Below are 72089 nucleotides of genomic sequence, written 5' to 3'. Positions count from 1 at the left end.
AGGCTCTGGTGCGCGTGCTCGTGCTGGACGCCAACGACAATGCGCCCTTCGTGCTCTACCCGCTGCAGAATGCATCTGCGCCCTGCACAGAGCTGCTGCCCAGGGCGGCGGAGCCAGGATACCTGGTCACCAAGGTGGTGGCTGTGGACCGCGACTCTGGCCAGAACGCCTGGCTTTCGTTCCAGATGCTCAAGGCCACTGAGCCAGGGCTGTTCAGCGTGTGGGCTCACAATGGCGAGGTGCGCACCTCCAGGCTGCTGAGTGAGCGCGATGCTCCCAAGCACAGGCTGCTGCTGCTGGTCAAGGACAATGGCGACCCTCCTAGGTCTGCCAGTGTCACTCTGCATGTGCTGCTGGTGGATGGCTTCTCTCAGCCCTACCTGCCTCTGCCCGAGGTGGAGCGCGACCCCGCACAAGACCAGGATGCACTCACGCTGTACCTGGTCATCGCCTTGGCATCTTTGTCTTCGCTCTTCCTCTTTTCTGTGCTGCTGTTTGTTGGGGTGAAGCTGTGCAGAAGGGCCAGGGCGACTGCTCTGAGGGGCTGCTCTGTGCCTGAGAGACACTTTCCTGGTCACCTGGTGGATGTCAGCCGAATAGGGACGCAGTCTCAGAGCTACGAGTATGAGGTGTGTCTGACAGGAGACTCTGGGATCTCAGATTTCAATTTCCTTAAGCCCATTATTCCCAGTAGTCTGATTCCAGACACACACATGCTGAATAGTTAAAATTATAGAAATGACTTAGGTGTCTTTAAGAGAAAGATAAAATAGTAGTTGTTGGGATGTCAATTTTTTTTGGTAATCTGTAATATTGCCCTGAGATTGTTTTATTTCTATGTGGCTTCACTTTTATGTCATCATTTCGTGCTTTAACTGTCTCCTGTCTGACTAACACAATCTTAGTGTATGTTTTCTCTTACTCAGAGGATAGTAAAATCTTCACTCTGTTAGTGACAACTTAGTTTTATATCTCATTTAATGTAGTGAATTTGGTGAGCAATGTAGAATCACAAACATTTCACAATTTATTTATAACAATTTCCTCTTGAGTTTTAGGAGGTATTCTAACTATCCAATGTGCTAGGTTTATTGAGATGCTTGCATACATGCAGATAACCCACCTGGTTTCATCTTGTCTCTAACCTCCAGCCTCCCTGTTTGCTTTCTCATTGCTCCTGAATAACACCAAGAAGGGAAAGTTTTCTTCTCTTGTCCTTGTGTGTGCCTATTGTTCCATCCATTTTCCTGTGAATGATGTAGGTTTTCATTCTTCTTTAAGGACGAATGAAGTCGCAGTGTGTGAATTGGAGGTGTGACTCAGTTGGTAGAGTCCTCAGCATGCACACCCCCCTGGCTTTGAGTATCAGCATCATGTGTTACACTGAAGCTCCATCTGGATTATGTGAGACTCTGTCTCTCAAAAACAAAAAAAAACTTCATTTTGCATCTGTTACAATAATTTTAAAGTGTTTTCTCTATAGTCAACTATGGTGTTAAGTACAAATGAAAAATGTTTTTTAAGGAATATAGTAATTTGCAATCCTTTTAGGAGCAATAAGTTTAACTCATTTCTTTATTGACAGTAGTTATCCCTTTTTTTGAGACAGGGTTTTGCTACATTGCCCGGACTGTCATGGAACTCACTATGTAGACCTAGCTAGCCTCAATCTCATTGAGATTTATCTGCCTCTCTCTCTCCTGAGTACAGAGGTCCAACTCATGCACCACCATACCCAGAAGCAATTAATGTTCAAGATTTCATTTTTTTATATTGGCCTAAAAGCCAAAACCATAGATAAATCTACTGGATTACTTTTATGCTTTTTTTTACTTCATGGTTGTTGAAAGTGTAGTTACAGTGTACAGGAATAAATTAAGCATTTTAAACTCTTGAGCATTGTTTCCTTTTCATGTGATTTGGTGAGGTGTATAGTTAGATACCACTTTGTTATGTAAATGCTGAACTGTTGAAGTAAAAACCCATGGGATAATTTTTTTTAAAGTACTACAGAAAGGACAGGAGTTCTGTTAAGCCCTATTGGTTACTGATATCCATTTCTCATATATATGGTAATGCAGGAGGAAAATATCTTCTTAGTTTACTGTCAATGTTCCTTCTGATTGTAATCTGACATAGTTTAGGATTGCTCAGAATCTTGCTCAGATAATAACCTTTGATCAGTATTCTGCATCACCATTGTAATAAAAAGATGTATGAAAATGGGAATTAGAGAACAATATTATTGAGAAAGATCCACTACAACATAGAATTAAATCTATAAGGAACCAAAACTTCAAATATTATGGCTCTTTTGAATGAAATATGTCTTAGTTTTCTACTTCTATGATAAAATACCATGACCAAGGCAACAAGAAAGAGTCCTATCAAGAAAGAGTCTATGGAGCAGAGAGAATTCCTGGTGACTCACAGTTTCAGAGGGTGAGAGTCCATGACCATCAAGGCAGGAAGCATTGCCAGGAGTATGCAGAAGGCAGAAATAGTGCAGGAGAAGTGCCTGAAAGCTGACACCTTGACCCAGGAGCAGGAGGCTAACTGGGAATGGTGTGGGCTTTTGAAACCCCTGAGCACACCCCCAACGACACAACAGCCCCAAAAGGCCACACCTAATCCTTCCCAAACAGTCCCACTGACTGGGGACCAAGTGTTCCAATATATGAGCCTATGGGACAATTCTCATTCAAACCACCATAGACTGTGACTGTGACTGTGACTTCACAGGAGAGCACATTTTTATTGTGCTCATGGCCTTAGGTTCTATCTCCACCACATAAGAAGGACTTTTGTTTGGATGGCTACTCTCCTAATATTTTCTCTAGCCATTGAGATCTTTGTGAATCTTGCAGCGTGCAGGTTCCATAGCCCTTCCTTCTCATTTATACCACACAATAACACAAATTCCACCTTTATAAACTACACATGAATGAACAAGTGTTCATAATTATTCAGAGATATATTGCAGAAAGCTGAAGGATGAAAAATATATACCATATAGACAGTAAACAAAAGAAGTTTGGAGAATAGCAAAAATCAAACAAAATTAATTTTAAAGACCAATAAAACACTGGTAAAGAGGGACATAATGCATGATAAAAGGGAGAACCTATTGGGAAAATATAACTTAAATGTATATGTATCTAAATACAGGACCTCAAAGTAAATTTCTTAGTTGCTGTTTCTGTTGCTATGATAATAACCCTGACCAAAGCAGCCGAGAGATAAAGTATTTATTCTGGCTCACAGTTCAAGGGTGTAGTCAGTCTTGGCTGGAGGTTCCAGAGCTTGAAGTAGCATTTACAGCAAGGAAGCAGAGAACAATGAATGTTGTGTTCACTCCACCTTTTCATTTTTATATCATCCAGGACTAGTGCTACCCACAGCGGTCAGGTCTTCTCACTGCAAAGGATCCAGGATTTAGTTTCCTAAAGACATGTCCAGAGGCACATGCCCCAGATGAGATTACCCATCACAACAAATGAAACAAAATTTGACACAAATAGTATTTAATCTTATGATCAGTTTCAAGTAAACTAGTTATAAAACCAAGATTAACTTTAAAAGTTCCTGTAAACACACACTGATAAAATTGACTAAAGAAGAAATAGAAAGTCAGAATAGACTCAATGAATCATTGTTAGTACTCAGATTTTTCCATAAAGTCTTACAACCAGATGACTCCACAATTAAAAAATAGCATCAATACTTAAAAATTGTTTAGAAAATAGAGGAACAGAAACTACTTATGAACTCATGATGGTTGTAGTAGTCCCCTATGAGGAAATCAGTCAAATACAAGAAAACTATTTACCAATTTTGAAGTATGTCTTCAAAATTTCTCAACTAAATACAAGGTATTAACTCTGTTAACATACATGGAGATTATGTGTTATGGCCAAGAAAGATTATCCTTGGAATAAAACATCTTTTCAATACTCAAAATAAACCAATGCAATAAACTTGTTAGCAAGCTAGTAGAAAAACACTACACAACTTTTTCATTAAATGGAGAAAAGCATTTTAGAAAGCAACACTTTCATGACAATAAAACATACAAAACAGTAGGTGTGAGGAGCCGCCCTCGCTATCGCTATTGCCGTTAGAAGATGGCGCTGACATCCACTGTCAGTTGGAGTTAACTGTTGCTGTCAGTTGGAGTTAACTGTCGCTGTCAGTTGGAGTTAACTGTCGCTGTCAGTTGGAGTTAACTGTCGCTGTCAGTTGGAGTTAACTGTCGCTGTCAGTTGGAGTTAACTGTCGCTGTCAGTTGGAGTTAACCGTTTAAACTGTGCCTCTCCCGTGACGTCATCTGGGGTGATGTGCAAACCACCAATCCCGGCTCTACACATCTCACTCGGAGCTCCTAGGCTTATATAAGGGGCTGGGTTTCTTAGCTTGGGGTCTCCCTCTAAGAAGCTGATCATCTATCTCTCAAGATGCATTAAAGCTTTACTGCAGAAGGATCCGAGTGTTCTGCGTCGTTCTTGCTGGCGAGACGGTAGCGCGGGACATCTGGTGCCGAAACCCGGGAACTCTTCAACATCGCCGGCGCCGCGGGAGACCCCTCGGAAAACGGGGCGGATTCAGAACTGCAGGGACGTAGGTTCAGAGAGGTATGCTTTATCCTGAACAACCCTTTTCTCGACTTTGGCCTTAGTTTGTCATCACCGTGGGACGGGTCAGTGGAGGCTTTGGTGCTAGTCCTGTTTGTCCTTCTCCTTCATCGTGGCTGGTGCTGACAGAACGGCGCTGTCCATCTGGCGCTGTCCATCTGGCGCTGTCCGTCTGGCGCTGTCCATCTGGCGCTGTCCATCTGGCGCTGTCCATCTGGCGCTGTCAGTCTGGTGCTGTCAGTCTGGTGCTGTCAGTCTGGTAACGGAGTTGAGCGCGTTTTTTAGATAAGCTGTCAGCGCGATGGGGTCGTCACAGTCAGTGGTTACAGCCTTACAGACTGTGCTAAAACAAAGAGATCTTAAAATTGCACCACGAACACTTCAAAATTTTGTGAAGGAGGTAGATAGAGTGGCACCATGGTATGCTTGTTCCGGGTCCCTCACTGTGGCCTCATGGAACAAGCTAGGTAAAGAACTAGACAGGAAGCATGCAGAAGGAGATCTCTGCTTAGGTACCAAAGCCATTTGGAAGCTAGTTAAAAACTGCTTGGAGGATGAGGCCTGTCACCCTGCTATAATAGAAAGTCAGGGAACCTTAGAGGAAGTTCAGGATAGCATGTCAGAAACTGAACGGAGTGAGAGAATGGGAGCTCGCAAAAGAAAAAGACATGTCTAAGAAAAAAGGCCCTCCCCAGGAAGTTAAGAAAGGGGGAGAGAAAGAAGGGAGTTATCATTCACCCCTTAACAAATCTAAGAAAAAGAAAAAGCCAGAATCTAGTCTATACCCTGCAGTAGAGCTAGAAGCCTTGGAGCTAGATAATTCTGATTCTGACACTCTGGATTCTAGCGAAGAAGGTGGTCTAGAGGAGGAGGTGGCACGGTATGAGGAAAAAAGATATCACCCTGATAGACACCGGCCACTGAAAACAAAAATGAATGTGAGGCCACCGCCTATAAATCCGGCGGGCTCACGCCCCTCAGCGCCTCCGCCATATGAGCTTCGGCTGAATACTGGTACTGACTCCTTTTTACCTTTAGAGGAACGGAGAAAAATACAAATGGCTTTTCCAGTATTCGAGAATGTGGAAGGCGGAAGAGTACATACCCCGTAGATTACAATCAAATTAAAGAATTGGCCGAATCCGTTCGTAATTATGGGGTCAATGCTAACTTTACCACATTACAGGTGGAAAGGCTTGCTAATTTTGCCATGACTCCCACTGACTGGCAAACGACAGTGAAAGCAGTGCTTCCCAACATGGGACAATACATGGAATGGAAGGCTCTCTGGTATGATGCAGCCCAGGCACAAGCTAGAGTTAATGCCACGGCTGAAGATGAGAATCAGAGGCAGTGGACATTTGAAATGCTGACAGGTCAGGGTCAACATGCCCTTAATCAAACCAACTACATCTGGGGCGTCTATGGTCAGGTGTCGGCCGCCGCTATTAAAGCATGGAAGGCCCTCACAAAAGGGAGAGTCCAGTGGACACCTTACAAAGATTGTCCAAGGACCCCAAGAGCCATTTTCAGACTTTGTGGCCAGAATGACAGAGGCCGCCAGTCGCATCTTTGGTGATTCAGAACAAGCTATGCCCCTGATTGAGCAACTTGTCTATGAACAAGCAACCCAGGAATGTCGAGCGGCTATCGCCCTCGCAAAAGCAAAGGTTTACAAGATTGGCTCAGAGTGTGCAGGGAGCTGGGGGACCCCTAACCAATGCAGGACTAGCTGCCGCCATTTTACAAACGCACAGGTATAGAGATTTATCTAATCGAAAAGCTTGTTTTAATTGTGGGAGAATGGGGCACCTTAAGAAAGATTGTCAAGCCCCTGAAAGAACAAGAGAATCGAAGCTTTGCTATCGTTGTGGTAAAGGTTATCATAGGGCTAGCGAATGCAGGTCAGTCCGGGATGTAAAAGGGAGGCTTCTGCCCCCTATTGAAGAATCCAAGGTACCCCAATCAAAAAACGGGTCACGGGGCCCATGGTCCCAGGGCCCTCAGAAATATGGGAACCAATTTCAGAAAAGCAATCAAGAGGAAGTAGAGGTTTCCGAGGAACCTCCGGAATGGACTTGCGTGCCGCCTCCGACTTCTTACTCATGCCCCAAATGAATGTTCAACCGGTCCCAGTCCATTCCCCTGGACCTTTGCCCCCTGCCACCATTGGGCTTATTCTGGGCCGTGGCTCCTTAACTTTACAGGGACTCATTATATATCCTGGAATTGTTGACCCATATCATAAAGAGGAGATTCAAGTTCTCTGTTCTAGCCCTCGGGGTGTATTTTCTATAAAGCAGGGAGATAGAATTGCACAACTGGTGTTGCTGCCCTCCCTCGGGGATGGAGAAACCTACACTTTACAAAAAAGGGCTATGGGATCTTCTGGAAGTGATTCAGCCTATCTGGCTATACCCCTAAATGAGAGACCTACAATAAAATTGTTAATTAATGGAAAAGAATTTGAAGGGATAATGGATTCGGGAGCAGACAAAAGCATTATTTCACTCCATTGGTGGCCGAAGTCTTGGCCCACTGTTGTTTCATCTCATTCTCTACAAGGTCTTGGATACCAGTCCTCTCCTGCCATCAGTGCCTCAGCCTTAACCTGGCGGGATGCTGAAGGCAAACAGGGATGTTTTACCCCCTATGTGTTGCCACTCCCTGTAAATTTATGGGGACGAGATGTGTTACAAGCCATGGGCATGACCCTAACTAATGAATACTCCCCCAGGCATCAGCCATTATGGCAAAGATGGGGTATACAAATGGTAGAGGCTTGGGTAGGCAAGAACAAGGCAGAATAAAACCCATTACACAACACGGAAATCGGGGTAGAAAAGGACTGGGTTTTATTTAGGGGCCGTTGAGGCTTCACGACCCATACCATGGAAAACAGAGGAGCCGTTATGGGTCTCTCAATGGCCTCTATCCTCTGAAAAATTAGAGGCTGTCACAAGATTAGTGCAAGAACAGGAACGGCTGGGGCATCTAGAGCCTTCTACCTCCCCATGGAATACACCAATTTTTGTTATTAAGAAGAAATCTGGGAAGTGGAGATTACTCCACGACCTGCGGGCCATTAACAATCAGATGCATCTTTTTGGCCCTGTTCAAAGAGGCCTTCCTTTGCTTTCTGCACTTCCTCAAGATTGGAAGCTTATTATTATAGATATTAAGGATTGTTTCTTCTCTATTCCACTTTACCCACGGGATAGACCAAGGTTTGCCTTCACTATCCCTTCTCTTAATCATATGGAACCAGACAAGAGATTTCAGTGGAAGGTACTGCCGCAAGGCATGGCCAATAGCCCAACAATATGTCAGCTATATGTGCAGGAGGCTTTGGAGCCAATTAGGAAGCAATTTACATCTTTAATCGTTATCCATTATATGGACGATATTCTTATTTGTCACAAAGAGTTAGATGTTTTACAAAAGGCTTTTCCCATGCTGGTGGCTGAATTAAAACAGTGGGGATTAGAGATTGCCTCAGAAAAGGTTCAAATTGCAGATACAGGGCTCTTTTTGGGCTCAAAGATTACTCCCAAAAATATAGTTCCTCAGAAAATAGAAATTCGCAAAGACCACTTACAAACATTAAATGATTTTCAGAAACTTCTGGGAGATATAAATTGGTTGAGGCCCTTTTTAAAAATTCCATCTGCTGATCTAAAACCCCTCTTCGATCTCCTGGAGGGTGAGCCTCATATCTCCTCACCCAGAAAATTTACCCCTGCCGCCCACCGAGCCTTACAGATGGTGGAAGAGGCCTTACAGGAAGCACAATTACAACGAATTGAGGAGTCACTACCTTTTAATCTGTGTGTTTTTAAGACAGCTCAATTGCCAACTGCAGTCCTGTGGCAACATGGACCATTACTTTGGATTCATCCAAATGCTTCCCCTGCTAAGATTATTGACTGGTACCCTGATGCTGTTGCACAGCTCGCGCTTCGCGGAATAAAAGCAGCTGTTACACATTTTGGCAGGGATCCTGATTCCTTGATTGTGCCTTATACTGCTGCACAAGTTCAGACCTTGGCAGCCACATCTAGTGATTGGGCAGTTTTAGTTACTTCCTTTTCAGGACAAATTGATAATCATTTTCCAAAGCATCCAATTTTACAGTTTGCCCTAAACCAGGCTATAGTGTTTCCACAAGTGACAGCTAAAGACCCACTCCCAGATGGGACTGTGGTGTACACTGATGGATCAAAAACTGGTATGGGAGCTTATGTGGTCAAGGATAGGGTTATATCTAAACAATATAATGAAACTTCACCTCAAGTTGTAGAATGTCTGATAGTACTGGAGGTTCTTGAGGCTTTTCCAGGACCCCTCAATATTGTATCAGATTCCTCTTATGTGGTTAATGCAGTTAATCTCCTTGAGATAGCTGGAATAATAAGATCCTCCAGCAGAGTTGCTAACATCTTTCAGAAGATACAAGCTGCCTTGTTAAATAGGAGATTTCCTGTTTTCATTACCCATGTCCGAGCACATTCTGGACTCCCAGGTCCCATGTCCTTAGGGAATGACTTAGCGGACAAGGCTACAAAGCTGGTGGCCGCTGCCTTGTCTACCCATGCACAAGCAGCAAAAGAATTCCATAAGCGCTTTCATGTGACGGCTGAGACCTTGCGCCGTCGTTTTGCTCTATCCAGGAAAGAGGCTAGGGAAATTGTTACTCAATGCCAGAATTGCTGCGAATTCTTACCTACTCCCCACATGGGAATAAACCCACGTGGCATTAGACCATTGCAGATGTGGCAGATGGATGTTACTCATATTCCCTCTTTTGGAAGGCTTCAATATGTTCATGTTTCTGTTGACACCTGTTCTGGCGTAATGTTTGCCACACCCCTAACAGGGGAAAAGGCCTCATATGTGATTCAACATTGCCTTGAGGCCTGGAGTGCTTGGGGAAAACCCAGAATTTTAAAAACAGACAATGGACCAGCATATACCTCTCAAAAATTCCGACAGTTTTGTCGGCAAATGGATGTTACCCATCTAACTGGCCTACCTTATAACCCTCAAGGACAGGGCATTGTGGAACGTGCCCATCGTACACTCAAATCATATCTGATTAAACAAAAGGGGAGTATTGAGGATGTTCTACCCTCGGTACCAAGAGTTGCTGTATCCATGGCACTTTTTACCCTTAATTTCTTGAACTGTGATGCCCAAGGCCACACTGCGGCTGATCGCCACAGTTTAGAGCCTGATAGGCCAAAAGAAATGGTAAAATGGAAAGATGTCTTGACTGATCTCTGGAAAGGCCCGGATCCTATTCTTATAAGATCCAGGGGAGCTGTGTGTGTTTTTCCACAGGAGGAAGAAAACCCCCTGTGGATCCCTGAAAGACTCACTCGAAGAGCTCCTTCACAACTCCAGAATAAGAAGGATGGAGGCCAAGTGGGTGATGAAGACTCTCCTACTCGGGATGATGGTTCCTAGTATGATGGGAGAGTTACGGTGGGCCATCATGTCTACCTTCCCCCTACCGATGCCAGTGATGCAGAATGCCCAGGTGTTCCCTAGATTTTTCACAAATAATAGAGAGTTGGGGCTTGCCTTTTTGCCTTTAGATCCTCAGATACAGAGTTTTCAGGATGAGAGAACCTTGTCATTAGTAGGAAGCTTGTGCTTTACTGTGATTTCTTCATTAAAGGATAATTTTATTCATATGGATCCAGAAAGATCTAATGCTAATCCTTTTGAATTAATGGAAGCTGTACTGATCTTTCTCCTATGATAGTGAGAAGGGACAGATTGGAAAGGGGCATTAGGCAACAGTCTGAGTGAGGGACAGAGCTCTGGATCATCTGATTGGTCCTCCTCCAATGTTAAGTATACCCCTTTTAAGAGAACTAATTATTCAGCTGCCCTTTATTTGGGTTGTGAGTAATGATACCTTAGGTAAGAATCAGAAAGAAATAAATTGTTCTGCTTAGAATTGTTTTTATGCATTATGCTGGGATGCTATTAAGCACCCTTTTGCTTTGGTAATGCGCATGCCTCGATTTATTCCAGCTCCTGTTGAGGCGCCAAGTAATTTGAGTTTGTTTAGGGAAAAGCGAGATTTTTGGGATCTCTGCTATTATTGTGGGCCTGATAGCCACCGCTTCGGTTACCGCCTCGGCCCTTGCACTTTCTGCCACTGTGCAGACAACTCAAACCATTAATGAACTATAGGCCACTGTGACCATGGTCCTAGATAAACAGGCCACTGCCAATTCTCAGATACAAGGAGGCCTGATGTTGGTAAACCAACAGATTAATTTGGTTCAGGAACAATTGGATATATTGTGGCAGATGGCCAAATTGGGATGTGAACAAAGTTGCCTGGCCTTTGTGTCACTTAGTACAATATGAGAATTTTACAAGAGCAGCTAACCTGTCAAAAGCTCTGTCTCAACATTTATTACAGAATTGGACTTTTGAGTTTGAGCAGACACTCCGTGAGTTGAGAATGGCGATCCTGCAAGTGAATTCGACGCATCTGGATCTTTCTCTGATGGAAGACCTCTCCCCCTGGATTTCATCTGCATTTTCTTATTTTAAGGAATGGGTGGGGGTAGGATCATTTAGCCTAGTTCTCTGCTGTGGAATAGTGTTGATGCTTTGGATGGTGTGTACGCTCAGAGCCCAAACAAAAGGAGAAAGTGGTGGTGGCACAAGCACTTGCTGCCTTAGAACACGGAGCATCCCCTGACATTTGGTTAACCATGTTAAAGCAATAGGTCGCTGGCCTCCCAGCTCTTGCACCCCACGAGGCTAGTCTCATTGCACGGGATAGAGTGGGTAGGCTTCAGCAGCCCAAGGAGTTGCAAGGCTAAGCACTGCACAGGAGAGGTCTGCGGTATAACGACTTTCTCCTGGGAGATAAGTCATCTTGCATGAAGGTTCTATGTCATGATCTCCTTCCCCCAGAAAAAAGACATCGGACTGGTCAGGACTTCCTCTGGGGATAAGACCCTGGAGAGGAGCTTTGTACATGTTCCGAATTTGCACATGGGGATTTGACCTCTATCTCCACTCCAAAGTTGTGGGTGTCCTATTGCTTCAAAAATAAATGAATAGGGGGAGATGTGAGGAGCCGCCCTCGCTATCGCTATTGCCGTTAGAAGATGGCGCTGACATCCACTGTCAGTTGGAGTTAACTGTTGCTGTCAGTTGGAGTTAACTGTCGCTGTCAGTTGGAGTTAACTGTCGCTGTCAGTTGGAGTTAACCGTTTAAACTGTGCCTCTCCCGTGACGTCATCTGGGGTGATGTGCAAACCACCAATCCCGGCTCTACACATCTCACTCGGAGCTCCTAGGCTTATATAAGGGGCTGGGTTTCTTAGCTTGGGGTCTCCCTCTAAGAAGCTGATCATCTATCTCTCAAGATGCATTAAAGCTTTACTGCAGAAGGATCCGAGTGTTCTGCGTCGTTCTTGCTGGCGAGACGGTAGCGCGGGACAAGTAGGAGTAAAATGAAACGTCTTCCTCCTGGTTAAAAAAGAGCAGTTACAGAACCACACAGCTAATATACTTAACAGTGAAAAAATACAAAATAAGAATGTGTGATTCTATTCAGCATTGTACTAGAAATTCTAGCCATGGCAATTAAGAAAGCAAAAGGAATAAAATTATTCCAACTGAGAGACGAAAACTAGAAACACACTTGCTATGATACTGTTTTGTATATACAAAATGCTAGGTAATTTACAAAAGACTATTAAAATTTAAAAGTTCAACAAAGATCATTATCTAAAAACTGAAATAAAAAATAATCCAGAAGTAGGAAAGGAGCATAACACTTAGGAACTGAATTAACCAAAAGTGTAGGAGATTTTATAGCAGACACTGAAGGACATTACTGAAAGAATTTTTAAAAGATTTAGATAATTAGAAAGAATTTGTGGACTGGAAGACTTACTTCTGCATAAATAGTTGTATGTCCAATGGTCAGCAGATTAAATGAACTCTCTACAAAATCTCATATGTAAATTCAAGAAATCCAGAAATACAAAGTTGAAGGAGTTATGATTCCTGATTTAAAGAACTTTTTCAGTTGGAAGCCAAACATTTGAATATCTAAGGTAATGTGTCATATGTAAGTAATATATTTATATAGTATATATTAGAAATATTTAATAAAGCTATAAAAGGCTTTTATCTCTTCTTCAGTTATGCTTAATGTTCTTGCCTATATGAAAAGCATGCAACTGGTTTTTATGTCAAGCTAGAGTCATCTGAGAGGAGGGGCCTCAATTAAGAAATTGCCTCGATAAGATCTAGCTGTAGACAACCCTGTTAGGTATTTACCTAATGAGCTATTGATGGCAGATGTACAGACCATGAAGGGATGGTGCTGTCCCTGGGCTGATGGTCCTGGGTCCTATAAGAAACGGAATGAGCAAGCCCTGGGGAGCAAGCCAGTAAGCAGCACCCCTCTATAGCCTCTGCATCAGCTCCTGCCTCCAGGTCCTGCCCTGTTTTAGTTCCTGTTCTGACTTCCGTCAATGATGAACAGCGATGTAGAATTGGGAACCAAATAAAGCCCAAATTACTCATGTCATGTTTCATCACAGCAATGGAAACTGGCTAAGATAATAAGGAATGAACACCTAAAAACTATTTCTCATCGGGTAAGGGGCATAGCTACAGCGAAAGACTCTTATGGTCAATTACATCCTTACTGATAAAACAAAAGATGATATTTGAACGGTTTTTCACTTTAAATATACAAAGAGAAATGGAGTAGTATTCATGGAATTAAATGGCATTTAAACCCTTTATCTTAAGTCTAACTAGAACTTGTCTACTGTGCTAGGAACTTTTCTATTTGTTCTGCTCAGGAGATTTGGTTTCCATTCATTAAAAAAATGATACATCCTTTGTTTTTATTATCTTCAGTATTTATTTTATATTTTTACCTTATTTTATGTCGGTGTGTATGCAGGTAGAAATGTAATTGTTTGAGTGCATTTATTTGATCAATACTTACTATAATCCACATTTCCAATTTCAGATATGAGAGTACTAATACATTTTAGCAACAACTTATTTAACATAAATCACAAATTAATCCAATAACTAGATGAATTAGGGTGCAAAGGCATAGGAAACCCTGCCTAAGAAAGATTAATGATGGACCTTTGGATATACAACCTGTAACCAATGGCCCAGTTAAATGTTTCCCCTGGTGCTCCAGTTTTCCTGTTTTTCAGAGAACTCATAGCAGCTGCACTCATGCTGAAAAAGTATGAGACACATTCTATAGTTTTCACCTAAAATTAATGGACAATTTCTGGCACGCCTTTTACTCTCTGTCCATAAGATTATGAGGAGATGGGAACCTTACTGTTCCTAGCTCAAAATGTTTTAGGTTTGCACTTGCTTTCTCTTGGGGATTATGGTACCCACAATTTAAGGGGTGTACATAATAAAGCTCATTATAAAGTACACTTCACCCATGATAGATTATACCATATTAAATCAGGAACCAATATAAAGCCTCCTTTAAGAATTCCTCACATACAGGTAGCTAAGTAAGCAGATTTAAAGCCTTGAAATAATCACATGACTGTCTCTTGTTTGAGTTTTTCCTGCTCAGATCCTGATTGTATATTAACTTCTGTTGTGATTTCAAGCCTTATTTGTTAAAATCCTTTAATCCCCTCCCAGGCCTAACATTCTCTGATTCAACCATGGTTTACCTCATCTCTATCTAGATATATTTTATTTCACATAGTAAACACCAAACTTCCTTATTCATCTGTTCTGCTATTTGCGCACAAGTGCAGAGAAATGGAAGCCATTCTTAAAAAAAACACCCTCTCTTTCTTAGGATGATGTGGTACTAATTTCTTGAAATTTTTGCATCTCTAAAAAGTGCTTATTTCTAAGAACCAAACTTGCATAACTATTATGAGGTGGATTCCAAACTTCCTGTTTCGTGCTAAAAATTCTGGCACACACACCAAAATGAAGTATCTTTGTTAGTTATGCAACCTAAAATAAGAACAACACTTGTAAGCAAAAAAAGTATAAACATTTCTAAATGTTGTTCATTTGGAAATTTTCAAAAAGTTTCCGACCTAAAGCATTGTCAATTTCTCAATATGGACGCAGGCTCAAAAGCTTCCTGGTCCTTTGTGTCGCAAACAGAATCAGAAACACAGACAGGAAGCATCGCAAGAAATACTGGGCTCTAAATGGGTTTGGACCATGGTATACTAAATAAACAAAGATTAAGAGCAAGGGAGTAAAGAATCCCCCAACGGAGAAATCAGAATCCAGCATTCAAGTCATTCAGAGTCAGCTAAACAATCAGATGCACCATGGAGAAGCTGGAGAGAAATCATCCAAACCTGCAAGTTATTCCTTTCCTTTTAATGCTGCTTTGGGATCAGGTCCTAATGGTGCCTACTGGATGCTCTGTCTTGGAGGAAACAGAAAGCGGCTCCCTTGTAGCCCATCTGGCCAAGGACCTGGGGCTGAGATCTTGGGACCTGACAGCCCGATTTGCACGGGTGGTGTCTGATGATTACAAGCAGCGATTGCTGCTGGATCCCGAGACAGGAGATCTGCTTCTGAGGGAGAAACTAGACCGGGAAGAGCTGTGTGCCTCCGTGGAGCCCTGTGTGCTACATTTCCAGGTGTCTCTTGAAAAGCCAGTGCAATTTCTTCAAGGAGAATTGCTGATCCAGGACATAAATGACCACTCACCAGAATTCCCAGACAGGGAAATGCTCTTGAAAATACCAGAAAACAACCATCCAAGCTCACGGTTTTCTTTGAAATTAGCTCAGGATTCGGATGTGGGCAGCAATGGGCTTCAACAATACCTAGTCAGCCCCACCTCTCATTTCCATGTCCTCACTCGAAATAACAGTGAAGGCAAGAAGTACCCAGAATTGGTGCAGGACAGAGCCCTGGACAGAGAGGAGCAGGCAGAGTTGAGCTTGACCCTCACGGCCCTGGATGGAGGGTCTCCACCTAGGTCAGGAACAGCCATGGTTTGAATCCGGATCCCAGACATTAATGACAATGCCCCTGAATTTGTGAACACCCCCTATGAGGTGCAGGTCCTGGAGAGCATTTCCCCAGGTTCCCCAGTCCTGACTGTCCTAGCCCAGGATGCAGATGCAGGCAACTTTGGGAGAGTTTCTTATGGTTTGTTCCAAGCATCAGATGAAATTCAACAAGGAATTGGATTTTGAGAAAGTTAAATCTTACCGTGTGGAAATCGAGGCCACCGATGGAGGAGGTCTTTCTGGGAAGGGCGCTGTGGTGATAGAGGTGGTGGATGTGAACGACAACGCCCCAGAGCTGACCACATCTTCACTGACCAGCTCAGTCCCGGAAAACGCTCCTGAGACCATCATCAGCATCTTCAGAGTTGGAGACAGGGATTAATTTTCAATTAAGTGAAAAATTTGGTACTTTGGGTAGAGATTATCAATAAGCAAAAAATTATTTTAGTCATCATTCAGGTTTTGAAAGAGAGATAAACAACCCTACATCAGTGAGCCACACACAGAAGACCTGAAAATGAGGAGACCTGTTAGGAAGAAGGGTTTCGGCAGGAGAGGGAGAGGGTAAGAGAGATTTGGGGTGTAAGAAAGGGCTAAACAATGTCTGAAGAGATAATGGCTGACAGTTTCTACCATTGCTAAGTCTTTGAATTTTTGGGGTAGCCAGAGAAATCCCATCAGAGATGTAAAAAACAAAGCCCACTTGAGCATATCATAGGAAAGTTGCTCAACTCAAGGTCTAGGACAGGAAAAATATTAAAGCAGCCATATAAAATGACGTTATTTCTTTTATTTATTATTTTATTTCTTTTGGTCTTTCAAGACAGGATTTCTCTGTGTATACCTGACTGTAGTTCACCCTGTAGAACAGGCTTGCTGTGAATTCAGAGATTCCCCTGCCTCTGCCCTTGGGGTGCTGGGATTGAAGGTGTGTGATGCCAGTGCCCAGCATGATTTATTTCTTTTAAAGGCACACCAGTGAAGTTAGAACTGACTTTTAAGCATCAGTCATGGAATGAAAGATAATGTCTTTAAATTCCTGAAGAAGTAGTATTCCTGGCTATAACTCTGTATCTCACATAACATTTGAAGTTGTAACTTTTGGGTAAAGACTGAGAGAAATCATTGAGTCACTTAGGCAATGAGAGGAAATCTTCTAGTGGGTTAATTAGGCAGAAAGAAAACAATCCCCAAAAGATTGCAGACTTGTGTCAAGAAGTAAAAAGTAACAGGAAAGGTTACAAGTGGATATTGACCAGGTGTTGATTGTATAAAGTTAGAATATTGGTGTCTCAAAATTATGGAAACCATAATGCAAAGGTAGAGGAATAGATGTAAAGAAAAAAGAAAGCATGAAACCTTTTAAAAATGAAAAGGTGCCAGGGTGGTAGCACACTCCTTCAGTCTCGACACTATGGGGGCAGAGGCAGGTGGATCACTGAGATGGAGGCCAGCCTTGTCTACAGAGTAAGTAACAAGCCAGCCAGCCAGGGCTATGTGCTGAGCTCCTGTCTCAAAAAATTGGTTTTCTAAACTAATTATTTAATAGTCTTACTACTTTTTCTTCTGATCATTAATTCATGGGCATATTTTGTACGGTAATTTGGGATTTGGGGGGGAGCTTTTTAAGATGAATTTTTAAATTTAAATTAAAAGCAATTTTATTTTACATACTAATCCCAGTTCCCTCACACCTCCCACTTTCCATATCATCTCCCTATCCACTCCTCAGAGAGTGTGAGGCCTCTCATGAAGGATCGTCAAAGTCTGTCACATCATTTGAGGAAGGACGGAGGCCCTACCCCTGTAGCTAGGTGGACAGAGAATCCCTCCATAGGGAATGGACTCCAAAAAGACAGTTCATGCACTAAGGATAAATACTGGTTCCACTGCCTTGGGGGGAGGGCTTTTTAAGTTTTTCTCTTTCTTTGAAATATCTTTCTATTCACACAACTGCATTCCATATTTAATTTTACTGTTTCAGTAGGCCTTCCTTAAGGATATTTTATGTGGGAATTAAATGCTTTTCTCCCTTCTCTTTATTATTTATTTCTGGAAATTTTATTTTTGAGATTCTCATTATGTTCTCCACACCCTTAGACTTGACATTTTTATTTCTCCCTGTTATGCCAGCAGATTGTCTCGATGTCACCTCAACTTATCCCAAGTCTGTCAGTCTACAAAGATGTACAAGAATCTAAAAGTTATGTTTGTAAGTTTGTCTCAATGATAATTTATTTCTAACTTCACAAATTAGACTTTAAACTAAAATCAATCAAAATAGATGAAGGAGGTCATTCATACTCTTCACAGGAGAAATCCACCAAGATGAAGTCTCAATTCTGAACATTTATGCCCCAAATACAAAGGCATCCACGTTTATAAAAGAAATGTTACTAAAACTCAAATCACATATAAATCCTCACACATTTTTAGTGGGAGACTTCAACACCCCACTCTCACCACTAGACAGGACTACCAGACAGAAACTTAACAAAGAAGCAAAGTAACTAATAGAAGTTATGACAAGATTGGGTTTAACAGACATCTATAGAACATTCCATCCAAACACAAAAGAAGAATCTACCTTCTCAGCGCCACATGGAACCTCCTCAAAAATCGACCACATACTTGGCAACCTATCAAACTCAAGAGGTACAAAAAATGGAATAACTCCATGTATCTTAGCAGACCAGCATTCATGAAAGTAAGAATTCAGCAACAACACAAATTGCAGAAACCCCAGAAACTCATGGAAATTAAACAATGCACAATTGCACCATTCCTGGGTCAAAGAAGAAATTAAAAGGAAATTATGAACTTCCAAGAATTCAATGAGAATGAAGACACACCCTAGTCAAACTTATGGGACACTTTGAAAGCAGTGCTAAGAGGAAAGTACATAGTACTAAGTGTCCACATGAAGAAATGGAGAATAGTCACACTAGAGAATTAACTGAGAATTAACTGAAAGTTCTAGAACACAAAGAGGCAAACTTGCCCTGGGAGGAGTAGATGCCAGGAAATAATAAAATTGAGGGCTGATATTAATAAAGAAGAAACTAGGAAAACAATACAAAGAATCAATGTAACAAACAGTTGGTTCTTTGAGAAAATCAACAAGATAGACAAACCTTTATCCAAACTTACCAAATGGCAGAGTATGAACATGCAAATTAACAAAATCAGAAATGAAGAGGTGGACTTAACAAAAGACACTGAGTGAGGAAATCCAGAGAATCATCAGGTCATACTTTGAAAATCTGTACTACACAAAATTGGAAACTTTAAAGGAAGTGGACAATTTTCTGGATATGTATAATGTATCAAAATTAAATCAAGAACAAATAATCAATCTAAACAGACCTATAACCCCTAATGAAATAGAAGCAGTAATCAAAAGTCTCCCCCCCAAAAAAGCCCAGGGCCAGGTGGACTCAGTGCAGTATTCTACCAGAAATTCAAAGAACATCTAATACCAATTCTCCTCAAAGTATTCCATGCAATAGAAGCAGAAGGGTCTTTGCCAAAATCTTTTTATGAATCTTCAATAACCTTGATACCTAAGCCACACAAAGACACAACTGAGAAAGAGGACTTCAGACCAATATCCCTCATGAACATTGATGCAAAAATACTCAATAAAATACTGGAGAATGGGATCCAAGAACACATTAGAAAACTCATGCACCATGATCAAGTAGGCTTCATCCCAGGGATGCAAGGATGGTCAACATACAAAAATGTATCAATGTAATCCCCCATATAGACAAGCTGAGAAACAAAAATCATATGATCATCTCACTAGAAAAAATCCAACACCCCTTCAAGATAAAGGACCTGGAGAGATCAGGAATAACAGGAACATACCTGAACATAATAAAAGGAATATACAGTAAACCAACTGCTAACATCAAACTAAATGGAGAGAAACAACGCAATTCCTCTAAAATCAAGAACAAGACAAGGCTGTCTACTCTTGCCATATCTCTTCAATATTGCACTTGAAGTTCTAGCTCGATCAATAAGACAACAAAAGGAAGCCGGGCATTGGTGGCACACGCCTTTAATCCCAGCACTCTGGAGGCAGAGGCAGGTGGATCTCTGTGAGTTCGAGGACGGGCTGGTCTACAGAGCAAGTTCCAGGACTGCCTCCAAAACAATACAGAGAAACCCTGTTTCGGAAAAAAAAAAGAAACAAAACAAAAAGAGATCAACGGGATACAAATTGGAAAGGAAGAAGTCAAACTTTCACTATTTGTAGAGGATATGATAGTTTTTTTTTGTTTTATGAGACAGGGATTCTCTGTATTCTTTTGGAGGTTGTCGGTCCAGCCAGGCCTCAAACTCACAGTGCTAGGATTAAAGGTGTGCGCCACCACCGCCCGGCAAGGATATGATAGTTTACATAAGTAACTCAAAAAACTCTACAAGGGAACTCCTACAGCTGATAAACATCTTCAGCAAAGTGACAGGGTACAAGGTTAACTAAAAAATCAGTAGCCCTATTATATATAGATGATAAATGGGCCGAGTAAGAAATCAGAGAAACATCACTCTTTACAATAGCCACAAATAAAATTTAATATCTGGGGATAATGCTAACCAAACAAGTGAAAGACCTGTATAGCAAGAACTTTAGGTCTCTAAAAAAAAGAAGTTAAAGAAGATGAAAAGATCTCCCATGCTCTTGGATAGGTAGGATCAACATAGTAAAAATGGCAATCTTGCCAAAAGCAATCTACAGATTCAATGCAATCCCCATCAAAATACCGGCACAATTCTCCACAGACCTTGAAAGAACAATTCTCAACTTTATATGGAAAAACAAAAGACCCAGGATAGCCGAAACAACAAAGCAATGTCCAGAGGCATCACCATCCCTGACTTCAAGCTCTATTATAGAGCTATAGTCCTGAAAACAGGGTATTGGCACAAAAATAGACAGGTAGACCAATGGAATCAAATTGAACACCCTGATATTAACCCATACATGTATGAACACCTGATATTTGACAAATAAGCTAAAACTATACAATGGAAAATAGAAAGCATCTTCAACAAATGGTGCTGGCATAACTGGTTATTAGCATGTAGAAGACTGCAGATAGATCCATGTCTATCGCCGTGCACAAAACTTAATTCCAAATGGATCAAAGACCTCAACATAAATCCAGCCACACTAAACCTCTTAGAAGAGAAAGTGGGAGGTACTCTTGAATGAATTGGTACAGGAGATCCGCAATTAATAATTGGGACCTCCTGAAACTAATAAGCTTCTGTAAGGCAAAGGACACAGTCAAGAAGCCAAAAAGGCAGCCCACAGAATGGGAAAAGATATTCACTAACCCCACATCTGACAGAAGGCTGATTTCCAAAATTTACAAAGAACTCAAGAAGCAAGTCTCCAAAACACCAAAGGATCCAATTAAAAAGTGGGGTTCAGAACTAAATAGAGAATTCTCAGCACTGGAGTCTAAAATGGCTGATAGACACTTGAGAAAGTGCTCAGCATTCTTAGCCATCAGGGAAATGCAAATCAAGTCAACTCTGAGATACCATCTTACTCCTGTCAGAATGGCTAAAATTAAAGAAAAACATTGACAGTTTATTCTGGAGAGGATATGGAGAAAGGGGAATTCTCCCCCACTGTTGGTGGGAGTGCAAACTTGTATAGCCACTTTGGAAATCAGTACGGAGATTCCTCAGGAAAATGGAAATCAGTCTACCACAAGATCCAGCAATTCCATTCTTAGGCATATACCCAAAAGATGAACATTCATACAACAAGGATATCTGTTCCACTATGTTCATTGCAGCATTATGTGTATTATCCAGAACCTGGAAGCAACCTAGATGCCCCTCAACTGAAGAGTGGATAGAGAAAATGTGGTACATTTATACAATGGAGTGCTACTCAGCAGAAAAATACAACGGAAATTTGAAATTTGCAGGCAAATGGATGGCATTAGAAGAAACCATCCTGAGTGTGATAACCCATTCATAAAAGATGAACATGGTATGTACTCACTCATATATGGATCTTAGACATGAATCCAGGGGAATGCCAGCCTACAATCCCACTGCCAGAGAGTCGGGGAAGCAGGTAGGACCCTGAGATACATATGCATGGTACCCCAGAGAAGGGGAATGAGGCAAGATCACCTGAGCAAATTGGGAGCATGGGGGGACGGGAGTAGGAGCTAGGAAAAAGAAAGAGGGAGAAGAGGAGGGGAGAGGAGGACATGGAGGAGCAGGAAGTTTGAGTCGGGGGAAGAATAGAGGAGAATAGGATGAGAGATACCATAATAGAGGGAGTCATTATAGGTTTGAGGAGAGATCTGGCACTAGTGAGATTTCCAGAGATCTACAAGGATGACACCAACTGGCAAACTAAGCAATAGTGGGGAGACTGTGCCTTAAATGCCTCTCCTTGATTTGACGATTTCCTTATATGCCATCCTAGAACCTTCAAGCAATGATTGATGGAATAAGAGGCAGACACCCACAGCTAAACACTGAATTGAACTCCTGGAACACAGTGACAAAGAAGGAAGACTGATGGGTAAAGAGGTCAAGACTGGGCTGGTTTAACCCACAGAAACAGCTAACCTGAACAAGGGGGAGTTCTTGGACCCCAGAATGATGGCTGAGAAAAAAGCATGGGACTTATGCAGACCCTCTAAATTTGGGTGTCAATGAGGAGGCCTTGGCAATCTATGGGACCTCTGGTAGTAGATCAGTATTTATCCCTGGCATTCAAATGGACTTTGGCAGCCCATTCCACACTGAGGGATGCTCTCTCATCCTGGACACATGGAGAAGAGCCTAACACCTGCCCTGTATGAAATGACAGACTCTGGAAATCCCCCAGAGAGGGTCTCCCTGGGGACCAAAGTGGGGATTGGATGGGGGAGGGTCTGGGGGATTGGGTTGGGGTTGGTGAGGAGGGGAGAGAGAGGGAGCTGAGATTGACATGTGAAGCAAGCTTGTTTCTATCTTAAATAAGAAACTACAAAAAACCAAAAACCAAACCAAACCAAACCAAACCAACCAACCAAAAAAGCCAAAAAGAAAATGTAGCAAATTGTCAATAGCTTCATAATTAATATATCATCCTGTGTGTTCATTCGGGACTGATGTGGCTCAGGAACCAGGCTAGAGGGAAGAATTCATATTACACAACTGGAATCCCATGAGTTGCTGCAATTATTTTCCCACATTGCTGAGAATGGATCCAAATCCCCTGAGTTCACCAGGAAAACATTCTATCATTGAGCTGCGACTCTATCCCCAGCTTTTAAAGAAAAGTTGAGATGGTGATTCATGATATATCCCACACTGGGCTTGAGTTTGTGATACCCCTTTGTGTGTCTTCCCAGAGATGGGACTACAGGAGTGAGCCACCAGGGGCAGCTCAGGACAACTACTTTTGAAAACTACTTCACAGCATTTGAGAAACCTAAGTGTATTCTCACACTTGGACGCACAGCAAATCATTCTGATACATATCATATATGCATATTTTATACATAGGATGTGTGAAGCACTGTTCATAGGAGTAACATTCAAAAACTTGGGCTGGTTGTGGTGGTGCATGCCCATAATCTCAGCACTTAGAAGGCAGAGGCAGGCAGATCTTTGTGAGTTCTGGGTCAGCATGGTCTAAAAAGTGAGCCAGGACAGCCAGAGCTGGTATACAGAGAAATTCTATGTAAAAAAAAAAAACTCAAGCCAAACCAAATAAAAAGTTAAAAAAAAAACAAACCAAACAAGCAGACAAAACAAAACTAGAAGCAACCAAACAAATAAAAGCACAAACCCAGAAATCCCCAGGGTTCCTTACCTGGTGTATATGCATGCAGATAATATCACATGCAAATAGGGGAATGTTAAAAAACAATGACCACAGCACACCATAGTAAGGATGCCAAAGGAAATGTTAGAAAAGAACAGTCCTACAGAAGAGAAATGCTACTGGTTATACTTTATAAAACGTCTCAGAGAGGCAAAATATCCTGCTGCAATGAAAGCCAGTGTAGTGCCTAAGGAAGAGAGAGGCACCTCGTGAGCAGAGGAGGACCCTTTCCCCTTCGGGTGTGTGCTGCTTATTCATCCAGATTCAGTTCATTCGACTGTATTAACTTGGTGACCCTCTGTCGTGCTGCACACTGAAGGCTTGTGCCCTTTTTTATGTGCATGTTCTATTTCAGTGAGGAGTAATTTGGGAATATTCAAAATTTTGTAGATATCTGTTATATTGAATTTATGCATCCAAAACAATTTTCATAAAGACAAGTATACCCTTTTGATTATTTAAAAAGTTACATTCACTGAAAATTAACTAACCAAATGTGCTGGAACACACTGTATGCTAAGAATAGAGCATACAATGAAGGGTAGTTCCGAATCTTCAAGGGTGTTTAAACGCACCAGGCTGGAACTGGGAACATGAGTGAACGCTAAGTGCAACACTACAATCGTACGCACGGTGGCGCTGCAGGGTAACAATTTGTGTAACTAGGGGCTCCACGGATGCTCAGGAAGCTCTCCCTGGTAAGCAGAATGCTGACTGTTCCCTGAAAGAAGGGGCCTTTTACTTAAGATCTAGGGTAATGGACTACTGTAAGCAATTCGGTAGGATTTAATTCAAGCTTATTTCACCAAACCTTATCTGCGTGGATTAAAACTGACTAGAGGCATCAGCACCGTCTGGACTGCATCTGAACAATGGAGACAGATCTAACAAAAACGCCAGAAAAAAGGCAAGTAGTTTTTCTTACTATGTTGTTGTTTTTGTGGGAGTCTGGCACCGAGGCAATTAGATACTCCATGCCAGAAGAATCAGAGACTGGCTACTTGGTGGCTAACCTGGAAAGAGATCTGGGGCTCAGGGAGGGGGAGCTGGCCTCTAGAGGGGCACGAATCCATCACAGAGGAAACAAAGAGCTCTTGGGGCTGGATGCAGAGACCGGGAATTTGCTATTAAAGGAAAAGCCAGATCGCGAGGTGCTGTGTGGGGCGACAGACCCCTGTGTGCTGCACTTCCAACTCATACTGGATAACCCTGTGCAGTTCTTCCAAACAGACCTGCAGATCACAGATGTAAACGACCATTCTCCGGAGTTCCCTGACAGAGAAATGCTCCTGAAAATTCAAGAAATCGCCCAGCCAGGGACCGTGTTTCCTCTGAAGGTAGCTCAGGACTCTGACATAGGGAGCAATGCTGTTCAGAACTACACTGTCAGCCCCAACCTCCATTTCCATGCGGTCACTCACAGTCGCGCTGATGGCAGGAAATACCCAGAACTGGTGCTGGACAGAGCCCTGGACAGGGAGGAGCAGCCTGAGCTCACTTTGACCCTCACTGCTGTGGATGGAGGGTCTCCGCCCAGGTCTGGGACCACCACAGTTCGCATTGAAGTCGTGGACATCAATGACAACTCCCCCCAGTTCCTACAGCCGCTCTATGAGGTGCAGGTCCCTGAGAACAGCCCCCTTGGTGCCTTAGTTGTCGCGGTCTCTGCCAGGGATTTAGATGCTGGGATACATGGGAATGTAGTCTACTCTCTGTTTCAAGGTGGTGGAGCTTCTCAACCGTTTGTAATAGACGAGGTCACAGGAGAAATCCGTCTTAAAGGGGCTTTGGACTTTGAGTCAACACCCTACTATAACATGGAAATTATAGCCACAGACAGTGGAGGCCTTTCAGGAAAATGCAGTGTAACTATTCAGGTGTTGGATGTGAATGACAATGCTCCTAAACTCACCATATCTTCGCTCACTGCTTCAATCCCAGAAAATGCTCCTGAGGCTGTAGTCGCTGTCTTCAGTGTTTCTGACCCAGATTTCGGGGACAGTGGAAGGATGGTGTGTTCCATTCAGAATGATCTTCCATTTCTTTTGAAGCCCACATTCGAGAATTACTACACTTTAGTGACAGAGGGAGCACTGGACAGAGAGAGCAGAGCTGAGTACAACATCACTATCACAGTCACCGACCTGGGCACACCCAGGCTCACAACCCAGCACACCATAACAGTGCAGGTGTCTGACGTCAACGACAACGCCCCCGCCTTCACACAAACCTCCTACACCCTGTTTGTCCAGGAGAACAACAGCCCTGCCCTGCACATAGGCACCATCAGCGCCACAGACTCAGACTCAGGCTCCAATGCCCGCATCACCTACTCGCTGCTGCCCAGCCACTACCCGCAGCTGGCCCTGGACTCGCTCATCTCCATCAATGCCGACAACGGGCAGCTGTTTGCGCTCAGGGCGCTGGACTATGAGGCCCTGCAGACCTTCGAGTTCCGCGTGGGCGCCACAGACCAAGGCTCGCCCGCTCTCAGCAGCCAGGCTCTGGTGCGCGTGCTCGTGCTGGACGCCAACGACAATGCGCCCTTCGTGCTCTACCCGCTGCAGAACGCATCTGCGCCCTGCACAGAGCTGCTGCCCAGGGCGGCGGAGCCAGGATACCTGGTCACCAAGGTGGTGGCAGTGGACCGCGACTCTGGCCAGAACTCCTGGCTGTCATTCCAGCTGCTCAAGGCCACAGAGCCAGGGCTGTTCAGCGTGTGGGCTCACAATGGCGAGGTGCGCACCTCCAGGCTGCTGAGTGAGCACGATGCTCCCAAGCACAGGCTGCTGCTGCTTGTCAAGGACAATGGCGACCCTCCCAGGTCTGCCAGTGTCACTCTGCATGTGCTGCTGGTGGATGGCTTCTCTCAGCCCTACCTGCCTGTGCCCAAGGCGGCGCACGACCTCACACAGGACAAAGACTCACTCACACTGTACCTGGTCATCGCCTTGGCATCTGTGTCTTCACTCTTCCTCTTATCTGTGCTGCTGTTCGTGGGGGTGAGGCTGTGCAGGAGGCTCAGGCAGACCTCACTGGGTGGCTGCTCTGTGCCTGAGGGATACTTTCCTGGTCACCTGGCGGAAGTCAGTGGCACAGGAACCCTGGCTCAGAGCTACCAGTATGAGGTGTGCCTTACTGGAGACTCTAGAACCACAGACTTCAAATTCTTTAACCCCATTATTCCCAATAATCTGCTCGGGATCTGTAGGTAAGTTCCAGTGTCTGAGAGCCCGAGGTTTCAATAACCGAATCAGGATTAGTTGCTTGGCTATTAATATTTACATTTGCATTAAATAATCTTTCCTTGAGTCTACATATTTCTATGTTGATTTTATTCTGTTTTTTATATTGGTGTGTTTTTTTCTTTTTGGGTCCTGGGGCTCCTGTTAGTTAGTGAACAATAATGCATCTTTATTGTTCACTAACTCGGGAGGGGGATATATAGCTGCTGTATTCTCTGGTCATTTGAATTAGTGTTCTTAAGATCTCATTTCTTTCTCTTCATTATTGAGAGGATGTATTTCTTCAACACTCACTTCAAATTGTATCCTGTTGAGGCTATTCATATAACTTGCTGTGTAGTATTCATGTTGATTTTCACTTTCACCACAGCTTGTTAACTGTGCATTGTACGGCGTTCACTGCGACATTTTCAGAGCTATGCATGCTAACCCTTGATAGCAATTCCCATCACCCTCCCAATGCCTGTTTGCTTTCACGGGCTTCTTGTCTTTTAGAGGGTGATTATTTAGCTTAAATGATCTGCAGTTCCATGTCCCTGAAAATGACATTTTCATTATTGATGTGTCAATAAAGTAACTCCTTTACCCAGGCATGTGTTTTCCTCACTCACACTTCTGTTATAATGGTAACACACCATTGTGTACAGCTAATGAAGTGTGTGCATAACACAGTCATCTGTCATAGGTTTACATCTTTCATACATACAGAAGTAGTGTGTTGTTAAAATGATCTTTGCTGATGGTCACAATCAGTAGTTCAAGACCTTATTTGCTTATGTACAGGCCAATATTGCTTCTAAAATGTACCATAAATAATGTTGCTTGACCTAAGCCATTCCAAGTGACTGAGTTTGCTTTCACTTTGTGTGGGAGCTACCTGATGAGGCATGTGTTATGTTGATTTGTAAATGCTGGATATAAATGAGGGTACATTAAACTTTCAACAAAATGTGCAGATGAATGGCTTTTAATTGTTAAGTCTTTTTATTATTAATACTTACTTGCCATAAATAGGGTGACAGGGGAAACATTTCCATTGAGTCCTATCAATAAATTCCTTTCTTCCACTATCAACCTGTCATGAAGTAGGAGTATTGGGAACGAAATCTATCAATCCATGTCAGTGTTCTTCCTACAACATTGTAATAAGTGTACAACACAGGAATTTATAGTAGGAAAACAGTATAAATAGGGAAGTTTATATTCTTCTACAACTAAAAATACCACATGGAAGCAATCAAAACCAAAGAATATGCCTATTTTGAATCCATTTTTTAAGTTTTACACAACAAACAATTATTTCCTTCAGCATATTTATTTAAAAATCACTTTTCATGTTTTATCATTCAGATATATCTATCTAGTATTTGAATGTTACTGTCTACAAGAAAAACAATTGAATTTATCAAATATTGAAAACGACCTGGGCGGTGGTGGCACACGTCTTTAATCCCAGCACTTAGGAGGCAGTGGCAGGTGGATCTCTATGAGTTTGAAGCCAGCTTGGTCTACAGAGTGAGTTACAGGACTAGCCAGGTTTACACAGAGAAATCCTGTCTTGATAAAACAAAAAAACTGAAAATGGTTTTGAAAATCCTGGAAAGATAAGAATTTAGTATTGACACAGTAACAGTCATCAGCATCTGTAGATGTATACTTATAATCACATTTAAATGACTTTGGGAGTGGCAAACCACTTGCCAAGCAGGATGCTTCCCAGAATAAAAAGCATGAATTTTCAATAATCAGAAAAAATCTTTCTGTTCAGCCTAAATAATTCATATGAAGATTTTAATTAGTTTTTTGTCTTTTTATAGGTCTCTGCAATGTCTTGGAAATTCTGTAATTCACATATGACAATTATTTTTGAGAGGTACTATAGTATATTACATCACACTAGAGTGGAAAGGGCTATATGCTGATGATCCATTTACAGCTTGAAGAAAAAGGATTAGATACTACCAGTAGGGGTAGACACACACATGTGTGTGTATGTCCAAAGGCTGGATTCATGGTGTACAAGTTACACCTTTTATCACTAAGGTAATCCCCAGTCTCAGATCCTATTAGCAATTTAACTTATGGATATCCTATATTTACAGATTGTTGACAAAGTGGACAGAAAATTTCCAACAAAATAATCTGGACTGAATTTGAAGAAAAAAATAAATCTTGGTTCAAAGTTATTTGTATTTTGGAGCAGATAGAAACTTCCTAACCATTTATTTGAATTGCTTCCCCAAACTACTGCTATTATTTTTGAGATAGGTTCTTGTTCGGTTCTCTCTGTGTTGCCTAGGCTGGCATCCAACTCTGCTCCTGAAGCCTGGGTTTGTAAGTGTACTACCATGCCTGGTTCCAAAGGTGGATACTTTTATTAAGTGCAGGACTTGAGGGCTGTGGAAGTTTGAATGTAATTAGCCCCCATGAGCTCATAGGGAGGGAACTATTGGGAGGCATCCCCTAGTTGAAGGAAGTGTGTCACTGTGGGAGTGGGCTTTGAGGCCTCTTTTGCTCAAACCTCGCTCAATGTAACACTCAGTCCACCTCCTGCTGCCTTCTGATCAAGATGTGGCCAGCACCATGTCTGCTTACACACTGCCGAGCTCCTTGCCTTGATAACAATGGACTAAGCCTCTGAAACTGTGAGCTGCATTAAATGTAAATGTTTCCTTTATAATAGTCACCACAGTCATGGTGTCTCTTCACAACAATAGAAATCATAACTAAGACAGGGGAGGTACTATATGTATAGTACCAGCTTCTGCTGCAGTTTAGGGCACTTTACAAACTGCAAGTCTGAAATCAGCAAGAGAGATGACTTTGTCAGTTCTCTAGTAATAAGGTTACTACCTTTTATGTACAAGATGGTATTACTGATATTTCAGTGATTGAAGAGAAAACAAAATTAAACAAAAGTAGAGTCCTCTTACTGTTAAGTAACTTCAGCAGACACTAAATAAACTGAAAGTGCTCTTTTGGTTTTTCTTATAGTTGAGCTTGTAGTACATACCACAAATTCAAACCAGGTGCTCAGTTTATGTTCATTGAATAACTAATTTGAAGCATTTAGGAAATGATTGAATTTTGTGAGGACTTGAAGCTTTATCTCAAAATTACATACACATTGAATTTCAAAAGAGCAATGCATATTCATAAAAGGGAATAATAATTTAATCTTGTAAGGATAGCACCAATCTCTATGGAGCTAGGTTTTAATTTAAATCTCTGGAAACTCAGAGAAGAGCAAAATAATCTCTAATTTGCTTCCAAATTGAGCTCATTGGTGTCTTTAATTTTAGGGATGGGAAAAAATACAAGATTTTTTTGGTCATGCAATTAACTTTCAGGAATCTCTGTTTAATTTCTTTGGTCTCTAATTGGTGTTTATAACCCTTGGTTAGTCTTTACAACATCAAAATTAAGTGAAAATTTCAAAATAGCGATTCAATCATTCATTTTCAAAACATAATTTCATACAGTATATACGATCCCTCTTTTTTCTATAAGGACATAAATTCAGAAATTTAATCACGTTCTTGAAAACTCACTGTCCAATTTTAGTCCATCACAACAGCTTGGTTAATTGTATACTTAAGAATGAAAGTATTTTTCTACTGCTCTTCTGTTATTCAGTACTGTTGATTACAAGTGCGGGATCATCCAGGTTTTGGTCATTATATGTAAATCTCTTTTCCTTCCACACTTGATTTTCACAAAATCAGAGAACTTATAAGTCTCATTTTATTTTATATTATTTCATTTATCCATCAAGTTCTGATATTTACTATTCCAGAACTCAAGAGTCATGTAATACACTATATTATTTTTGTAGTTCTTATGTTCTTTTTCAAAAATTCCTCTTGGGATATTTTCATAGTAACTAGTACTTCACAATTGGCATTTCCTACTTTTGATTGACCAAACCAAATATTTTTCACTTGCAGTGTCTCCATGTGGTTACGAATCTCTATGTCCTAGGAAGAGAACAAAACTGAACCAGTCCAGTCATTTTTTTCCCATGGCCTTAGTCATCCTCAGTGATGACGTTTTTAATCAGCTTCTTTCTTTCTTTAGGAAGTTCCTTCCTACTGCCCTTGCTTTAATGGTCTTTAAAAGAGAGGTTAGAGATCTCGTGGTTTCAGGAGATTCGAGCCTTAATTAAGAGGGTTTGCTCAACTTTGTCACACATGGGTAGAGGTTCTATTTCACTCTTAAAGTTGTGTTTGAGCAAGGCTCAATCAGCCTTTGGACTTACAATTCTGCATTTGCTTTATGAAGTCAATATCTTAGAGGATATCTACTTCATTGCTGTTATGGTGTCTGTTAAGGTGCTAGAACTGAGTCCCTGTGAGAATATATTTATAAAGTAATTGATGGGTGAAAACAATACGGAAAGCCTTGCATGATGGCACACGCCTTTAATCCCCAGACCTTTGCAGACAGAAGCAGGTGGACCTCTGTGAGTTTGAGGCCAGTCTGATTTATACAGGGAGTTTCAGAACTGACAGGACTGCATAGAGAGTCTGTCTCAAAACAACAACAACAACTAAACTACATACATGGAAAAGCTTTCAAGCTTGATATTGGCAATAAATGTACTGATGACCAACACATTAAGACACATTCCAAAATTCCTATTCTAAATAAACAGTTGCTATATTTAGGCTCCAGTGATAAAGTAACATAAATTCGCTATTCTAAAGGCAATTTCCTCATTGCAAAGCCATATATCTAACGGCACTGCTCTAATAGCAAATATCAGAGCAGCAACTACCTATCAACTCATTCTCTGGCAGCAAACTGTGACAAAACCAGGCAAGGAAAGAAAACTGCATATCCATTTGCTTAATCGATGCTGCTGTGAGAATTCTCAAGAAAACACTGGCAAACTGTCACCAATAACAGATGAGATGTTACATCCTAACTGCGAAAGATTTATCCAGGTCAAAACTGGTTCAGCATACAAATATCAACCCTGAAATCTCACTTAAGCACAAATGAATGCCAAAGCCACACAATCATCGTGATAAACACAGAGAAACATCTTATGAAACCCTCTAGTTAGAAAGAGAAAACACAGATTTCTTTGGTGTCGCTTTGCATATACAAAAATCTTAAGTACCCTGCAAGCAATTGAACATTGATGAACAAATTTGACAAGTTGGTAGAATAAAGGGTTGTCATCCTAAAAGCAGCTCTCTGTGGATGCTACAGCTGACCAAACTGAGGGTGAAGAAAAAGTCCTTCGGAACCAAAAGAAGCAAGATGCTTAGAAAAGAAGCAGACAGCCGGGCGTTGGTGGCGCACACCTTTAATCCCAGCACTCGGGAGGCAGAGGCAGGCAGATCTCTGTGAGTTCGAGGCCAGGCTGGACCAACAGCCTCCAAAAAAATACAGAGAAACCCTGACTCGTAAAACCAAAAAAAAGAAAAAAAAGAAAAAGAAAAAGAAAAGAAGCAGACAGATACGTAGATGAACTTCTTACAGCAGACTCGAAAGCATAAAGGAAATTCTAGAAGGCCTATGGAAGAAGAAAGTGCACATGGACTGGAAGGCTCTGTATTACAAAGATCACCCTCAGACTGGTTTACAACTTAATGGAATTCTTACTAAAATGCCAGTTTGTTTTTCTCCTAAAAGTTACCAAAAGGTCCCTAACTTACTCATGTGGGAATTCAAGAGCTCCTGAATAGCTAAAGCAATGCTGGAAAAAGGAGAGACTTGAAGAAATCAAACCTACTAGTTTTAATGTGATAGTCCAAATTTGAAATGAATATTTGAATGATTTAATGCACTAAATATAGACATGCATTTTCTATTTAAATAGACACACAGGAATGATTTGTTAGCCAATGTCTTAATCTGCATCAAAGAGTTATACTGTACTTTGCAATATTTTAGGCATGAAAAGTCAATATTACATTTGAGTTTGTTTTCTCCAACACACACTCCTTGGTTTATAGCTGTCTCACTCAAGTGGTGAGCTGATGAATTAGATCTATGAAACTGTATCCATGCATTGGAGTACTCCAAAAAATAATCCCTTCTAAAATAATTTACACTGAACTACACAAACTCTTGATATTAACATTAATACTTCCATATTTTGTCACTGTGAAAAACATACTTTCTAAAAAATTCTTTCTTGTTTTGTCGACGAGATTATTCATATTTTCAATGTGTGAGAAGACTAGCTGTCTTCTAGTTTTGATTTCATGATCACTCTCATGCACAGTGTTAAATAATTGTACAAATTATGCACTTTCAACATTGATAAATACCAATAATTATCTGCATACACTTTTTATCATTTTTTATTTTAATTTTAAATAGCTTGTTTTACATGTCAATCCCAGTTCCCTCTCCCTTCCCTCCTCCAGCACTCCCCTTCCCCCCCGACCCTCCCACCCTATTGCCAAATCCTTCCACATAGGGGATATCTAGAGTCTGTCATTTCACTCTGGGTAGGGTGAGGCACTTCCCTAAGAGTCCAGGCTGAGAGAGCATCCCTCTTTGTGCTATAGGCACACGATGACTGTTTGTATTCCAGGGATAGACACTGATCCACAGCTCAGGGCCCCATAGGTTACCCAGGCCTTCTCACTGACACTCACATTTGGGGGGGGTCCAGATCAGTCCCATGCTGGCCTCCCCACTGTTGCTCTGGGGTCCAAGAGCTCTCCCCTGTTCAGATCAGCTGTCTCTGCTGGTTTTGCCAGCCCATTCTTTGCCAATTTGCTCATCACTCATCTCTCTCTGTCACTGGGTTCCTTGGGTTCAGTTCAGTGATTAATTGTGTGTTTGCCTCTGCTTCCATCAGTCACAGGATGAAGGCTCCCGGATGGTTATAGACATCAAGTTCATTATCAGGAATGGGCATTCGAGGTGGTCTCTCCACTATTGCTTAGCTTGCCAATTGGTGTTATCCCTTTAGATCACTCGAGGTCACTCTGGTGCCTGATCTGTCTTCTATCCTATGATTCCCTCTTCCCTCTATTCTACCCCCACCCACTCAACTTCCTGTTCCCCCATGACGAACTCTCTTCCTATTCACCCCCTCTCTTCTTCCCAGCTCCCACTCCCCCCCCAACCCCTCGCCGTATTCCCCATCCATTCAGAGGATCTTGTCTCAATCCTCTTCTTTTGGGTACTATGCATATATGCATATCTTTTAGGTTCTTTCCTGTTTCCCAGACTATCAGTGGAAGTGCAGACTAGCACTATCCTGATCCATGTCTAACATCCATATATGAGTGAGTACATACCATGTTTGTCTTTTTGCGACTGGGTTGCCTCACTCAGGATGGTTTCTTCCAGTGCTATCCATTTACCTGTGAATTTCAAGATTCCATTGTTTTTTTTTTTGCTGAGTAATACTCCATTGTGTAAATGTACCACATTTTCTCTATCCACTCTTCAGTTGAGGGGCATCTAGGTTGCTTCCAGGTTCTGGCTATTACAAATAATGCTGCTATGAACACAGTGTAGCAGATGCCCTTGTTGTATGAATTTGCCTCATTTGGATATATGCCTAAGAGTGGAATTGCTGGGTCTAGTGGTAGATTAATTCCATTTTCCTGAGGAATCTCCATACTGATTTCCAAAGAGGCTGTATGAGTTGGCACTCCCACCAGCAGTGGAGGAGTGTTCCCCTCTCTCCACATCCTCTCCAGCAATAAATTGTCTTCCGTGTTTTTGATTTTAGCCGTTCTGACAGGAGTAAGATGGTATCTCAGAGTTGTTTTGATTTGCATTTCCCTGATGGCTAAGGATGTTGAGCACTTTCTTAAGTGTCTCTTGGCCATTTTAGCCTCCTCTATTGAGAATTCTCTATTTAGTTCTGTACCCCACCTTTTAATTGGATCCTTTGGTGTTTTGGAGACTTGTTTCTTGAGTTCTTTGTAAATTTTGGAGATTAGCCCTCTGTCAGATGTAGGGTTAGTGAATATCTTTTCCCATTCTGTGGCCTGCCTTTTTGTCTTTTTGACTGTGTCCTTTGCCTTACAGAAGCTTTTTAGTTTCAGAAGGTCCCATTTGTTAATTGTCGATCTCAGTGCCTGTGCCACTGGTGTTATGTTTAGGAAGTGGTCTCCTGTACCAACTCGTTGAAGAGTATCTCCCACTTTCTCTTCTAAAAGTTTCAGTGTGGCTGGATTTATGTTGAGATCTTTGATCCATTTGGACTTAAGTTTTGTACAAGGCAATAAACATGGATCTATCTGCAGTCTTCTGCATACCAGTACCCAGTTATGCCAGCACCATTTGTTGAAGATGCTTTCTTTTTTCCATTGTACAGTTTTAGCTTCTTTGCCAAAAATCCAGTGTTCATAGGCGTGTGAGTTAAAATTAGGGCTTTTGATTCGGTTCCATTGGTCTACCTGCCTATTTTTGTGCCAATACCAAGCTGTTTTCAGGACTATAGCTCTATAATAGAGCTTGAAGTCAGGTGATGCCTCCTGAAGTTCCTTTATTGTATAGGGTTGTTTTGGCTATCCTGGGCCTTTTGTTTTTCCATATAAAGTTGATTAATGTTCTTTCCAGGTCCTTGAAGAATTGTGATGGAATTTTGATAGGGATTGCATTGAATCTGTAGACTGCTTTTGGCAAGATTGCCATTTTTATTATGTTGATCCTACCAATCCAAGAGCATGGGAGATCTTTCCATTTTCTGGTATCTTCTTTGATTTCTTTCTTTAAAGACACGAAGTTCTTGATGTACAGGTCTTTCACTTCCTTGGTTAACATTATCCCCAGATATTTGATGCTGTTTTTGGCTATTGTAAAGGGTGATGTTTCTCTGATTTCTTTCTCAGTCACTTCATCATCTGTGATTTTTTTGAGTTTACCTTGTATCCTGCCACATTGCTGAAGGTGTTTATCAGCTCTAGGAGTAACCTTGCGGAGTTTTTTGGGTCACTTATGTAAACTATCATATCATCTGCAAATAGTGAAAGTTTGACTTCTTCTTTTCCTATTTGTATCCCCTTTATCTCCTTTTGTTGTCTTATTGCTGTAGCTAGAACTTCAAGTATAATATTGAAGAGATATGGAGAGAGTGGACAGCCTTGTCTTGTTCCTGATTTTAGAGGAATTGTGTTGAGTTTCTCTCCATTTAGTTTGATGTTAGCTGTTGGTTTACTGTATATTGCTTTTATTATATTCAGGTATGTTCCTGTTATTCCTGATCTCTCTAGGACCTTTATCATGAAGGGGTGCTGGATTTTGTCAAAGGCTTTTTCAGCATCTAGTGAGATGGTCATGTGGTTTTTCTTTTGCAGATTGTTAATATGGTGGATTACATTGATAGATTTTCTAATGTTGAACCATCCCTGCATTCCTGGGATGAAGCCTACTTGATCATGGTGGATGATTGTTCTGATGTGTTCTTGAATCCGGTTTGTGAGTATTTTATTGAGTATTTTTGCATCAATGTTCATGAGGGAAATTGGTCTATAGTTCTCTTTCTTAGTTGTGTCTTTGTGTGGCTTGGGTATCAAGGTAATTGTAGCCTCGTAGAAAGAGTTTGGCAGTGAGCCTCCTGCTTCTATTGTGTGGAATACTTTGAGGAGTATTGGAATTAGCTCTTCTTTGAATTTCTGGTAGAATTCTGCACTGAAGCCATCTGGGCCTGGACTTTTTTTGTTTGGGAGACTTTTGATGACTGCTTCTATTTCATTAGGGGTTATAGGTCTGTTTAGATTGTTTATCTGTTCTTGATTTAGTTTTGGCAAGTGATATCTATCCAGGAAATTGTCCATTTCCTTTAAATTTTCAAATTTTGTGGAGTACAGATTTTCAAAGTATGCCCTGATGATTCTCTGGATTTCCTCAGAGTCCGTTGTTATGTCCCCCTTTTCATCCCTGATTTTGTTAATTAGCATGCTCTCTCTCTGTCTTCTGGTTAGTTTGGACAGAGGTTTGTCTATTTTGTTGATTTTCTCAAAGAACCAACTCTTTGTTTCATTGATTCTTCTCAGTGTTTTCCTGGTTTCTACTTGATTGATTTCAGCCCTCAATTTGATTATTTCCTGGCGTCTGCTCCTCCTGGGGGAGTTTGCTTCTTTTTGTTCTAGAACATTCAGCTATGCAATTAATTCTCTAGTATGACTGTTCTCCAGTTTTTTTCATGTGGGCACTTAGTGCTATAAACTTTCCTCTCAGCACTGCTTTCAAAGTGTCCCATAAGTTTGTGTATGTTGTGTCTTCATTCTCATTGAAATTGAGGAAGTCTTTAATTTCTTTTTTTATTTCTTCCTTTACCCAGGGATGGTGCAATTGCGCATTGTTCAATCTCCATGAGTTTGTAGGGTTTCTGCGATTTGTGTTATTGTTGAATTCTAATGTTAATGCATGGTGGTCTGATAAGATGCAGGGGGTAATTCCAATTTTTTTGTATCTGTGGAGATTTGCTATGTTTCCTATTATGTGGTCAATTTTAGAGAAGGTTCCATGTGGTGCCGAGAAAAAGGTATATCCCTTTGTATTTGGGTGGAATGTTCTATAGGTGTCTGTTAAACCCAGTTGGGTCATAACTTCTATTAGTTCTTTTGTTTCTTTGTTAAGTTTCTGTCTGGAGGTCCTGTCTAGCGGTGAGAGCGGAGTGTTGAAGTCTCCTACTATTAAGTGTGTGAGATTTTATGTGCATTTTGAGCTTTAGTAATGTTTCTTTCACGAATGTAGGTGCCTTTGTATTTGGGGCATAGATGTTTAAAATTGAGACTTCGTCTTGATGTACTTTTCCTTTGATGAATATGAAGTGTCCTTCTTCATCTCTTTTGATGATTTTAATTTGAAGTCTAATTTGTTAGATATTAGGATTGCTACACCAGCTTGTTTCTTGGGGCCGTTTGATTGGAAGATCTTTTCCCAACCTTTTACTCTGAGATAACGTCTGTCTTTGATGTTGAGATGTGTTTCTTGTATGCAGCAGAAGGAAGGGCTCTGTCTTCGTATCATTTCTGCTAGTCTGTGTCTTTTTATAGGCAAGTTGAGGCCGTTGACATTGAGGGATATTAATGACCATTGATTGATGATCCTTGTTTGTGCTTGATTTATTGGTAGTGAAGTTATTTTGTGTACTTTCTCCTCCCTTTTTCTTTTGGTGTTTTGTAAAGTGGGATTATATATTGCCTGTGTCTTTGTGAATGTAGTTATCTTCCTTGGCTCTAGGTTTTCCTTCTATCATTCTCTGTAGAGCTGGATTCATGGATACGTATTGTTTAAATCTGGCTTTGTCATGGAATATTTTGTTTTCTTCATCTATGGTAATTGAGAGCTTTGCTGGATATAGTAGTCTGGGCTGGCATCCTTGTTCCCTCAGTGTTTGTAGGACATCTGTCCAGGATCTTCTGGCTTTCCTCGTTTCCATTGAGAAGTCAGGTGTAATTCAGATAGGTCTGCCTTTGTATGTTACTTGGCCTTTTTCTTTAGCTGCTCTTAATATTTTCTCTTTACTCTGTAGGTTTGATGTTTTGATTATTATATGGCGAGGTGACTTCTTTTTCTGGTCAAGCCTATTTGGTGTTCTGTAAGATTCTTGTATTTTCATAGGTATATCTTTCTTTAGGTTAGGGAAGTTTTCTTCTATGATTTTGTTGAATATGTTTTCTGTACTTTTGAGTTGCATTTCTTCGCCTTCTTCTATACCTATTATTCTCAGGTTTGGCTTCTTCTCAGTGTCCCATATTTCCTGGATATTTTATGTTAAGGATTTGTTGGTTTTGAGATTTTCTTTGGTTGACGACTCTATATCCTCTAAGGAGTCTTCAACACCTGAGATTCTCTCTTCTATCTCTTGTATTCTATTGGTGATACTTGCATCTGTAGCTCCTGATCGTTTACCCAGCTTTTCTATTTCCAGCATCCCTTTATTCTGTGTTTTCTTTATCGTTTCTATTTCAGCTTTCAATCCTTCAACTGTTTGAGTTGTTTCCTTAATTTTTTTGGTTGTTTTTTCTTGGTGCTCTTTAGATTCTTTGAGAGATTTGTTTATTTCTTGAATTTTCCCCCCATTTCATGGATTTTTTGTTTGTTTTTTCTTCTATTTCTTTAAGGGATTTCCTCGTTTCTTCTTTGAGGGTCTCCATCATCTTCATGAAATAATTTTTAAGGTCTGTCTCCTCTTCTTCGTCTATGTAGTGCTTTTCGGGTCTTGCTGGTGTTGGATCCCTAGATTCTGGTGGGGTCATGTTGGTGTTTCTATTGCTGAATGAGCTCTTATTCTGTCTTCTTCCCATCTCTTCTTCCAGTGGGTGCTGGTGGGGTCTTTCCGTCTCCACTGGTCTCCTTCCTTCCTGAAGCTGAAGCTGGGGATGCTGACACGGAGTTTGGGGCCTGGAAGGGCAGATGTCTTTCCTGAAGCTGGACTCGCTGGGGCTGGGGTCTTGGAATGGCTGACGTCTTTGCTGTGTGGGCGGGTCTCCTGAAGCTGTACTCACTGGGGTTGGGGTCTTGGAAGGGCTGATGTCTTTCCTGAAGCTGGACTCGCTGGGGTTGGGGTTTTGGAAGGGCTGACGTCTTTCCTGTGTGGGCGGGTCTTCTGGATGCCAGGAGCGGCCCCGGAAGATCAAGGGGATGGGTGTTGGGCAGGCGGTCTCTGCTGGAGACCCAATCTCACCTGAAGCTGGACTCGCTGGGGTTGGGGTCTTGGAAGGCCTGCATACACTTTTAAAATGACATTACTTTGGAAACTTTAAAGAGGTGTTTGACTTGAAAACAGAATTGTAAGAATTTCTCAAAAAAGACACAGGGTGGCGCTGCAGGCTAAGATTGTGATTTATTTTTTTTCTTTTATCATTTTTTATTTTAATTTTAAATAGCTTGTTTTACATGTCAATCCCAGTTCCCTTTCCCTCCCCTCCTCCCGCACTCCCCTTCCCCCCGAGCCTCCCACCCTAATGCCAATTCCTTCCACATAGGGGATATCTAGAGTCTGTCATTTCACTCTGGGTAGGGTCCAGGCACTCCCCTAAGAGTCCAGGCTGAGAGAGCATCCCTCTTTGTGCTATGGGCACACGACGACTGTTTGTATTCCAGGGATAGACACTGATCTACAGCTCAGGGCCCCATAGGTTGCCCAGGTCTTCTCGCTGACACTCACATTTGGGGGGTCCAGATCAGTCCCATGCTGGTTAAAAGCGCTAAAATACCATGAATCTCTTGTGGCAATACAGAACAAAAGACATTTGGAAGAGCTTTGAAAGCATTTCCAAGCTATGAAGGGGTTTGGGCATGGATACACTGGATTAATGTAAGATTAAGAGCAATATTGTGAAGATCCCTCCCAAGAAGAAACCAGAAGCCAGAGATTCAAAGCATTTGGACACCGTTAAGGACTGGACACAATCACTCACTTTCCCAACCTGCAGGAGCTGGAGAGGATTCACCCTAACAGGCAAGTCATGGCTTTTATCTTTATGCTGGTTTTGGTTCAGGTTTGCAGTGAGCAAACAACTCGGTACTCTGTCCTGGAGGAAACAGAAAGCGGCTCCCTTGTAGCCCATCTGGCCAAGGACCTGGGGCTGAGATCTGGGGACCTGGCAGCCCGGTCTGCAAGGGTGGTGTCTGACGATTACAAGCAGCGATTGCTGCTGGATCCCGAGACAGGAGATCTGCTTCTGAGGGAGAAACTAGACCGGGAAGAGCTGTGTGCCTCCGTGGAGCCCTGTGTGCTACATTTCCAGGTGTCTCTTGAAAAGCCAGTGCAATTTCTTCAAGGAGAATTGCTGATCCAGGACATAAATGACCACTCACCAGAATTCCCAGACAGGGAAATGCTCTTGAAAATACCAGAAAACAGCCATCCAGGCTCACGGTTTTCTTTGAAATTAGCTCAGGATTCGGATGTGGGCAGCAATGGGCTTCAACAATACCTAGTCAGCCCCACCTCTCATTTTCATGTCCTCACTCGAAATAACAGTGAAGGCAAGAAGTACCCAGAATTGGTGCAGGACAGAGCCCTGGACCGAGAGGAGCAGGCAGAGTTGAGCTTGACCCTCACGGCCCTGGATGGTGGGTCTCCACCTAGGTCAGGAAAGCTGTGGTTCGAATCCTGATCCTGGACATCAATGACAATGTCCCTGAATTTGTGAACACCCCCTATGAGGTGCAGGTCCTGGAGAGCATTTCCCCAGACTCTCCAGTCCTGACTATCCTTGCCCAGGATGCAGATGCTGGCAACTTTGGAAGAGTTTCTTATGGCTTGTTCTAAGCATCAGATGCAATTCAACAAATTTTCTCAATAAACGAAGTCACCGGAGAAATACGGCTGAGAAAGGAATTGGATTTTGAGAAAGTTAAATCTTACCATGTGGAAATTGAGGCCACCGATGGAGGAGGCCTTTCTGGGAAGGGCGCTGTGGTGATAGAGGTGGTGGATGTGAACGACAACGCCCCAGAGCTGACCACATCGTCACTGACCAGCTCAGTCCTGGAAAACGCTCCTGAGACCATCATCAGCATCTTCAGAGTTGGAGACAGGGATTCCGGAGAGAATGGAAAGGTGCTTTGTTCCATTCCAGAAGACCTGCCATTCATCCTAAAATCCACTTTCAAGAATTTCTACACCCTGGTGACAGAGATTCCACTGGACAGAGAAAGTATAGCTGAGTACAACATCACCATCTCAGCTAACTCAGGAAACTATGTTGTACTTGATAATTAATGTGAAATGCCATTTAAAATTCAAAACTGAAGAAAATATAAAATCCAATCAATCATATCTAGATAAAGGTATTATAAAACGTTGAATTATTACAAATGTTCCCATGAAGATGAACACAAACGTATAAAATTGTACAAGTAGTCAGAGCATCACAAATCAGCCCCATGCCAGCAACTCTGAATGGGCTGTGGCATCCAAACCTCAAAAGAACAGTGCAAGAAAGAAATGACAAAACCAAAAATTCCTTTTTTAAAGGCAATCAAATTCATCTATGTGTAAGAGAAAAATAAGGAATTACTATTTCTAATTCAATGCTGTTCGGTATTTGAGATTTGACCACTGTAATGCACCACCACAAAAGATAAAGGAGAAACACAATGGGTACAGAAATTAATACAACAAAATTCACTACATATCAATGGACAAAATATTAGCAAATGAAATTGGAAAGGAATCTGGAATGTGTCCCACAATATACAGTAGCCAGATATTGTGGCACATGCCTTTAATCTCAGTAGGCAGAGGATTAGGCACGAAAAATCAAAGACCCAGAGACTGATACTCGGGATTCAAGCTTCAAGCCGAAAATCAAATAAGCAAAGTAATTGGCCACTAGCTCTTACTTCTACCTCAGACTGAAATGCTATCCTGGCTTCACCATACCTCATACTGCAACCCCAGACTGCTATGGTCTCCTCAACATGGTTGGAGAATCTTGAGACTGGCTACTGAAGATCCTGCTACTCTTTTTTATATCTTTCTAGTGCTGGGATTGGAGGTGTGAGCTCTGTTACTCTTTTTAGACTGATTCAATCTCATGTAGCCCTGGGTGGCCTTGAACTCAGAGAGATTCATCTGCCTTTGTCTCCTGAGTCATGGGATTAAAGTTGTGTATCACCACTGCCTGATCTCTATAGCTTGAGGCAGACTTTGCTTTCTGAATCCTCAGGCAAGCATTAATAAATCATAAAGAATATATCACCACACAGAGGCAGGTGGATCTCTGTGAGTCTGAGATCATTCTGGCCTATGTAGGGAGTTCCATAACAGGGCAGGCTGCACAGTAGGACCCTATGTCAGAAAAGCTAGACTAATTCATATATAGCAAATATTACTAGAAGTGAATTATTGAAAAATTTATACTGACAACAATCAAAAAATGACATGAGGATGCCCACCCTATTACCAAGATTATATGACCAGTCTCAACCAGAGTAATAAGCTTAAAAATAGGTAAAAGCCACAACAGAAGGAATAAAATTGTATTTTTAAATGATACAATTATATGTATGAAAACCATGAAGACACTGCAGTCAGAAGTGATAAGTGAAGTCAGGAATGTTGGCAGATGCAAAGTCAACACATTTATGAGTTCTGTTTAAATAAATAAAAAGTGAAATAATTAAAGCATTTAAGAAGGCTCCCAAATATAGAAATACTTAGAAACAAATCTAATGGGATATCTGTAAAGCAGGAATATCAAACATCATTGAGGAATACACACAGTCTATTGGAAAGACTCTGATTGGAATGTTGTATACCTTTCAAAGAATCAATAGAAATTGTAAAGTCTTAAGCAAAAACTTCAACATTCTTTGTGAATTTGATGGGTTGAATACATGCTTTGTATTTATATACAAAGAGAAAATAATAAAGCAATCTTAATCCAAAATAAAATTGGATATACTATAGCAGTAGTGTAATACCTAGAAGAAAGAATTGATAATGCACATTTCATTCAAATTAAAATTTCTGCAAAAGATTCTACAAAGAAAAATTTTAAAATGAAACAAAAACAAACAAACAAAAACAAGCCATAGACCAGGAGAAAATGCTGCCAGCAGATGTGTCTGGGAAAAGGCAGCTGTTCAAAATATGTGAAGATTTTCAAGACTCATCATTCACAAATCATGTAAAAAAATATCCTAACACTTGCCAGGAAGTTTCAGAGATGGCAAATTAGGGCATGGGCAGACTCGACATCAATGCCATTGGGCAATTGCAAGTTCAAATAACAACGAGAATCACTGCACAACCATTAGACAGAGTAGCCACACTCCAGGACACTGATGCCACCCACACCTGAGGAGGACACGAAGTTCCAAGGACCCTTATTCATGTATCATGGGAATGAAAATGGTGCCGCCATTTTAGAAGATAGTTTGGCATCTTCTTGCAAAATGAAGCACATTCTTACTATGTCACCAAGAAATCTTTTTTTGTTTTTTTTTTTAGTATTCGTCAAATTAGCCTAAAGCTTAAGTCCACACAAAGCCTGGGATAGGGTGTTTGCTGAAACCTTTTACAACACTTGTCAAAACCTGGCAGTGACCAAGATCCTCTGTAAGTAAAACTGAGAAAGTCTGATGGAGATACAAAGTGGAACATTATTTCATGCTGAGAGAAATTAGCTATCAATCCATGAGTAGGCATTGAGGAAACTTAAACAACTAGTCACCGCAGAAGCAAAGCTGTAAAACTCTTAATATAGAATATTTTGAAAAGGCCAACGCGTGCAGACAGCAAGAAAGATAAATGGGCCAGATGATAGTGACACACCCCTTTCACACCAGCACTCAGAAGGCAGAGGCAAGTGGATCTCTAAGTTTGAGGACAGCCTGGTCTGCAGAGTGAGTTCCAGGATAACCAGGGAAAAATGGGAAAACCCTGTCTTGGCAAACAAATAAAAAGATACATGATTGCTAGAGATTCTGAAAAGGGAAAGGAAGATTAAATAAATAGCTTTCGAAGATCTGAAGTCAGAGAAACTTCTTTATGGTACTCTAAAATGGATGCACATCATGAGGAATTAATCCAAATCTACCTAATGTAGAGTTCACAGAGTGAACCCCAATTAAACTGATGGATTCAGGGAAACACATGGGTTGGTACTGAAGCTCAACCAGTTATAAGAAACCACTCTGGAGGGAACGGCAGGGAAGAACGATGTGCCCAGCTGTGGAGATTCTCTGTGTCTTTAGTCATTTGTTTCTGTGGATTTAAAATTTCTTAAAATTCATCTTTCAGAGGAAAACTTACCCTGAAGACCAACAGACTTGCGGTAATTAAGAGAGATTATGATTGTCTGACATTCAAAGACAAATAGGACCTTGGAGCTGATTCAGGATCACCTGACTTGTGACAAGTGTGCCAGCTCAGAATGGATCATCTTTTCAGTTCAGAATGCAAAGGCATTTGGTAAAATATGGACCCTAACTTCATATACTTGAAAGAGTTTACATTGGTTATACCTTTAAATGTGAAAAATAAAACAATCATTCAAAACACACAAGGCTTCCTTGAGTGTGGAAAGATTTAAAATAGGAGAAAAGTGTTACACAGAAATTGAAAATACTAACAGATCAGATTACATCAAAATTAGAAATTTTTGTTTCTCAAAGACACCATAATGAGGTTAAAATAGAAGGCTTAGAATGGGAAACTATTTGAAATATGCATATTCAAAAACAGAATTATACTAAAATATTTTCTGCAGAATAAGCCATCAGACAAATGCATCAGATAAAAACATGTATAAAAGGCCTCATGCTAAGAAAGCATCTGAATGGTCAATAAACATGTGAAAGTTTGCATCATTTCATTAATCACCAAGGAAACGCTAATTAAATGTACACCATGACATATATACTCACTAGAGTGGCTAAAACTGGAAAGACAGCATCAAATGTTGACATGATTATGGAGCAACTGGAATTCCCACACGTTGCTGGGATTACTTTTCCACATTGCTGGGAACGGATCCCAGTCCATTGAGTGCACTAGGTAAGCATTCTGTCACTGAGCTGCAACTCTATGCCCAGCTTTTAAAGAAATGTCTTTGAGACGGTGACTCATGATATATCCCACACTGGGCTTGAGTTTGTGATACCCCTTTGTGTATCTTCCCAGAGGTGGGACTACAGGAGTGAGTCATCAGGGGCAGCTCAGGGCAACTCCCTTGAAAACTACTTCACAGCATTTGCCAAGGTGAAATCTGTTTTCACACTTTGATGCACAACAAACAGCTCTGATACATATGATACATGCATATGTTATACATAGGGTGCGTGAAAGATTATCCAGGAGTAACATTCAAAATTCTAAGTGGTGGCGTATGCCTCAATTCCAGCACTTGGAGAGTAGAGGCAAGCATGTCTATGAGCTCAAGCCTAGCCTACATAGTGAGTTCCAGGACAGCCAGGACTATGTAGAAAGATCCTGTCTCAAAAACAAAAACAAACCCCAAGACAACCAAGCAAACCAAAAATAAAACTCACACTTGGAAACCCCCAATGTTGTTTTTCTGGAGTATATGCAAACAAATAATCACATGAGCAATGAAAATAATCACAAAACAATGAAAAGACCCTGTCAAGATCAGTTTACCAAAGAAAATGACAGTGAAAACAATCCCACAACAGATAGATACTCTACTGGAACTACTGTATAAAACTTGTAAGAAAGGCAGGATATTCAATGACAACAAAAGTCAGTGAAGTGCCCAGGATGAGAGCAGTAACTAACAAATGTCAGGGGAACATTATTTGTTTAGACACAGTCATTTAAACATCTAGATTCTGTTTATTTGACTATATTAACCTGATGACACTTAGTTGTTCTGTAAGATCAGAACATACAATGAAGGATACTGTTATACTTTTTTCCTTTTCTTTATTATATACTTTATTTATATTAGAGACAATCTTACTTTACATATCAATCCCAGTTCCCTCCCCTCCCATCCTCCCATGCTCCCCACCGACCCAACCATTCTATTGAAAGACCTCGGCATCAAAGTGCTGGGCCCTCTGCCTAAGAACCCGGGCCAGACCACTGGCTGCAAATGCAAGAGGTGATTTATTGAGTACACAGGCGCCTGCGGATGCTACTGCAACTCGGGTGCAGAGCATACCGGGCTTGCAGGAAGCACAATATTTATAGAGTTTTAATGGTTACATAAGTAACAGGAATTTCATTGGCTCATCTTGGGGGCAGGGGTAGTTCCCACGGACTAAGTTTCCTGGTATTACTTCATGAAAGACCCCTGCACGCTTCAGCAATTATTATCCGGGTCCCATGACTACTATGGTGATCATAGACACAACTGGGGGCAGGGGTAGTTGCTAAGGACTAGGTGTCCTGGTATTGCCACATAAAAGACCCTGGCACGCTTCAGCAATTATTATCCGGGTCCCATGACTGCTCTGGTGACCACAGATCCTGTTTGACATCCTGCCAGCTGGGCGAGGCACCTGGTCTGGGTTTTTTTCATTAGGCAATGGCCTAGCCTTGTTTTTATTTTCCTAGGGGGTCCTGGGTAGGGGTCTTTCACTATCATAAAGGGTGTTTAAACACAGCAGTGCTGGAACTGAGAACCAAGTGAACAACACTATGTGCAACTCTTGAATAGTTCACACGGTGGCGCTGCAGGATAACAATTTGTATAACAAGGGTCTCCAACAATGAGCAGGAAGTCTTTCCCGGGAATCAGAATGCTGACTGTTGCCTGAAAGAAGGGGACATTTACATAAGATGCAGGACAATGGGCTCCTGTAAGCAAATCAGTAAGATTTAATTCCAGGTTATTTTACCAAACCTCATCTGTGTGGATTAAAACTAACTGGAAGCATCAGCACCATCTGGACTGCATCTGAACAATGGAGACAGATCTAGCAAAAACGCCAGAAAAAAGGCAAGTAGTTTTTCTTACTATGTTGTTGCTTTTGTGGGAGTCTGGCTCTGAGGCAATTGTATACTCCATGCCAGAAGAATCTGAGACTGGCTACTTGGTGGCTAACCTGGAAAGAGATCTGGGCCTCAGGGTGGGCGAGCTGGTCTCTAGAGGACCTAAAATCCATCACAGTGGGAACAAAGAGCTCTTGGGGCTGGATGCAGAGACCGGGAATTTGCTATTAAAGGAAAAGCTAGATCGCGAGGTGCTGTGTGGGGCGACAGACCCCTGTGTGCTGCACTTCCAACTCATACTCGAGAACCCTGTGCAGTTCTTCCAAACTGACCTTCAGCTCACGGATGTAAACGACCATTCTCCGGAGTTTCCTCACAGGGAAATGCTCCTAAAAATCCCTGAGAGTGCCCAACCAGGGACTGTGTTTCCTCTGAAGGCAGCTCAGGATTCTGACATAGGGAGCAATGCTGTTCAGAACTACACAGTCAGCCCCAACCTCCATTTCCATGCAGTCACTCACAGTCACGCTGATGGCAGGAAATACCCAGAACTGGTGCTGGACAGAGGCCTGGACAGGGAGGAGCAGCCTGAGCTCACTTTGACCCTCACTGCTGTGGATGGAGGGTCTCCACCCAGGTCTGGGACCACCACAGTTCGCATTGAAGTCGTGGACATCAATGACAACGCCCCCCAGTTCCTACAGTCGCTCTATGAGGTGCAGGTCCCTGAGAACAGCCCCCTTGGTGCCTTAGTTGTCACGGTCTCTGCCAGGGATTTAGATGCTGGGATATATGGGAATGTAGTCTACTCTCTGTTTCAAGGTGGTGGAGCTTCTCAACCGTTTGTAATAGACGAGGTCACAGGAGAAATCCATCTTATAGGGGCTTTGGACTTTGAGTCAACACCCTACTATAACATGGAAATTATAGCCACAGACAGTGGAGGCTTTTCAGGAAAATGCAGTGTAACTATTCAGGTGTTGGATGTGAATGACAATGCTCCTAAACTCACCATATCTTCGCTCACTGCTTCAATCCCAGAAAATGCTCCTGAGGCTGTAGTTACTATTTTCCGTGTTTCTGACCCAGATTCCGGGGACAATGGAAGGATGGTGTGTTCCATTCAGAATGATCTCCCATTTCTTTTAAAACCCACTTTCAAGAACTATTACACATTAATGACAGAGGGGTCATTGGACAGAGAGAACAGAGCTGAGTACAACATCACTATCACAGTCACCGACCTGGGCACACCCAGGCTCACAACCCAGCACACCATAACAGTGCAGGTGTCTGACGTCAACGACAACGCCCCCGCCTTCACACAAACCTCCTACACCCTGTTTGTCCAGGAGAACAACAGCCCCGCCCTGCACATAGGCACCATCAGCGCCACAGACTCAGACTCAGGCTCCAATGCCCGCATCACCTACTCGCTGCTGCCCAGCCACGACCCGCAGCTGGCCCTGGACTCGCTCATCTCCATCAATGCCGACAACGGGCAGCTGTTCGCGCTCAGGGCGCTGGACTATGAGGCCCTCCAGACCTTCGAGTTCCGCGTGGGCGCCACAGACCAAGGCTCGCCCGCTCTCAGCAGCCAGGCACTGGTGCGCGTGCTCGTGCTGGACTCCAATGACAATGAGCCCTTCGTGCTCTACCCGCTGCAGAACGCATCTGCGCCCTGCACAGAGCTGCTGCCCAGGGCGGCGGAGCCAGGATACCTGGTCACCAAGGTGGTGGCAGTGGACCGCGACTCTGGTCAGAATGCCTGGCTGTCGTTCCAGCTGCTCAAGGCCACAGAGCCAGGGCTGTTCAGCGTGTGGGCTCACAATGGCGAGGTGCGCACCTCCAGGCTGCTGAGTGAGCGCGATGCTCCCAAGCACAGGCTGCTGCTGCTTGTCAAGGACAATGGCGACCCTCCCAGGTCTGCCAGTGTCACTCTGCATGTGCTGCTGGTGGATGGCTTCTCTCAGCCCTACCTGCCTCTGCCTGAGTTTGCACACGACCTCACACAGGACAGAGACTCACTCACGCTGTACCTGGTCATCGCCTTGGCATCTGTGTCTTCGTTCTTCCTCTTGTCTGTGCTGCTGTTTGTAGGGGTGAGGCTGTGCAGGAGGGCCAGGCCGGCCTCTCTGGGTGGCTGCTCTGTGCCTGAGGCACACTTTCCTGGTCACCTGGTGGATGTAAGCAGTATGGGGACTCTTTCCCAGAGCTACCAATATGAAGTATGTATAACTGGAGACTCTGAGACCTCAGATTTCAAATTCCTGAACCCTATTATTTCTAGTAGTCTGTTTCAGGAACCTTAGCTGAATTTTAGTTTCAGGGAAAGCAAGGTTTCTATGCCTGAATCAGAGTTAGTTGCTTGGCTATTAATATTTTCCTTTTACATTCAGTAATCTTTCCTTGAGTCAACATATTTCTATGTTGATTTCATTCGTTGTTTGTTAACAGTGTGTTGGGGGGGTGCTTCCTACTTTATCAATGCAATCTTATTGCATCTTTTTCTTTCACTAATTTTGGGGGTTATCTTTGCTGTGTTTCCCTGGACATTTCAAATAGTGATTCCAGGAACTCATTTCTTCCTCGGCGTTGACAACCACAGTGGATCTCCATACTACCCTCTGTAAATGTATGTTGTCGATGCTATGCATGTAACCTGCTTTGCTGTGTCTGTTTTGATTTTCGCTGTGACTGCAGTGTACAGCCCTCATTGCGACATTTTCAGAGGTACACACACCGCAGCCTGATAACACTCACCTACTTATCACATTCTCTAATTCTCTTGTTTTTCCCTTCACACTCTTAAATGCCCCATTTTCCTCTTGCAGGCTTCTTGTCTTTTAGAGGGTGACTCCTTTTCTTGAATGATCCACAGTTCCATGCCCCTCAAAATGACAATTTCGTTCTTCTTGATGCCCAAATAAAGTAATTCCATTGTGCATGCATGTGTTTTCCTCACCCACATAATGGCAGCACAGCACTATGTACAGCTAATGAAGTGTGAGCAGAAGATAAAGTCATCTGTCACAGTCCTTCATGGTTCATGCACAAATAGTAGTACCGTGTTGTTGAATTTATCATCTTTAGTGACAACTACAGTTACTATTCCAGGATTTTATTTGCTTACATACAGGACAACATTTCTTCAAAAATGTACCATATATAATGTTGCTTGACCTAAGCTATTGCAAGTCACTGCGTGTGTTTTCACTTTGTGAGAAGACATTTAGTGAAGCATGTCAAACTTTCTATAGAATATGCAGGTGGATGGCTTTTAAACTTCATGTTCTTTTTATTATTAATATTTACTTGCCACAGATAAGATGACTTAGGGTAAATGTTTCCACTGGGGCCTGTCAGCGGTCCTATCAACAGATCCCTTCATTCCTATTTCAATCTGTCATGATATAGAATCATTTGGGGATGAAATCTGTCAATCCACAACAGGAGTGTATGTACAATATTGTAATTAAACAGTGTACAAATACAGGAATTTATAATAGAAAACAACCAAATCATTGGGGAAGTTTAAATTTTCTACAACTTAAAAAAACATGTGAAAGCAACCAAAACCACAAAATATGATTATTTTGAGTGAATTTATTTTTTATTTTTAAAGTTACACATAACAAATAATTTTTCTTTCCTAAATTACTTAAGCACAACTTTTCATATTTCATCATCCAGATATATCTATCCGTATTTGAGTGTTTTGTCTACAAGAAAAATGATTGAATTCATAAAAAGTTGAAAATTATTTTGGATACTCTGAAAAGTCAAAAATCTAATATTGACATGCTCTTAATCTCTAGTAGGTGTAGTATAGTTATAAGCACACGCAAGTGCTTTTGTGAGCTGGGGAAGCACTTTTTTTTTTAGGCAGGCGATGTTTTTTATTTTTAAATTTAAATTAGAAACAAGGTTGCTTCACATGTCAATTCCAGGTCCCTCTCCATTTCCCTCCCCTCCTCCCATGCCCTCCCACTAACCACCCCAATATTCCCTCATTTCCCCAGGGAGGGTGAGGCCCTCCATGGGGGTGTCCATAGTCTGTCATTTCATCCAGGGCAGGGCCTAGACCCTCCCCCAAGAGTTCAGGATGAGAGTGCATCTCACATTGTTGGATGGGAGTCCAAAGTCAATGTGTATACTTGGGATGAATACTGATTTACTACCCAAGGCTCAACAGATTACCTAGGCCTCCTCACTAACACCCACATTCAGGGGGTCTTGATCAGTCCCATGCTGGATTCCCAGGCATCAGCCTGGGATTCAAGAGCTAACCCTTGTCAGGTCAGCGGTTTCTGGGTGTTAAACCAGCCCAGTCTTAATCCCTTTGGTCATCAGTCCGGGGAAGCACTTTCTAAGCAGGAAGCTCTCCAGCACAAAATTTTATGCAAGTGAGCATTGTAGTATGAATTCTGAATAACTGGAAAAACCTTTTTCCATTAAGTCCAAATACTTTTTTTGTTTTTTTTTTCTAGACAGGGTTTCTCTGTATTGTTTTGGAGCCTGTCCTGGAACTCGCTCGTAGACCAGGCTGGCCTTGAACTCACAAAGATCCACCTGCCTCTGCCTCCCGAGCCCTGGGATTAAAGGCGTGCACCACCAATGCCAGGCGAAGTCCAAATACTTTGTACAAATATTTTTATCAGATTTTCATTCTTTCATACATATCTGGAATTTCTTGGAAATTATGTAATTCATATAAGACAATTGTTTTTGAGAGGCACTATAGCATATGATATCACAGTAAAGAAGGAAGGACTATATTTACAGCTTGAAGACAAAGAATGTGATACTATCAGTAGGGATATGTGTGTGTGTCTGTGTGTGTCCAAAGCCTCGGGCTCATGGTATATAAGGCATGCCTTCTATCACTGAACTGCATCCCCAGACCCAAATCCTATTTATAATTAAATTTGTGGATAAACTATATTTATACATTGTTGACAAAGTTGGCAGAAATTTTCCAAGCTGATAAGATAACCTGAATTTGAAGACAAAGAAAATTTAAACTTTATTCAAAGTTTTTTTATTTCTGGGTACTTAGAAATCACTTATCCATTTATTTGAATTCTGTTCTACTGCTACTGCTTATTTTTTGAGGTTCGTTCTTATTCAGTTCTCCCTGTGTACCCTAGACTGGCCTCCACCTCTGCTCCTGAGGTCTGGACCACAGATGTACCACCATGCCTGGTTCCCAAGGCCTCTTTATGTGGATATTTACTAAGTGCAGAGCTATGGGAAGTTACTATATGCATACCACTAACTACTGTTGCACTTTGGGGCATTTTACAAACTGCAAGTTGGATATTAGTGAAAGAGATGACTTTGTCAATCAGTTCTCTAGTAATGAGGTTACCATCATTTGTGTACAAGTTGGTACTACTGATATTTCAATGATTGAAGAGGAAACAAAATTAAACAATAATCGAATCTTCTTACTGTTAAGTAACTTCAGCAGACACTAAATCAACTGAAAGTGGGTTTTTTGTTTTACTTATAGTTGAGCCTGAAGTACATAACACAATGTCTCATTCAAAACAAATGCTCAGTTTGCAGCCATTGGTTAATAAATTCGCAACATTTAGGAAATCAATGAATTTTCTGAGGACTTAAAGATTTATCTTAAACTTGTCTACACATCAAATTTCAAAAGAACAATCTATATTCAGAAAAGGGAACAACAATTTAATTTTGTCAGAATAACACCAATTTCTATGGATCCAGTTTCTCTAAAACCTCAGAGAATTGTAAGATAATACATTAATCTCTAATTTAGTTCCAAATTGAGCTTATAAATGTCTTTGATTTTAAGGATGAGGAGACATCAAATGCAAGATTTTTCTGTTCATTCAATTAACTCTCAGAAATCTCTTTGTAGAGTTCTTTGTCTCTAGTTGGTACTCATATTGACCTCTCATTACTATTTAAAGCATCAACATTAACTGAAAAATTCAAGATAGAGATTCAATCATTAATTTTCAAAGAATAATATCATTCAAGATATACTATCCCCCATTTTTACAAACACATCAATTCAGAAATTTAATTACTTTCTTGAAAACTCACTGTCCAATTATAGTCCATAACAACACTTGGTTAATCGTATACTTAAGAATGAAAGTATTTTTCTATTGCTCTTCTGCCATTCAGTACTGTTGATTACAAGTGTGGGGTCATCCAGATTCTTGGTCATTATATGTAAATCTCTTTTCCTTCCACACTTGGTTTTCACAAAAACAGAGAAGTGAAAAGCCTCGTTTTACTTTAGATTATTTCATTTATTCATCATGTTCTGACAATTGCTATTTAAGAATGCCAGTCACGTAGTACACTGCATTGTTTTAGTAGTTCTCATCTTCTAAAAAATCCACTTGGGATATTCTCATAGCAACTAGCACTTACCCCACAGCTGTCATTTCCTACTTTTGATTTGACCAAACCAAATCTCTTTCACTTGCAGTCTCTCCATGTAGTTATGAATCTCTATGTCCTAGGGGAGAGAACAAAACTGAACCAGTCTAGTCATTTTTAACATGGCCTTAGTCGTCCTCAGTGATGACGTTTTTAATCGGCTTCTTTCCTTATTTAGGAAGTTCCTTCATACTGCCCTGGCTTTAATTGTCTTTAAAAGAGAGATTGGAGGTATCGTGGTAGTTTGCACTCAGGTTCCAGTAGATCCAAGCCTTAGTTGAGGCGGTTGACCTCGACTTTGACACACATGGGCAGAATTTCTATCTCACTCCTTCTGTTATGCTTGAGGCCAACCTGCCTAGGGGATTAGGATTCTGCATTTTCTCTGTGTAGCAGCAGCCTCAGAAAATGTCCCCTTCCTCCTGGCTGCTGTTATCTGTCTGTCAGGTGCTAGAATTAAACCCTGTGAAAATATTTTTGTAACACAACTGATGAGTGAAAAACCATTCTGCAGAGCGGGGTGGGATGGTGCATGCCTTTAATCTCAACATTGGGAGGCAGATACATGTGAATCTCCATGAGCTACATGCTTTCCTAGTCTACAGCATGACTTCTGGGAAGCCAGGGCTACACAGAGAAACCCTGTCTCCGAACGAAACAAAACAAAGTGACACAAAACATCACACACACACACACACACACACACACACACACACACACACACGCACACACACACACATGGAAAAACTCACAGCAGCAATCTAGGCAATAAATGTGCAAATCTGATAGTTCCCTAAAATAGTATGCTACAACCCCAAATTCCTGTTCTGAATGAGCAGTTGCTGTATTTAGGCTCTTGTGAAACTTAAAATAACTTGATTCTTCAATAACAATTCCCTCTTCATAAAACCACATATCAAACATTACTGTTGTATTAATAAAGATCAGATCAGCAACTATGGAAAAACTCATTTATGGTAGTAAACTGTGACAAAACCAGGCAAATACAACAACAGGAGAGAAAATTATAGATCCATTTGCCTTATTGGCATTGATTGGAAAAGTCTCAATAAAATGTTATTTGTTGGCAAACAAATACCAATAACAAACTCCATACCTATGAAGGATTTACCAAGCAGCATATTAGCTCATTTTAAAAAGCAATACTGAAATATGCCTTTTGGACAAAATGACATAATTGTCTCAGTCAGTGCAGAAAACATTTTAGAAAATGTAATAATTGGAAAAGGAAAACATCTATGTAATTATAGATGGCATGGCCTCACATCCTATGTAAGCTACAAAATGCTAACAGTAAAAAATTCATCAAGTTTGTAGTACACAAGATCATCACCTTAAAATTAACTATTTCTGCACATTAGCATCAGACAAACTGGAAATGAAGACAAGTCTGTTGGAATATAAAGAAATAAGTTGCTTAAAATGGAAGCAGACAAGTGTGTAGATGACTTTCATGAAGAACACAGACGGAGGAACTGAAGTGAACGGGAAGACTCCATACTGAAAAAATTGCCCTCAGACTGATGTATGATTTAATGGAATTCTTACCAAAACGCCAGTTTGCTGTTTTCCCAGAGGTTCTTAAGTGCCTTTAAATTTTTTATGTAAAAATGCAAGGATTCTTGGATATCTAAAAATTAATGAAAGAAAAACAAATTCAAGAAAATATTCTAAATTAGAAATCAAATATTTGAATAATTTGTATGTGTTAAATCCATAAACACTATTTTCTATATTAATACAGAAAATATTTGCTAGTTGTTTGAGATTGCATTAAAAAGTTATGGTATCAAACTACTTCAAATACTACAGAATTGGAAGACTAGCCATTTTACATGTTAGTTTGCTCTCAGCAGTGTGGACCACTGGTTTGTAGCTTTTGCACTTAGGTGGGTAGCTGGTGAATGAGGTAGATCTATGAACCTGCATTTGTGAACTGGGGTATTTAAAAGGAAATTACCTCTATAATAATTTATACAAACTGGTGATATTAACCACAGAACTCTGCTTTATATCACTTTAAGAAAGTACTTTTAGAAATACCATTTCATGTTTTGCTTGCCTGATTATTCCAAACTTAAACATATGCGTTCCAAGACTAGAAGTCTTCTGCTTTGTGTTCATGATTCCTCTCCTGAACAGTTGTGGACAACCTTCCCAATGATTATGTTTAGGGCAAAAATAATGTTGGAAGAAAAAAACTATGTACATTTCCAATGTGGCAGTAATTTGGACATTAAAATGGTGTTTTGACATTAAAAGGTGTTTTGACTTAAAACTGGAATTGTTTCAATTTCCTCAGGAAGACACAGGGTGGTGCTGCAGGCTAAGATTGTGATTTAAAACAGTAAAATACCAGGAATCTCTTGTGGCAATACAGAACAAAAGACGATCACAAGAGCTTTGCAAGCACTTCGGAGCTATGCAGGGGTTTGGGCAAGGATACACTAGATTAATGTAAGATTAAGAGCAACGTAGTGAAGATCCCTCCCAAGAAGAAACCAGAGATTCAAAGCATTTGGATACCGTTAAGGACTGGACACAATCACTCACTTTCCCAACATGCAGAAGCTGGAGAGGATTCACCCTAACAGGCAAGTCATGGCTTTTATCTTTATGCTGGTTTTGGTTCAGGTTTGCAGTGAGCAAACAACTCGGTACTCTGTCCTGGAGGAAACAGAAAGCGGCTCCCTTGTAGCCCATCTGGCCAAGGACCTGGGGCTGAGATCTGGGACCTGGCAGCCCGGTCTGCACGGGTGGTGTCTGACGATTACAAGCAGCGATTGCTGCTGGATCCCGAGACAGGAGATCTGCTTCTGAGGGAGAAACTAGACCGGGAAGAGCTGTGTGCCTCCGTGGAGCCCTGTGTGCTACATTTCCAGGTGTCTCTTGAAAAGCCAGTGCAATTTCTTCAAGGAGAATTGCTGATCCAGGACATAAATGACCACTCACCAGAATTCTCAGACAGGGAAATGCTCTTGAAAATACCAGAAAACAGCCATCCAGGCTCACGGTTTTCTTTGAAATTAGCTCAGGATTCGGATGTGGGCAGCAATGGGCTTCAACAATACCTAGTCAGCCCCACCTCTCATTTTCATGTCCTCACTCGAAATAACAATGAAGGCAAGAAGTACCCAGAATTGGTGCAGGACAGAGCCCTGGACAGAGAGGAGCAGGCAGAGCTGAGCTTGACCCTCACGGCCCTGGATGGCGGGTCTCCACCTAGGTCAGGAACAGCTATGGTTCGAATCCTGATCCTGGACATCAATGACAATGTCCCTGAATTTGTGAACATCCCCTATGAGGTGCAGGTCCTGGAGAGCATTTCCCCAGACTCTCCAGTCCTGACTGTCCTAGCCCAGGATGCAGATGCTGGCAACTTTGGAAGAGTTTCTTATGGCTTGTTCCAAGCATCAGATGCAATTCAACAAACTTTCTCAATAAACGAAGTCACCGGAGAAATACGGCTGAGAAAGGAATTGGATTTTGAGAAAGTTAAATCTTACCATGTGGAAATTGAGGCCACCGATGGAGGAGGCCTTTCTGGGAAGGGCGCTGTGGTGATAGAGGTGGTGGATGTGAATGACAACGCCCCAGAGCTGACCACATCGTCACTGACCAGCTCAGTCCCGGAAAACGCTCCTGAGACCATCATCAGTATCTTCAGAGTTGGAGACAGGGATTCCGGAGAGAATGGAAAGGTGCTTTGTTCCATTCCAGAAGACCTGCCATTCATCCTAAAATCCACTTTCAAGAATTTCTACACCCTGGTGACAGAGATTCCACTAGACAGAGAAAGTACAGCTGAGTACAACATCACCATCTCAGCCACCGACCTGGGCACACCCAGGCTCACAACCCAGCACACCATAACAGTGCAGGTGTCTGACGTCAACGACAACGCCCCCGCCTTCACACAAACCTCCTACACCCTGTTTGTCCAGGAGAACAACAGCCCCGCCCTGCACATAGGCACCATCAGCGCCACAGACTCAGACTCAGGCTCCAATGCCCGCATCACATACTCTCTGCTGCCAGCCCACGACCCGCAGCTGGCCCTGGACTCGCTCATCTCCATCAATGCGGACAACGGGCAGCTGTTCGCGCTCAGGGCGCTGGACTATGAGACCCTGCAGACCTTCGAGTTCCGCGTGGGTGCCACAGACCAAGGCTCGCCCGCTCTCAGCAGCCAGGCACTGGTGCGCGTGCTCGTGCTGGACGCCAACGACAATGCGCCCTTTGTGCTCTACCCGCTGCAGAATGCATCTGCGCCCTGCACAGAGCTACTGCCCAGGGCGGCGGAGCCAGGATACCTGGTCTCCAAGGTGGTGGCTGTGGACCGTGACTCTGGCCAGAATGCCAGGCTGTCATTCCAGCTGCTCAAGGCCACAGAGCCAGGGCTGTTCAGCGTGTGGGCTCACAATAGCGAGGTGCGCACCTCCAGGCTGCTGAGTGAGCGCGATGCTCCCAAGCACAGGCTGCTGCTGCTGGTCAAGGACAATGGCGACCCTCCTAGGTCTGCCAGTGTCACTCTGCATGTGCTGTTGGTGGATGGCTTCTCTCAGCCCTACCTGCCTCTGCCCGAGGTGGCGCACGAAGGCGCACAGGAGGATGACTTGCTCACACTGTATCTGGTCATTGCCTTGGCGTCTGTGTCTTCGCTCTTCCTCTTGTCTGTTCTGTTGTTCGTGGGGGTGAGGCTGTGCAGGAAGGCCAGGGCAACAGCGCTGAGGAGTTGCTCTGTGCCTGAGGGACACTTTCCTGGCCACCTGGTGGATGCCAGTGGCATGGGGACCCTTTCCCAGAGCTACCAATATGAAGTATGTCTGAGGGGAGACTCTGGGACTGGTGAGTTCAACTTCCTCAAACCCATGATCCCCAACTTGCTGCTTCAGGATGCTGGGAGAGAAAGTAAGGAAAGTCCCCACTGCAGGGATAGCTTTGTATTCAGCTAAATAATCAAAGCAGTCCCATGTATCTTAAGAATTAACATTCTAGCTTTTATACACAGAACTGTAAAGGCTACAAACTTTTTTCAAACTACTGAATGTGTGCTTGTGTCCAACGGCTCTTACTGCTCCTGTTGGTATTAAGCATTGTTAGGTTGTCATTATCCCACGTGTTTAGTACGGGTTTTCCTCCTATTTCCTCCTACTGGGTGATAAGAAAAAAATCAAGAGTAACATAACAGAAACGACTTACAGATCTTAGACTGAAAGGATAATGTTAAAACAAAATTTTAATTAATTAAATTAAATTAATGAACAGTGACATGGAGTTGTTTCAGTGGGGGGGGGGTGCTTACTACCACCAAAACAGAGTTGTTTCAGCTATCCTGGGTCTTTTGTTTTTCCATATAAGGTTGAGAATTGTCCTTTCAAGGTCTGTGAAGAATTGTGCTGGGATTTTGATAGGGATTACATTGAATCTGTAGATTGCTTTTGGTAAGATTGCCATTTTTACTATGTTGATCCTAGCCAAGAGCACGGGAGATCTTTTCCATTTTCTGGTATCTTCTTTAATTTCTTTTTTTAATGACTCAAAGTTCTTGTCATACGGGTCTTTCACCTGTTTGGTTAGAGTTACTCCAAGATATTTTATGTTGTTTGTGCCTATTGTAAAGGATAATGTTTCTCAGCATGTGATTTTTTTTAGTTAATCTTGTATTCTACCACTTTGCTGAATGTGTTTATGAGATGTAGGAGTTCCCTGGTAGAATTCTTTGGGTCACTTATGTAAACTATCATATCTTGTGCCAATAGTGAAAGTTTGACCTCTTACTTTCCAATTTGTATCCCCGTGATCTCCTTTTGTTTTCTTATTGTTCTAGAAGAACTTCAGGTACAATATTGAAGAGATATGGAGAGAGTGGACAGTCTTGTCTTTTTCCTGATTTTAGAGGAATCACCTTGAGTTTCTCTCCATTTAGTTTGATGTTGGCTGTCGGTTTGCTGCATGCCACCTTTATCATGTACAGGTATGTTCCTGTTATCCCTGATCTCTCCAAGATCTTTATCATGAAGGGGTGTTGAATTTTGTCAAAGGTTTTTTTCAGCACCTAGTGAGATGATCATGTGGTTTTTCTTTTTCAGATCGTTTGTATGGTGGATTACATTGATATATTTTTGTATGTTGAACCATCCCTGCATCCCTGGGATGAAGCCTACTTGATCATGTTGAGTGATTTTTCTCATGTGTTCTTGGATTTGATTTGCCAGTACTTTGTTGAGTATTTTTACATCAATATTAATGAGGGAGATTGGTCTGTAGTTCTCTAGCTTCTTTGTGTCTTTGTGTGATTTGTGTAGCAAGGTCATTGTAGCCTTGTAAAAAGAGTTTGGCAATGATCCTCTTGATTCTATTGTGTGAAACAATTTGAAGAGTATTGGTATTAGCTCTTCTTTGAATTTCTGGTAGAATACTGCACTGAAACAATCTGGCCCTGCACTTTTTCTTTGGTTGGAAGACTTTTGATGACTGCTTCTATATCTTTAGGGGCTATAGATCTATCTTCTTGATTTAATTTTGCTAAGTCATGTCTATACAGAAAATTATCCATTTCCTTAAATTTTCCAATTTTGTGGAGTACAGATTTTCAAAGTCTGACCTCATGATCCTCTGTATTTCCTCAGTGTCTGTTGTTATGTCCCCCTTTTTGTTTCTGATTTTGTTAATTTGCATGTTCTCTCCCTGCCTTTTGGTTAGTTTGGATAAAGGTTTGTCCATCTTGTCTATTTTCTCAAAGAACTAATACTTCATTTCATTGATTCTTTGTGTTGTTTTCTTTGTTTCTACTTCATCGATTTCAGCCCTCAATTTGATTGTTTCCTGGTGTCTACTCCTCAGGGGTGAGTTTGCTTCTTTTTGTTCTAGAGTTTTCAGGTGTTTGTTAATTCTCTAGTGTGGCTCTTCTACAGTGTTTTCATGTGGGCACATAGTGTTATGAACTTTCCTCTTAAAACTGCTTTCAGTGTGTCCCATAGGTTTGGGTACATTGTGCCTTAATTTTCATTGAATTCTAGGAAGTCTTTGATTTCTTCCTTTACCAAGGAGTGATGCAATTGAGCATTGTTCAATTTCCATGAGTTTGTGGGGTTTCTGCAGTTTGTTTTGTTGTTGAATTCTAATTTTAATCCATGGTGGCCTGATAAGATACAGGAGGTTATTCCATTTTTTTTATCTGTTGAGGTTTGTTTTATTGCTAAGTATGTGGTCGATTTTAGAGAAGGTTCCATGTGGTGGTGCTGAGAAGGAGGTATATTCTTTTGTGTTTGGGTGGAATGTTCTATAGATGCCTGTTAAACTCAATTGGGTCATAACTGTTAGTTCCTTTGTTTCTTTGTTAAGTTTCTCTTTGGTAGTCCTGTCTAGTGATGATTGTGGAGTGTTGAAATTTCCCCCTATAACTGTGTGAGGTCTTATGTGTGATTTGAGTTTTAATAATGTTTCTTTTACTAATGTGGGTGACTTTGTATTTAGGACATAAATGTTCAGAATTGAGATTTCTTCCTAATGTATTTTTTATGTGGTGAATATGAAATGACCTTTTTCATTTCCTTTGATTGATTTTAGTTTGAAGTCTAATTTGTTAGATTTAATTTTGGTAAGTGATATCTATCCAGATATCCGCTTGCTTCTTAGGTCCATTTGATCGGAAAATCTTTCCCCAACCTTTAACTATGACATCTTGTCTCTGAAGGGGAGGTGTGTTTCTTGTATGCAGCAGAAGGATGGAGTCTGTCTTCATATCCATTCTGTTAGGCTGTGTCTTTTTATAGGTGAGTTAAGACCATTGATATTGAGGAATATTAGTAACCATTGATTGATGATTATTGTTTATTTTGGATTTATTTTTGGTGGTGATATTATATGTGAGTTTTTACCCTATTTCTAGCTTTTGGTAAAATGAGATTATCTATTGTCTATGTTTTTGTAGTGTAGTTAATTTCTTGTGGTTGGAGTTTTCCTTCTAGAACTTTCTGTAGGGCTGGATTTGTGGATATGTATTATGTAAATCTGGTTTTGTCATGGAATATCTTGTTTTTCCTCTACAGTGATTGCTAGTTTTGCTGGGTACAGTAGTCTGGGCTATAATCTTGTTCTCTCATTGTCTTTAGAACCTTCTGGCTTTCAGAGTTTCCATGGAGAAGTCAGGTGTAATTCTGATAGGTCTGCTTTTATATTTTACTTGGCCTTTTTCTTTCACTTCTCTTAATATTCTTATTTTATTCTGTATGTTTGGTGTTTTGATGATTATGTGGTGAAGGTACTTTTTTTTGTCCAGTCTATTTGGTGTTCAGTAAGCTTCTTGTACCTTCATAGGCATGTCCTTCTTTAGGTTGGGAAAGTTTTCTTTGATGATTTTGTTGAATATGTTTTCTGTGCCTCTGAACTGGGCTTCATCGCCTTCTTCTATACCTATTATTCTTAGGTTTGGTATTTTCACGGTGTCCCATATTTCCTGGATATTTTGTGTTAAGGATTTGTTGAAGATTTTCTTTGATGGATGAATCTATATCCTATAGTTTACCTTCAGCACCTGAGATTCTCTTGTCTTCCATCTCTTGTATTCTGTTGTTTATGCTTGTATCTGTAGTTCCTGATTGTTTACTCCTCAGCTTTTCTATTTCCAGCATTCTTTCAGTTTGTGTTTCCTTTATTGTCTCCATTTTAGTTTTCAGGTCTTGAATTGTTTCCTTCATCTGTTTGACTTTTTTCTTGGCTTTCCTTGTTTTGTTAAGAGATTTGTTGCTTTTTCTTGTATTTTCCATTTCTTTAAGGGATTTTTGCATATCCTCTTTGAGGGTATCTATCATTTTCATGAGGTTGTTTTTAAGGTCATTCTCTTCTGTTTCATCTGCATTGGGACGTTCAGGTCTTGCTGGTGTAGAGTTCCTAGACTCTGGTGGTGTCATATAAGTGTTTCTGTTGTTGGATGTATTCTTATATTGTCGTCTTCCCATCTCTTCTTCCAGCAGGTATAGGTGGTGTCTTTCTCTCCCCTGGTGAGTCTTGGCTCAAGGCTCTATCCTATCCTCCCTCCCTCCCCTCTCTCTCCCTCTTTCCCTCTCTGCCTCTCAACTGGAGGGTGGAGGGGTAAAACCAGAATGGTGACCAATGAAGCTGGCTTCTCATTCTGTGTCCAGGTCCATCTTGGAGTTTGGTGGCAGGAAGGGTCTGGCAGGCAGAGGTCAGATGTAGTATTCAAAATTCTGAAATGAATCAAGAAAAATAAAAAGCATCACCTTGCAGTCCTAATGTCTTCTTCAAAAATGAAAGAGGCAGAGGTGGCAGCTCACACAATTAATCACAGCACTCGAAACACAGGGGCAGGGGCAGGGGCAGGGGCAGGGGCAGGGGCAGGGGCAGGGGCAGAGGCAGAGGCAGAGGCACAGAGGCACAGAGGCACAGAGGGAGAGCATCTCTGTGTGTTTGAGGCCAGCTTCATCTCCGTAGTGAGTTCCAGGACAGTCAAGGCTACATAGAGTCAATGACTCAAAAATGTAAGGTTAATATTTTAGACATTTTTGTACTTACAAAGTTGAAAACTTATAAATCACCATTTTAACTGAAGTTAGGAAATTGAAGAAGTTTAAGTAGCTGTTAAGATAGTTTCAAAACATAAAATACCAAAAAGCATGCTGGCCATACCGCTATTGCATCGAAGGTTGTACAGTATTTTTTGGGAAATGCTGAATCCAAATAGAGTAATACTCACACAGTGGTTACTAACTAAAGGATTCAACAGGTGAAAAGCTAGTTCTCCCCAATCAATTCACAAAATCAATGAAATCTTATACATTTCTTTTCTTCATATATATTTTCTGTGGAAATTCAAGCAGAATAATTTTAAGTTTTTGATTTTTAAAGAGGAAAAAAATTGAAGTTACTAACACAAAGGAATAGTCCACAGAACAATAACTGATACATCCATCTTCTCTTCTGCAAAGTGTCCTATGAAGAAAGTGAAAAGGCAAACTGCAGATTGGGGAAATGTTCCCAAAGGACATATTTCAGAAAGGATGTGTGCAATATGCAGGATTTTAAAAACTCAACAACAACAAAACCAGCGCCAGGCAAAAACACTCTAAGACACATTAGCAACCAAGACACACAGATGGTCAGTAAGAGTGTGAAAAACTGTTACAAATTGTATGTCTTTCAAGAAATACTAAGCCAAGTACTACAACCAAATTACAGGACACCAACATCACCAAATGTTGAGGACGGTGTGGAGCACCAGGAACTCTGATTCTTGGATGATGTGATTGGCAACCAATATGGCCACCTCGGAAGACAGTTTAGTAGTTTCTTGCAATGTCAAGTGTACTCTTACTGTGTCATCCGGTCATCATGTTCTATAGTATTCATGCAAGGGAACAGAAAATACAGGCACAAAAAATATTTGAACACAGATGCCTCTGGAGACTTGATTCATCAATGTCAAAAACTTACAGTAACTGAGGCAGGCAGATCTCAGAGCAAGTTCCAGGACAGCCTCCAAAACAATACAGAGAAACCCTGTCTCGAACCCCCCCTCAAAAATCAGTGATTTCCCAATTTCAGAGAGGCAGAGAAATACACAGATTTAAAGGATTTGGAGGCCAAGAAACTATTCCATTTGATAATCTAAAGGTATGGATAAACTGTGATAAGTTGTCCAAATCTACAGGATATACAGCATCAAATAAAAAAACATAGTCTACAGTTTGGGCTTGGTGACGAGGATCTGTGAATGGGAGCTGGAGAATTGTTCTGAGGATAAGAGCCTGGTATAGGTAGTGAGTCCCAGGACAGCCATTGTGAAACCCTGTCTTGGAAAACAAAAGCAAACAAAAGATGTGTTAGCTGGGTATGTTGTTGCAGTCCTTTAATCCCAGCACTTGAGAAACAAAGGCAGGAGGATCTTTGAATTTGAGGCCACACAGGACTATGGAGTAGTTCCAGGACAGCCAGGGCTACACAGAGAAACCCTGTCTCAAACAAACAAACAAAAAGATACATTAATATAGGCTTATCAAAGATGACAAATGTACAAGTTTAGGGTATTAATAATGTGGAAGGCTGTGTGTATTTGTGGCCAAGAATATAGGGAAAATTTCTGTACTTACAATAATTTTCCCAAACATAAAAATTTGCAATACATATATTTGAAAAAGGATTACATTCAGAATACAGGATTCTATCTATCTATCTGTCTGTCTGTCTGTCTATATTTCGTCTCTCTTCCCCTCTCTCTCTTTCTTTTGTGATATGGTCTCACTTTGTAGCTCTGGCTATCCTGAAACTCACTATGTAGACCAGGATGGCCTTGAACTCACAGAGATCTGTCTTCCTCTGACTCCCAAGTGCTGGAATTAAAGGTGTGTGCCACTATGCCTGTCTTCACAAGATTATTTCTGCAGGAAAATGCTCCAAATAGAAACATGTAAAACACCTAAATACTACTTTCAAAACAATGTATCATAATAAAAATAATTCATGTGACAATGTGGATAATTTCATTAATCACCAGAGAAATGCTAGTTAAGTTTAAGATATAGTGTCATTTGTGCTCATAAGAGTGGTTAAAACTGAAATGATAACAGAAAATGTTGACAACACCATAGAGCACATGGAACTCCCATTCTGTTGCCTTTTGCTTAAGTTTTACCGTGCTGCGAATCAGTCTTGAGTATGCTGAACAAGGGTTCTACAGCTGACATGTATCTCTACTCTTCAGGTTTTTTCTTTTTTTTCTTTTGAAGTGTATAATATACTGCCCTTGAACTTATAAGCCTCCCTTCAGTGTCTCGCCATGCTAGGATTACAAACACGCGCCACCGTGGCTGATCCAGCAACCCTACATTTTTAGAAAAAAATACCTTACAATCCAGGCTAAATCTCAATGGATTATCACATTTGAATGCATACTAATCCAAACATTCAAAGTAAATCGCATCAAAATCGCATGTACAACAATGTTTGTAGCATTAAAAACTTAAGACATTCACCAGCTGGAGTAGACACAGTGAATCATGACACACAGGAGTAATACGAAATAATGATAAGAAATCTAGTTAGGACAACTTGTCACAACTCGACTTCACAAAGCTGATGTTGAATGACACAGGGCCGGCATAAGAGAGAAGAGCTCTACAACCACGCTTCATAAAAATTCTGGTAAATACAGAGTCACGTGCAATGGTAGTGGCCAATGTGCTACTTTTGTGGAGAGGGTTGATCAAGAAATAATGACCAGAGGGAGCACAATATATTTTTGCATATTTTAGCTTTGCTTTAGGTTCCTACTTATAGAAACATATTAACCATTGAAAATATTCCTGTGTGTCCCTTCTGAATGAATGTTCTATATCAAAGCAAAATTAAATTATAAAAAATTGGATTTTTCTGTATAAAATTAATGAAATACCATTTAATTTATTATAAGCCCATAAAAAGTTTCTTCATGTTCTCTAAAGAATTTAATTAAGATTACTATGCTATATTAAGAAACTATATTATGAATATACTAGCTCATCAAAGGTATGTTTATAAATACTAGGAGTTAACATAAACTCTTGTATTAGGAGAAGCAACTGTATCTCAAAAACAGGCTTAGAATTTAGAATGTCAAAACTATATGCAATCATAAAAATGGACGCGTGGTGGTGCTGTAGACTAAGCGTGAGACTACCAGCTCTGCAGATTCCCAGGAAACTAGAGAAATCTGAAAATCAGAACGCTGTCTGCTCCCCAGAAGGACAACACATTTAAGTGTGAACCAGGGGAGAAACGCCCAGGGATGGTAGGGCGTTAAAGAAGATTTAATTGGAGGTTATTCACCAAACTATCTTTGTGGATTGAAAACAATTAGAAGAAGCAACGCCCTCTGGACTGCATCTGAACAATGGAGACAGCCCTAGCAAAAACGCCACAGCAAAGGCAAGTCGTTTTTATTGCTATGCTGCTGCTTTTGTGGGAGTCTGGCTCTGAGGCAATTAGATACTCCATGCCAGAAGAATCAGAGACTGGCTACTTGGTGGCTAACCTGGAAAGAGATCTGGGGCTCAGGGAGGGGGAGCTGGCCTCTAGAGGGGCACGAATCCATCACAGAGGAAACAAAGAGCTCTTGGGGCTGGATGCAGAGACCGGAAATTTGCTATTAAAGGAAAAGCCAGATCGCGAGGTGCTGTGTGCGGCGACAGACCCTTGTGTGCTGCACTTCCAACTCATACTCGAGAACCCTGTGCAGTTCTTCCAAACAGACCTTCAGCTCACGGATGTAAACGACCATTCTCCGGAGTTTCCCCACAGGGAAATGCTCCTAAAAATCCCTGAGAGTGCCCAACCAGGAACCGTGTTTCCTCTGAAGGCAGCTCAGGATTCTGACATAGGGAGCAATGCTGTTCAGAACTACACAGTCAGCCCCAACCTCCATTTCCATGCGGTCACTCACAGTCGCGCTGATGGCAGGAAATATCCAGAGCTGGTGCTGGACAGAGGCCTGGACAGGGAGGAGCAGCCTGAGCTCACTTTGACCCTCACTGCTGTGGATGGAGGGTCTCCGCCCAGGTCTGGGACCACCACAGTTCGCATTGAAGTCGTGGACATCAATGACAACGTCCCCCAGTTCCTACAGTCGCTCTATGAGGTGCAGGTCCCTGAGAACAGCCCCCTTGGTGCCTTAGTTGTCGCGGTCTCTGCCAGGGATTTAGATGCTGGGATATATGGGAATGTCGCCTACTCTCTGTTTCAAGGTGGTGGAGCTTCTCAACCGTTTGTAATAGACGAGGTCACAGGAGAAATCCATCTTATAGGGGCTTTGGACTTTGAGTCAACACCCTACTATAACATGGAAATTATAGCCACAGACAGTGGAGGCTTTTCAGGAAAATGCAGTGTAACTATTCAGGTGTTGGATGTGAATGACAACGCTCCTAAACTCACCATATCTTCGCTCACTGCTTCAATCCCAGAAAATGCTCCTGAGGCTGTAGTCGCTGTCTTCAGTGTTTCTGACCCAGATTTCGGGGACAGTGGAAGGATGGTGTGTTCCATTCAGAATGATCTTCCATTTCTTTTGAAGCCCACATTCGAGAATTACTACACTTTAGTGACAGAGGGAGCACTGGACAGAGAGAGCAGAGCTGAGTACAACATCACCATCACAGTCACCGACCTGGGCATACCCAGGCTCACAACCCAGCACACCATAACAGTGCAGGTGTCTGACGTCAACGACAACGCCCCCGCCTTCACACAAACCTCCTACACCCTGTTTGTCCAGGAGAACAACAGCCCCGCCCTGCACATAGGCACCATCAGCGCCACAGACTCAGACTCAGGCTCCAATGCCCGCATCACCTACTCGCTGCTGCCCAGCCACGACCCGCAGCTGGCCCTGGACTCGCTCATCTCCATCAATGCCAACAACGGGCAGCTGTTCGCGCTCAGAGCGCTGGACTATGAGGCCCTGCAGACCTTCGAGTTCCGCGTGGGCGCCACAGACCAAGGCTCGCCGGCTCTCAGCAGCCAGGCACTGGTGCGCGTGCTCGTGCTGGACTCCAATGACAATGCGCCCTTCGTGCTCTACCCGCTGCAGAACGTATCTGCGCCCTGCACAGAGCTGCTGCCCAGGGCGGCGGAGCCAGGATACCTGGTCACCAAGGTGGTGGCTGTGGACCACGACTCTGGCCAGAACGCCTGGCTGTCGTTCCAGCTGCTCAAGGCCACAGAGCCAGGGCTGTTCAGCGTGTGGGCTCACAATGGCGAGGTGCGCACCTCCAGGCTGCTGAGTGAGCGCGATGCTCCCAAGCACAGGCTGCTGCTGCTGGTCAAGGACAATGGCGACCCTCCCAGGTCTGCCAGTGTCACTCTGCATGTGCTGCTGGTGGATGGCTTCTCTCAGCCCTACCTGCTTCTGCCTGAGGTGGCAAGCAACTCTGTCCAGGATGAGGATGCACTCACGCTGTATCTGGTCATCGCCTTGGCATCTGTGTCTTCGCTCTTCCTTTTGTCTGTGCTGCTGTTTGTAGGGGTGAGGCTGTGCAGGAGGGCCAGGGCGGCCTCTCTGGGTGGTTGCTCTGTGCCTGAAGGACACTTTCCTGGACCCCTGGTGGATGTCAGTGGCACTGGAACCCTCTCCCAGAGCTACCAGTATGAAGTGTATCTTACCGGGGATACTGGAACTGGTGAGTTCAAATTCCTCAAACCCATGATTCCCCAGCTGTTGCTTCAGAATCCTGGGAGAGAAATTAAGGAAAATCACCACTGCAGGGATAGCTTTGTATTTGGCTAGCTTTTGTATTTGGTTAGGTGAATTTATTTTTGCCAAATCTACAGTAAAATGTTTCTCGTGAGTGAATTGTATTTTACTGGCTCTGTAATCAAATCATGTATTTCCTCCATTACTAAATTTTTTTCTTTCTTGATATCTATTGCACTAGTAGTTTCAGGCATATGAATATTAGCAACACAATATCTTTATGCTTCAACATATGCATTACATTAGCTCAAGAATTAGACAACAAAAGACATTTTATTTGACGTGCTTTAGGTTTTGTATAGTTTTTTTGTTTTTATTTTGTTTCAGACAGGATATCACTAACTGAATATATATATATATTTGTATATATGTATATATGCTTGTCTCAAACTAATAGATATGCATCTCTCTCTGTCTCCTATATGCCACCTACTTTACTGTTTTTACCACAAATTTTAAAGTTTTTATACCCAAATTATTTACATATTTTCACTTTATTCTATTGCTATTGGATATTTATATAGGATCTCTTAAGTGCTCACCATAAATTCTGTTAGTGAGCTTCACTCACAGCTGAAGTTTCTTACCGTCACTCTCAGTAGTCTGGAGTTTAACAAGGTGCTTGTCTTACAAATAAGCAACCAGTGTATTAAAATATTAAGACACTAGAATCGTGAACTTTTCTTCCATGGACTGCATGTGCTAGAGGTTGGCTGCATTATTTGTCCACTACCCACCTAGCACAAATATTAATGTTAGCAGCCTCACTTGTAAAAAAGCAAAGGGATAACCTCATGTATTACTGACTTGTCCCCTCTGTCACTGAACAAATATGTTAGAGACTGAGGGTGTAATCAGTGGCAGACCATACATGCATGCCAGGCTCTAGACACGCTTCCAAGAAGCAGATCAACAATCAAACAGACAAAGAACCCCACCTGGTAAATCACTGCTTGACACAATAATGCTCAAAAGCTAATCTGAGCAGTAGAAGTAACCACTGAAATCCTGCAAAGAATCCAGACCTTACGTGGTCTCATCTTTTTAATCCACCAATAAAGGTGTACATGGAGCTCTTGTGGTTCTGGCTTGTGAACTGGAGATGGAGAACCACCCACCTTCTGGGCATGCCAATGGAGGTTATCATGCTAGGTTAACAGAGGTTGGAAGAGCATTGTGGGTGGCACCATTCCCTGGGCTGAGACCCTGAACTATGTGAGGAGGAGAAAGTGGGCTGAGCCCAAGCCTCGTTGCTCCCTTCTTCCTGCCTGGAGATGCAGTGTGATCTTGTTCAAGCGTGTGGCTTTCACCTTCGCTGTCATGGTGCAGTCTTGATCTGTGAGGCCCAAACCCTCCCTACTTTATCCTAGAACTAGGAAAAGTAACTAAGACAGCCTTATTGGAAACCACACCCAGAGGCTTGTGCATTCTAAGCATGCTGTTCCCCGTGGCTCCCTTCTAGTTTATAGTAATGTATACATTTCCTTTGGTTCTCCTGCAGTTTCTCCTAGCCTTTCAAAAGACTCTGGAGATTTAGGGAAATTTCCATATTCTATTTGATTCTGGCTATCACTTCTGATAATTTCCACCTTTTATTATTTTGTAGCTATGGAAAGCAAAACATTTTTTGTGATATTTAATAATTATCTTCTGTTTTGTTATTTTGTGTAACCATGAAATATTCTCAGTTAATTCAATGTTTCAATTGTGCTGTCTATTGCATAATACAAAAATTATTGGTTTTTAATTGACTTGAATTGTAATGAATTAAACTGAATTATAATGAACTTATATTCAATGAGTCAAAAAAGCTCATTATGTGGTTTCTAAAAGTTAAATTCATAATAATACAACTGAAAGAAAACTTTACTCAACCTTTGCCAGAATATTAACAATTGAAGAGCTTGGTTTATAATCTAATATCTTTCTACGTTTTACTTTTTAGTTAGTGTATACTCATTGTACAAAGCAATGGATTTCCTTATGATGTTTTCATGACTGAACATAATGTATACACATGAATCATGTTTATCCTTTGCTTGTTTTTAAATCTCAAGTGTCATTCCTTGGAGTTCAAGTATTTGCATCTTTCCCTGAATTAATGTTTCCTCCCCTAAGGATGTAATGGAATATAAAAATAAGATTGCTGACCTTCCCTAATCCTTGATATGTAATTTTTGGTTACTTAATTTAAAAATTAAATAGAGGAATATGTAAAAGTGAGAAAAAGCAAATAGAAATAAACATGTAAGTCTCAAATAGGATAGATAACTCAAATGACTTGCTGGTTACATGCCAAGATGCCTCTTCAAGTATGATGTCCAGTAATCAGGATGCTAGCCTGAACTGAAAAAAGTCAATCAAGGTCTGCCTTTGCAGTCCCATAGTAGGACATTTGCCTAACAGATACAAGTCCCTAGGTTCAATCTCGTCAGCATTAGGAAGAAAAAATATCTCCCTCTTCCTTCATGATCTAAAGTCATAAAATTTGTATATTTTAAAATATTAAATTATATATTATTCATGTGTCTGGTAGAATTCCCCTCCAACATAGAAGGATTATCTGACATCAGAAAACAACCATAAAAACTGACCAAATGTCAGAAATTATCCCTGCAATGCAACAGGAATCCACTTACATGATAACTCAGTCTTACAGATAGTTTGCTTAAGGAATAATGAAATTATTTTTCTCATAGACACCATAGTTACGTAGCCTCTGACAACATGGAAAACACAAACCCAGGGCCAGTTTTCCTGCTCAGGACACTGGTCAACTCAGCAGCCCAGGAGAGAAGGCTAAAAATATTACTTGAAAACCCTCTGAAGGCAGAATGAGATTTTGTACAAAGCACAAAGACTACATGTTTTGCATTGCCTGGTGAGTCAGTGTAGAGATTTCATGCTTGTAACTTGAAATTTATCAAAATGTATTGCTTGTAAGGACATCAGAGAATCCTGGCCAAGTTTATACCTGTGAGGGTTAAAGTGGCTGTACAAGATAGTGCTTTGTCAAGCTAAGAGCAAAGGCTGGGCTCCTGCTGGAAGGGGATAATAGGGTCATGGTTGTGGACAGATTTTACATGGGTACCAACAACCAGAAGGTGCATGCCACAAAACTGGATAATATAAAGAAAACCAAGAAGAGAAAACATATCAAAATGACCTAGAAGATGCATGACCAGGGGAACAGGTAAACCAGGCCCTGCATCCAGGCCTGCCTTCCAGTGCCTGGGGACAGCCTGGGGACTGCCACAGAGCCCCCCTCCTGGCAG

General features: G+C 41.7%; 5 protein-coding genes, 1 long non-coding RNA gene and 1 pseudogene across 6 annotated transcripts in view; 6 read left to right on the top strand and 1 right to left on the bottom strand.

The window, feature by feature from the left end:
• LOC121138894 (protocadherin beta-8-like) overlaps positions 1 to 2294 on the top strand; it is a 4315-nt gene extending 2021 nt beyond the window's left edge. Inside the window, exon 1 of the mRNA XM_040741931.1 lies at positions 1 to 2294. This exon is cut by the window's left edge and continues 2021 nt beyond it. Coding sequence (XP_040597865.1) covers positions 1 to 728 — 728 coding nt within the window. The 3' untranslated portion in view covers positions 729 to 2294.
• Positions 2295 to 3233: 939 nt separating this feature from the next.
• On the bottom strand, positions 3234 to 4522 carry LOC121138896. Its single transcript, XR_005875769.1, has 2 exons — positions 4472 to 4522; positions 3234 to 3417 (listed from the first exon to the last, which is right to left on the bottom strand). It is a non-coding gene; the product is annotated as an uncharacterized LOC121138896 (long non-coding RNA).
• Positions 4523 to 24189: 19667 nt separating this feature from the next.
• Positions 24190 to 27723, top strand: LOC121138895 (protocadherin beta-6). The gene has a single exon (XM_040741932.1). It carries the CDS (start codon positions 24398 to 24400, stop codon positions 26738 to 26740), a length of 2343 nt encoding a protein of 780 aa, XP_040597866.1. The 5' UTR covers positions 24190 to 24397; the 3' UTR covers positions 26741 to 27723.
• Positions 27724 to 32245: 4522 nt separating this feature from the next.
• Positions 32246 to 41435, top strand: LOC121139026 (annotated as a pseudogene).
• Positions 41436 to 46921: 5486 nt separating this feature from the next.
• Positions 46922 to 50065, top strand: LOC101836344 (protocadherin beta-6). Its single transcript, XM_040741930.1, has one exon. It carries the CDS (start codon positions 47093 to 47095, stop codon positions 49430 to 49432), a length of 2340 nt encoding a protein of 779 aa, XP_040597864.1. The 5' UTR covers positions 46922 to 47092; the 3' UTR covers positions 49433 to 50065.
• Positions 50066 to 51350: 1285 nt separating this feature from the next.
• LOC121138893 (protocadherin beta-4-like) lies at positions 51351 to 58965 on the top strand. Its single transcript, XM_040741929.1, is given in 2 exon segments — positions 51351 to 56289; positions 56292 to 58965. Coding segments are annotated over 2 exon segments (2391 nt in total). The 5' UTR covers positions 51351 to 56129; the 3' UTR covers positions 58523 to 58965.
• Positions 58966 to 62975: 4010 nt separating this feature from the next.
• Positions 62976 to 70974, top strand: LOC121138892 (protocadherin beta-6-like). The gene has a single exon (XM_040741928.1). It carries the CDS (start codon positions 66457 to 66459, stop codon positions 68845 to 68847), a length of 2391 nt encoding a protein of 796 aa, XP_040597862.1. The 5' UTR covers positions 62976 to 66456; the 3' UTR covers positions 68848 to 70974.
• Positions 70975 to 72089: the final 1115 nt, after the last annotated feature.

This window comes from Mesocricetus auratus, unplaced genomic scaffold (genome assembly GCF_017639785.1).
Source record: "Mesocricetus auratus isolate SY011 unplaced genomic scaffold, BCM_Maur_2.0 Super-Scaffold_6730, whole genome shotgun sequence".
NCBI lineage: Eukaryota > Metazoa > Chordata > Mammalia > Rodentia > Cricetidae > Mesocricetus > Mesocricetus auratus.
The sequence above is the reverse complement of the archived record's forward strand: the minus strand, read 5'-3'. Positions and strand labels throughout refer to the sequence as shown.

Excerpts from the sequence above, each read along its gene's own strand:
- LOC121138892 (XM_040741928.1), top strand. The coding sequence starts at position 66,457 with ATGGAGACAGCCCTAGCAAAAACGCCACAGCAAAGGCAAGTCGTTTTT.
- LOC101836344 (XM_040741930.1), top strand. The coding sequence starts at position 47,093 with ATGGAGACAGATCTAGCAAAAACGCCAGAAAAAAGGCAAGTAGTTTTT.
- LOC121138895 (XM_040741932.1), top strand. The coding sequence starts at position 24,398 with ATGGAGACAGATCTAACAAAAACGCCAGAAAAAAGGCAAGTAGTTTTT.